We start from the raw sequence: 60,948 nt of genomic DNA on the forward strand, positions 1-60,948 counted from the left end.
TTTTGGCATCGCTGGATGAAGCTAAAATAACTCTGTTAAAATCCAATATTGGCAAATACCGGTTGATACTGTGAAGTGACATATAAATGAACCACTCATTGAATACCTCTTGATGAAGCCATAGCCATGGCTTCCCATTACAAGGACGTCAGCTTTGATCTTTTCTACTGTTCCGCAAAGCACCTCTCTGGCATCTCCTTGTGTCACCTTCACATCCACTTTCACCTTCATTAATACCAAAGGTTAACAAGGGTATTTATGTAAATTATTTAAGCATAGTGAACATAACATAGCATGATATACATTTTCTTTTTCCTTACATTGTTGTAGTCTTTGCATATTTTCTGAGCCCTGTTCATAACAGAATCAGCAAGGTCTCTGCTATACTTGTCAAGAGAAGCTGTAATTTCCTCTGAGAACAAGACACCTACAAAGTTTGGCATGCATACAGAATTTAAAATCAAATTTTGGGTAGGATTGTTGAATCTAATTTGAAGTAACATATGTGAACCTATAGCTCGAATCACCTGTCTCAGCGGCTACATGGAAATCAGGTACAAAATCAATTTCAGTGCCAAATAAATGGTGCTCTCTTCCATTGTCTGAATATAATTTTATCCAAGATATTCAATTTTTCATATTATCAATTGCAACATTCACAATATACCAAATCACTACTTAACATATTATCATGGTCGGAAAAACAATTATACCAAAATGATATTTGGAAATGAGAGATATATTATGAATCAAATCATTTTGACAATCACAACAACCGGAGTAAAAATTAACCGAAATTGACAATCAAACTTATCAATGCGTTTTTTATCATTTAACTAACCAATGTATCAAATATAATGCAATTTAAAGATCATTGACTGAAAAAAAAATCTAAATATTGATTTTTCAATTAGCTTTATGAATGACAAGCGGATTTTTGAAATATGCCTGTTGGTGCTTGGTAGATTTTAAAAATATTAAAAGAGAACCGATGCACAATTGTATTTTTATTATGACAAGGGTTAAACATATTATCAGCGTTCTCAAATAAGTATTTGTTATTGATATAATCAACCCCTTTTTCTATAAAAGGGAAAACAATAGTGTAAAATTGCAGTAAAACAACCAGAGGTCCAGAGCTTACCAGTTCCGTCCATTGCGGAGTACACTGGAGGGTAAGGTCTAGCATAGACAAGCACCAGAGTATCTCTGGGACTTGAAGTGGTCGCCGAACTGGAGACAAAGTTGCGGAGGCACCACTGGAGAGCAAAGGTGCTCTCCTCTCCGCCATCCACCGCCACCACTATCTTCCTCCCTTCCGATTCCACCACGTCAGCCATTGATCGATCAAATTCTAAGGGTTACTCGGATAGGTAGATGCAAATTTAATTTGGATTAGAGTGCTGATTTCAGTTTAAAATGAAGTGTGCTTTTATAGCAGAGAAACTAAGACAGAGAGCAGCAGCAGCTGGTTTTGGAGCACCGACCGCTGTTTTGGTGTGCGGATAGTGGTTTTGAACTTTGGATAATATCCAGCGGTTGCTCTTGACAGTTGACACCTCATATTGGATTAGCATGTATGGAGGGATTGGATCTCTTATTGCTACACCAAACACTGCCTTTGGTTGTAAGTTATGCAAGTAATTCTTTGTTAACTACAGAACTTTGGATTGCGTGTATTTGTTTTGGATCTAGTTTACTCTTGTGAACTTTGTAACTTTGTTCTGCCACCACAAATAAAACACAGTGGGATAAGACGAGAGGAGAGAGATCATATATAGTGAAGGAGAGATGAGAGTATGTTTGTTCATTTTATTTCTGAAATAACTAAATAAATAGTTTTTTTTTTTAAACCTCTGTATAGAAATTAACTACAAAGTCAACTAAATAAATAATTACATAAAAGAATGGAGATAGAAGAAAGAAAGATAAATTTATATGAGAATATTGAATATTATGGTGTTTTTTATGAGGATATTAGATGTTTTGAAATTTTGTATGAGTACACTGAAAAATTTTCTTTATTTTTAACTGTCTTTTATTCTATTCCATTCCCAAAAAAATCAGCAACTTAGCCCCATGTTACAATTAAGATCTTAAACAAGTTTATTAAGTTGCATCTTTTTTAGCAAATATATAGAAAATTTTGAATTCTAACATGACACGTAGAATATTTATTTAATCACGATAATACACAACACGTAACTCAAATTACCGTGCGACTAATCACAACATAGCACAAATTTGCATGCCTACATAGCATACAGAAAACAAATTATTTGTATACTAATAAAGTCTTGTTGTATCATGGTCAAAACTATGAATTAAAAATTTACACTTTAATTTTATAATTTTGTAAGTATTTATATATTTTAATCTTTTTTTATAAAATAAAATTATACTACAATAACTTATTAAGTCTCCTTTCCAATTTCAAATTTCCAGTTCCACCTCTGACTTGTATGTATCCTTTTGTGATGTCGTCAAGCCAAAATCATCCCATCCATCGATTAGGATAAGACGACCATGAAAGCACATCTATGTCAAGAAAAACTATATTAATTTTAATTTTTTGGCAAAACGTTGTATTCTGATTCCATATTGCAAAAAAATAATATATTTTATCTAAGTTGCGATGTATGTATATATATATAGAGAGAGAGAGTATATATATAGAGTTAGGCTGGGGTGTTATGGATAGCATAGTGGCCTCTATGCTACGGCTCAATATTCGAGTTTTCAAAATCCAAACGGTCGATCCAAACCGTTCATCTTATTCTCCATATTAATATCTGCTTGGAGACCAAATTTTATAATTTTCTGAATTTTTTTACTATTTATTAAGCCACTTTGAAAATCGCTAATCAAACGGTTTTACTGTTTTGTGCAGCCACCGTTGGATCAACAATTTTGTAAAATACTTAATAAATAGTAAAAAATTCAGAAAAATGTAAAATTTGGTCTCCAAGCAGATATTAATATGGAGAATAAGATGAACGGTTCAGATCGACCATTTGGATTTTAAAAACTCGAATATTGAGCCGTAGCATAGAGGCCACTATGCTATCCATAGCACCCCAGCCTAACTCTATATATATATACACTAGTATCGTGTCCGTGCGATGCAACGGGATATATTATAAGAAAATAAAAACATATTTTTATTAAAAAAAATATTTCAATAAAAATAATAATTATTTTATTAAAAAAGTAATGATATTATATAATTGTCTGAAATAGAATTTAACATGATAGAAAGCTACTTTTAAAAAAGTGGCAACCCATGAATACAATTATACAAGTATCACATAATTCCTATATTTTGAAATTTCACGAAATCCTACCTCTATTTCAATATTTATTGATTTATTTTCCTATAAATAAAAAATCGGGCTTTTCTTCGCTGTGATATGAACTGTTCCACCCTATATATTTTGTCATATTTATACTTCTGATATACATATTTGTCAATATTGGACTTTGCAGCTATGCTGGTGATTACATGTTTCGATTTTTGAATTTGAAATGAAAATTATACCGAACTTTGTTAAAATAGAAAGAAAATTGTTTCTGCTTGCCATTTAATATTGATCATATGTTGTGAAAAATAATGCATTGTACTCAATAATGGAATGTACTTCGCAAATGTATTGTGTTCAATATATTTTGCCGATTTTTTTATTTATATCCAAAAAAATATATAAATTTAAAAAACTAACCCAACTGTCTGTTAATTTCGAAATCTACCCAAACCGGAAAAAAAATTTCTGGTTTCCATACCAATTTCCGGAAAATTTTTTTCCGGAAATTGGATCCTAAATCCGGAATAATTTTTTCCTGATTTAGGATTTTTTTTTTCCTAAATCCGGAATAATTTTTTCCGGAATTAGGATTTTTTTTTTTTTAGGAATTTTTTTTTTCATTTTTCAGTTTTTATTTATAATTTATTTATTTATTGTATTGAAGTATTACAAATATTTAATATATTTTTTTAAAAATAGATGGAATACTATATAATTTGATTTATTCGAACGACTGCTACAAATAATCCGGATCAACATTTTTCATGCCAGATTTTTTACGGCCGTAAGAAAAAATAATATAATATAATATATGTATATATAATATAATATATGTATATATAATATAGAGTTAGGCTACTATGACATTGGTGTTATTTGAAATTAAATAACACCAACTTTTAAACCCTTAGATCTGCCTTGAGATTCGTAATATCCGCTTTTACTGTTGAAGCACTTTATTTTGTACGAATCTCAAGGCAGATCTAAGGATTTAAAAGTTGGTGTTATTTAATTTCAAATAACACCAATGTCATAGTAGCCTAGCCCTATAATATAATATATGTATATATAATATAATATATGTATATATAATATAATATATGTATATATATGTATATATAATATAAGATGAGGGTTCCAATGCCTCATTTTTTTTCATACCTCATCATACCTCATATTTTATATTTTCGTTTTCAAAGTCCAAATTGTCGATCCAAACCATTCAATAAAATATTTATACTAAAATATGCATGGAGATGAAATTTTATATTTTTTTGGATTTTTTTTGCTATTTTTTAAATAGGTACAAAATCACTGTTTTTGAACCGTTCGTAAAACAGTGATTTTCTACCTATCTTAAAAAATATATTATATTATATATACATATACATATATTATATGAGGAGGGTTCAAATGCACCCAAATTTTTGTGCACCCAAATGCATCCTATCTTTCAAATCCTTTTTCTTAGTTTTCAAAGTCCGAATAGTCAATCCGAACCGTTAGATGTGATCTATATATTAAGATGTGTTTGGAGACCAAATTTTACATTTTTTGGAATTTTTTTACTATTTATTAAGCCACTTTGAAAATCGCTGATTTTACATTTTCTGGACCATTGGATCAGCGATTTTTCAAAGTGGCTTAATAAATAGTAAAAAAATTCCAAAAAATATAAAATTTGGTCTCCAAGCACATCTTAATATATAGATCACATCTAACGGTTCGGATTGACTAGTCGGACTTTGAAAAATGAGAAAAAGGATAGGGTGCACAAAAATTTGGGTGCATTTGAACCCTCCTCATATTATATTATATGTATATTTTAAAATGTGCATATTTTAGTATAAATATTTTAAAATAGTAAAAAAAATTCAAAAAAATATAAAATTTCATCTCCATGCATATTTTAGTATAAATATTTTATTGAACGGTTCGGATCGACAATTTGGACTTTGAAATCGAAAATATAAAATATGAGGTATGATGAGGTATGAAAAAAAATGAGGCATTGGAACTCTCCTCTTATATTATATATACATATATAGAGTTAGGCTGGGGTGCTATGGATAGCATAGAGGCCTCTATGCTATGGCTCAATATTCGAGTTTTCAAAATCCAAACGGTCGATCCGAACCGTTCATCTTATTCTCCATATTAATATCTGCTTGGAGACCAAATTTTATATTTTTCTGAATTTTTTTACTATTTATTAAGTATTTTACAAAATTGTTGATCCAACGGTGGCTGCACAAAACAGTAAAACCGTTGGATTAGCGATTTTCAAAGTGGCTTAATAAATAGTAAAAAAATTCAGAAAATTATAAAATTTGGTCTCCAAGCAGATATTAATATGGAAAATAAGATGAACGGTTCGGATCGACCTTTTGGATTTTGAAAACTGGAATATTGAGCCGTAGCATAGAGGCCTCTATGCTATCCATTGATGAACCATAATTTGACGCATTATTTGAAACACGGTTGAACCCAAAATTTACCTTAATCATCATGTTTTGTTGCATTTTATCTGTCATTTAGTTTAATTTTAGTCAATGTTAGTCAAGACAAAAGATACTGCGCAAGTTGTTAATTATTGCAGAATTGGAGCACGAAACCGTACGATTTGCATGTACACAAAAGATCCAAGCCGAATGGAGAAACAAATGGAGGACATAATCTTTTCTATCGAAATTAAATCATTTTATTTGGCTGATTTCACTTGGCGCAAATTGGTTTCCAAATATGAATTTAGGTGCAGCTGACTGATTGAGCCGATTTTATTTGTTACCAAAATTTGATGGGAGTTAAAAGCACCTGATATATTTGGCGCTAGGAGAAATGAAGGCATATTATCTTCACTTTGGCATATCTTTATTTTTTGAGCTTTTAATTTTCGTTGCTTGTAATTTTTTTGGGGGAGAAGTCGGCCAGAGGAGAAGAAGTCAGATTTTCATTTTTGCTAAAGGGAGTCAGAGGCAAACCGAAGGAAAAGAGGAAAGCTGCAGTTCGATTCTTCGAATTCGGTTTTAGCAATCTTTTTTATTTTTCTTCTTTTCTTCTACTTCTATGAGTTTAATGGAATCAAATATGACTTGTGTTTGTGTTGAAATTATGCTTGGCTAAACATTTTATCTAGGGATATGGGAGTAACTTGATACTTTTATTATGTTAATTTAATTATTTGAATTTTATTTGTGGTTGTGATATTGATTTGTTTATGAATGCTTGATTGGTTTGTTTAGTTATCTCTTATTTTATTAAGGGATCCGCTAATAATAAATTGAGACCGAAAGGAGAAATTTATATTAGAAGTACTTTTTAAAATAGTGATAATTATGCAAATAATATTATGTGAATTTGGTGATGGACCGAAAGGAGAAATTGAATTGCTAGAACAACATAAACAAACTTAAGTACTCGGAGCTACGAAAGTAGTCCAAAAGGCTTTTGGGGAAAAACACGGGTTATCAAATAGCTTAATGGGTTTAGATTAAAACTGGTAAGCCACGAACGTAGGAGACCTATTTAATCTAGATACGGTGCGAAGCCACGAAAGTGGATAAACATCTACCTTAGGATAACACCCCCTCAATAATTGCAACCCAAATATTATAAAAATAATTAGAAATACATAATTAAAAGTATCATAGTGAAACCATAACCCTAGATATCCATTCTCTCTAGTATTTCTCATCATTTTATGTTTCTGGAATTTATTCTGCATTCTGTTAATTCAAGTTGCATTCAGATAATTCAATCTGCATTCTGTCTGGAATTCAGGCTGAGGTTCTGGAATTTAGTCTGCATTAGTTTATAATTCATTCTGCATTTAGTTAATTCATCCAGCATTTTTATAATTAAGTTTAAAAGAAAACCACTCAATATTTGCTTGTCTAGATTACTGAAAATCGGAAAACCAGTACTTACAATACCTCTCTGTGATTCGATACCCAAATTACTAAGCGATAAGGTCATGCGCTTGTGACCGAATTGTATTAGGATTAGGGATTAAATTGTTAAGCTACCAAAATCACATCATCCATAGCACCCCAGCCTAACTCTACATATATATACATATATTATATTATATTATTTTTTCTTACGGCCGTAAAAAATCTGGCATGAAAAATGTTGATCCGAATTATTTGTAGCAGTCGTTTGAATAAATCAAATTATATAGTATTCCATCTATTTTTTTTTAAATATATTAAATATTTGTAATACTTCAATACAATAAATAAATAAATTATAAATAAAAACTGAAAAATGAAAAAAAAATTTCCTAAAAAAAAAAATCCTAAATCCGGAAAAAATTATTCCGGATTTAGGATCCAATTTTCGGAAAAAAATTTTCCGGAAATTGGTATTGAAACCGGAAAATTTTTTTCCGGTTTGGGTAGATTTCGAAATTAACAGACAGTTGGGTTAGTTTTTTAAATTTATATAGTTTTTTGGATATAAATAAAAAAATCGGATATTTTGATATCGATCAGATGACTCCAAACAAACAATTTACTCATTTAACTTTTTTCTTATCTTGAGAACAACTTTTATTGCAGTAAAAAAATTATTGCGGGAATTATTTTGTAAGAACGCAAGAAAATTATATTTTATTTTTTATATTAGCTGGAGAATACAAAAGTTGATCCACATTGTTGGAAATAAATCTGCTGCGATTCCAAAGAATCGCAGGGTCTCCTGCTATTTCAATTGAACCGTTCATTTATTTTGAGATTCGTGCATAAAAATCAACTGGTTGTGAGATTCGTGCATTTCAAAAAATTTAACAGTTTGATTTGGAGTAGCAAATCACAGCAGATTTATTTCCCGTATAGTTATAGTAGGCAGTTTTGGACTATCGGTTACAAATTTAAATTAAGAAATGTAGTCTACAATCAATATATTTTCTCCTCGTATATAACATACTTAATCTTAATCAACTAAACATTTTCAAATAACGTGTTTTAATATACTGTTTTATTGTAAAATTTACATTTTTTTTCTTAGTTATATCAATTGTCTAAATTTTACATGTTATCTTTATTATATTAAAGAAAAATATGTGCGTAAAATAACTAATAATTTGAACCAAAATAACGCACAACTTCAGCATTTACACTTAATAAAAATGAGAACTTTCAGTTCAGTACTGGGACTCCAAATTTGATAATTTGAATTATCACCGTAAAGATGGTAATTAACGCAAATATAATAAAACAACAGAAGCCTCTCAATCTTAAATATAATCTTTGATTGCGCAGGTCAGATCACACATACGCCAAGCGCAACAGCGCCAATACTTCAATTTAAGAACAAAATAAAACTCTAAAATAAATAATTATCAGAGCAAAAAGAAAACATCCTACACCCAAATACAACCTTTAGATGGATCAAAACTTGGTAAGAGAATCTTATGAACCAAACAGGCAAACAGATTTAAAACAGATAATGTCTAAAAAAAAAGATTTAGGAATCAGTCTTGACTATTGTGCTCAACATATGCTGAATTTGTATAAATTACTGGTCTCAACTCCCTACCGAGCACCAGCTGAAGCTTGTGCAGCCACTTGAGCAGGCTCAACAATGTTCTTCGCCAACATATAGGTACGCATGTTCAAATTCTTCAAGCTTTCTATTATTTGTTCATGCCTGTAAAACAGATAGGACAAAATTAATTGTTATTCCTGCAAATTGACAAGCTCACAACTAATGATGATACACAAGTATGATCAGTACTGATACCATACCAGCTAATGGATTCTACAAATAGAAACTGAATAATGTGCTTCCCAAAATATACATGCCATTTTTTTGGTATTGGCCCACTTTATTTCAAATTGTTGCAACTGGATGGTGGTACCAGTGGAGTCAAGAATGAGGCTAAAAATGGACACAAAAGTTATCAAATTAAATTAGAAAACAGAAATAAAATTGACAACAAAAAAGCTAGATCCGATGAACATACCTCCAAGAGCGCCCGAGCGGTGTTGCACCTTACTGACCTCGAGCATATCGGCCACCTCTTTTGCACAATCTGCTACAGAATCAAACTGTTCTTTAATCTCCTCTTTAAAAATTAATGAACATAATTTCATCTCTTAATAAAAATAATTAAAATTAGAGAAAGAGCTAACCTCAGCAATCAAGACAGTTTTTGCTTCATTGTAGTATGAGGCTAGCTTTTCATATTCCAGTACAAGCTTTATGCAATACCCACACCTATTCAAATATATTATTTTTTTTGTTAAATGAAGAAAAAAAATATGAAAAAGTAGATTAATTGTTCTTGAAAACATATATTAAAATTAGAATGGTTGAATTAATATGGTTCATACCTTATACCTCACTCAAGACCTCCCGGTATACTATATTTTTTGTATACACTCCTGGGGCATCAATTTTCTATTTCCGTTTCAACATGACTTTTGTTGTTCGTCATGACATACCTCTTGATAATGTGACATATAATTGGCGGTGCGAAAAAATTTTATACAACCAATCTAAACTGTATACAAAAAAAGAGATGTATACAACTGACACTGTATACAACTGATAGTCCTCTGAATACCTCTTGACAAAAAAAAGAGATGTATACAACTGACACTGTAATTCTTGTTCTGACTGTAAAATGCTTGTCAATTTTAACATAAGATTGAGAAAAATGTATATAAAATACAAAGGGGAAAAGTGATAATTATAAAAGTACCATCTCTAATGGTCTGAGTGTCCATCTCACACTAAGCAATCTTATCTTCATGCTTCAGCTGAATTTCACATTGCAATCCAAAGACCAAATTAAAGGAAACATCTACTTACAGTATTGGAACCAAATGAAAAATAACACAAATTACAAGGTAGAAAGTATAAACATGGGTAAAATAAATCCACTAACCAAATCATCCCTTATTTTCATCAGACGACCTACGCAAACATTTGATTATTGTCTTATTTCCTGCAAACAGTGATAGAAGAATATTATCTATACCTTGCTTAACATAGGTTTCGATGATTGACCTTCTTGTAGGAGTGCATGGCTTTGAGTTTACTTCCATTAGTTCCTGAAAAGGAAGAAAAAGAAACAAAAAGGCATTACAAACCTAGGGTTAGCAGGAGAGGGCGGCTGGGGGAGTCGGAAGTGGCCGGCCAGTGTCCGGAGAGGTCGCAGGAGGAGAGACACCGGGTAGACTTAGGGGACGGGGAGGGGAGACTCAGGGGACAGGAAGACTCAGGGACGGGAAGACTCAGGGGACGGCTCCTTGGAGAATCGAATTAGGTTTTTTTTGCGTTTGGGAAGAAAGGGTCGGGGAGGGGAATAAGGGGATGGCGCAGCGAATTTTTTTTTTTACGGATCAGTGAAATTTTTTGCATATCTGTGACAATATCTGCGACAATATGTGTGACAATACGTGTGGCAGATATAATTTTCACTAAATTTAGACTTCTACATAGAGAAATAGTGTATTTAATCAAAAGAAGGCAGATTATTTGTTTAGATGGCTCAAATTCAATCTGATTTTAGATCAATAAATCTCAATCGTTAGACTTTCTGTCATCTAATTCAATTTAAGGTGTATAATATAGAGGAGAGATATATAATCAAGATTTTAAATAACATTTATTGCGTCATAGCGGAAAACCTACAAAAAAAAGTATAGCAAATAGTGACGCTACAACGAAAGCTATACTACATAGTGTTTTCTTATTTTTATAAAAATTATATCATATATTTGTACTAAATATCAACATTATCTAAGTCTCATAGAGTAATAAATAACATCAAATTAATTAAAAAATTATAATATTCATATTGAACCAATACAAACTCCAAATTCCGACTCAAAATATTCATAGTAATACTAATATCATAAACTATTGATCTTTTTCTATTCAAAATATATTCAGCATCATGACATAATCTATTTTTTTATCTATTTATTTAAATTTCAAAATAACATAAACATCATGACATAATTAACTATCTTAATCTATTCAAAATATTCAAGCTACCATATAGTAAGTATCATTTTGTTACTTCAAGAAATATCTTAATATATTCAATCTGAGCCTTTATTTAAAGCCCATATAAATTGAAAAAAAAAAAACTCACGTTGCATAGCGTGCTGTAGCTTCCTTATTTGATTTCGTTTCATGGATCTCTCATTTAATAATTAATAGTTTAATATAAAGCTTAGTACGTCAATTGCCAAAAAAAAAAATCACGGTTAAAATTCAATCTAAGCCTTTATTTAAAGCACATATAAATTGAAGAGAAAAAAAAAAAAGCTCATGTTATCCGTAGCTCAAATAGCGCGTTTTGCTACCATAGCTTAGCGTTTAGGTTCCAAAAACAATATAACGGCGCTATTTAGAACACTATATATAATAGATGCATTCTATAAAGAAAATAGCTTCTCAGATAGGAAAAGAAAAAACAAAACTACAATTTTCTACTTTTCCATAATTCTTCTGATTTTAGATCATATATTAAAGAATATTGATTATTTTAATAAAGAAAAAAAATCTCCCTTCCGCAGTTTGATATACATTATCTAGAAATTTTTAAGATAATGTTCGAATTAAATAACAAAAAATGTTTAAAAGACGAAAATGTCCTCCAACATTTAGGTGAAATAAATGCATAACTTATTTGAAATTAATTAAACCAACAATCCAATATATACATAATTTTTTTTTTTTTTTTTGAGAGAGTTTGGCAGAAGCTATACATAATTAAATGTCACAATTACAACTCCAAGGCAACATTCAAGGCAAATATAATACAAGGTCTTCAGGTTCAAGCAGCCGGGCGCTTCACAATTAGAACCGGGGACTTTGCGTTTTTGGAGCAGTAATCACTTACACTGCCAATCAGGGCCCTGAAAATAAATGAAAGTACCAAGTAATTAATAACACTTTGCAAAAATTTAACAGTTTTTCTTACTTTCCTCAGTAACGCACTGAACCAATATCAATATTTATTTCGGTAAAGATCTCAACAGTTCTCAACAAAGCAGTTTTCGCTTCATGCAGCATACAGATTATAGAATCAAAGCAGCATTGTATATGGTTCAGTACATAGGGGCGTAAAAAGGAAAGGTAGGGGTGAGGTTTTTTCACTTTTGGCATCGCTGCACGAAGCTAAAATAACTCTGTTAAAATCCAATACTGGCAAATGCTGGTTGATACTGTGAAGTAACATATAAATGAACCACTCATTGAATACCTCTTGATGAAGCCATAGCCATGGCTTCCCAATACAAGGACGTCAGCTTTGATCTTTTCTACTGTTTCGCAAAGCACCTCTCTGGCATCTCCTACTGTCACCTTCACATCCACTTTCACCTTCATTAATACTAAAGGTTAACAAGGCTATTTATGTAAATTGTCAAGCATAGTGAACATTACATAGCATGGTATTTTTTTTTCTTACATTATAGTCTTTGCATATTTTCTGAGCCCTGTTCATAACAGAATCAGCAAGGTCTCTGCTATACTTGTCAAGAGAAGCTGTAATTTCCTCTGAGAACAAGACACCTAAAAAGTTTGGCATGCATACAGAATTTAAAATCAAATTTTGGGTAGGATTGTTGAATCTAATTTGAAGTAACATATGTGAACCTATAGCTCGAATCACCTGTCTCAGCGGCTACATGGAAATCAGGTACAAAATCAATTTCAGTGCCAAATAAATGGTGGTCTCTTCCATTGTCTGAATATAATTTTATCCAAGATATTCAATTTTTCATATTATCAATTGCAACATTCACAATATACCAAATCACTACTTAACATATTATCATGGTCGGAAAAACAATTATACCAAAATGATATTTGGAAATGAGAGATATATTATGAATCAAATCATTTTGACAATCACAACAACCGGAATAAAAATTAACCGAAATTGACAATCAAACTTATCAATGCGTTTTTTATCATTTAACTAACCAATGTATCAAATATGATGCAATTTAAAGATCATTGACTGAAAAAAAAATCTAAATATTGATTTTTCAATTAGCTTTATGGATGACAAGCGGATTTTTTAAATATGCTTGTTGGTGCTTGGTAGATTTTAAAAATATTAAAAGAGAACCGATGCACAATTGTATTTTTATTATGACAAGGGTTAAACATATTATCAGCGTTCTCAAATAAGTATTTGTTATTGATATAATCAACCCCTTTTTCTATAAAAGGGAAAACAATAGTGTAAAATTGCAGTAAAACAACCAGAGGTCCAGAGCTTACCAGTTCCGTCCATTGCGGAGTACACTGGAGGGTAAGGTCTAGCATAGACAAGCACCAGAGTATCTCTGGGACTTGAAGTGGTCGCCGAACTGGAGACAAAGTTGCGGAGGCACCACTGGAGAGCAAAGGTGCTCTCCTCTCCGCCATCCACCGCCACCACTATCTTCCTCCCTTCCGATTCCACCACGTTAGCCATTGATCGATCAAATTCTAGGGGTTACTCGAATAGGTAGATGCAAATTTAGTTTGGATTATAGTTCTGATTTCAGTTTAAAATGTAGTGTGTTTTTATAGCAGAGAAACTAAGACTCAGCGCAGAAGCAGCTGCTGGTTTTGGAGTGCAGACCGCTGTTTGGTGTGCGGATCGTGGTTTTGATACCAAGCGGTCGCTCTCGACACCTCATATTGGATTAGCATGTATGGAGGGATATCGGATTGGATCCCTTATTGCTACAGCAAACAGGGAAATGTGTCAAGGTTGATCTGGGCTCAGAATGGTAACGGAGGGCCCAGTGGGCTCCAGCCCATTATTATGAAATCCATTTTTAATAGAGAGAATTTTCTAGGAAAAGATGATTATTTTTTCCTTATGTACATTTTGTAAGAAGGGTGTATGAATATCTATTTATTATGCCTGATCATTCATCGAAGTTCGGTTAATATCTCCAGAACATGCTCAATGTTCATCAATGTTCGGTTAATATCACTTCATCACTTGTCTCAAATGAACATGCTCAATGTTCAAGTACAATCCACTCTTAATATTGATATCTCCAACTTTTTTATTAATAACATTAAGAAAAATATGGATATAAATGCATGATCTTTTTTGGTTAAAGATGAATATGATGTGTTTTTCTAGTTTTACTGGGTCATTCTTTTTGTTCTGTTCTGTAAAAATAAATTAACAAATAATTATATTTGAATTAAGCATTTTTTTAAAGTGAAATTGTTTGTTGAATTATTATTTTGACAAACTGGCAATACTGATAATATTTATAATTAATAACAATATTATATGTTGTAATATATTTATTATATAAATTATACTTATAATATTGGATTTTAAGATTTTCTTTATAATTGTAATTGTCAAAAGAAACAAGATAGAGAAAAGTACGCGCATGTTGTGTTTTACTCTGAGAAAATATACTAAACATCACATATGAAATAACATGCTAAATCAAAATAGAAATAGAAATAAATTGAAAAAAAAAAAAAACGATGCAGGGATATATGCTATGTTTTTACTCTACCGCTGCAGTAGCTTTATTTTGTTGTACAAATGTAGTAACCTTTCTATTTAACATAAACAATATACTTTATTAAAGATTTTAAATATTTAATTTATAGAATATAATTTAAATAATAATAAAAATAATATATAATAGACGTATCATATCCGGAATTTTTTTTAAATTACCGTATCGTCATGTCCGTATAGTATCCGATATGATACCCGTACCCGTATCTATTCAACATAGGTACCCGCACTACAGAATATGCATTGTATCTGTACTATAACTATTATAACTATCTGAGGGGGCTGCAAAATTCCAGTACTGATTTTTTTTTAAAATATTAATATCTATGCAAGAAATTATTAATACATATGAACATAAATATTTTTACCTATGAGTTAAACAATTTTTACATAAATAATTGTTTCTTCAACCAAATATTTCAAAAGTATTCGCACCATAAAATACATGTGGGAGACCACTCAAACTACATGAGGGGTGCATACACGTCTTTAGAGGTAAATTTTTTTAATTCTTCATTCAATCTCGTTTATATTTCTGACAATTTGTGAGGAATTTTGTAAATCTAAAACCACGAACGTCTTCTATGCAATTTTTTTCTTTCAAATGAGACCCATAATGACGTACTTTTGGACTCGTCGTCACATAAATATTTATACATCATTATGCAAATATTTATACCTATACTTTGTTGAGTTTTGTGGAACGGTTCAAACCCATTAGTTTAGCTTAACAGCGGAAGTGTGTAAAACAAAAATTTACGGTTAAGTTAAGCTAAAAATTAAACGAGGTATGTCAGGAAACCTTCCAAGGCGGTCCACCTTCAGTATTCCTTTGGCATCAAAACCTCATTTAATTCATTTACAGATCTACTCCATAATTGATTTTCTAAAGCATTAAATCTATTTACAAATTAAATAGATTAATATAACAATTTATACCTTGATTCCAAATCTCAGTTGGAATGCAGACCGAGCGAGTAGAGCCTCACCAGGGATGGAATCGACTCGCAGTATCACACGTGTGATACCTCTATTGGTTATCCACCAGGACTAACCGGAGAGCGATTTATTTCTTCTGCCAGAAATACCGTAAACCGCGGAATTCTGCAGAAACACTATTCACCGAAAAAGGGACAATTTAAATATATTTAAGACTCCAAGTTATTCCGTTTCACTTAAAAAGCAAAACAAGAAATACCGCAGAGTTTGCAAAAATATATTTTTCCGAATCTCGTAATAACCGAAACCGGGAAGAGAGAAAAACCGATTAACGAAGTAATCAGATTAACACGTGAATTAGTAATCTTCTCTTTCACCCTCACCCCTCTATTTATAGGAAAATGAGGAGGTTGGCAAAAGACCAAAATACCCCCAACATTTGGGCTAATTACAAGGCATGCCATTTTGTGGCGGTTATGAGATGAAAAATCAAAATTGATTTTGTCATTTGTTTGGCCGACATGTACATCTAATATATATATATACATATATATATATATTTTATATTTTGATTTTTCATACATGGCCGACATGCATATTGATTTGTATATATACATTTTGATTTTGGATTTAATTTTTAATTAAGGTTTTAATTTGCTAATTATTGTTAGCTCAAAATTTAAAACTATAATTAATATTTAAAATCTAAATCAAATGTATATATAATTGTTCTAAACAATTATATTTCTCACGATTCGGTTTCGGTTGTTGTTCGGTAACTTTTATACAACGTAACGTGTACGTTTATAAATTAACCGTTGTTTCTGCTTGTCATTCTAAATGACATTTATAATTTAATTATATCATGTATAATTAATTATAACCATCTTAATATTAATTATAATCAATTTATAATTAATCAGTAAGATTCTCCGAGTAGTTCCTATATGGTGTGACCCAATAGGATCTGTGTTATGTTGGTAAACAGAGTTAAAACTGTTTTAACTTCTGTTAGTCATGGGTGGCATCTGGCAACACATCATGACCATCAATTACACAGATGATGCTGTACTGTACAATATCACGATCCAGTAAACAATTTACTTGTGTCAGTTCTTCTGTCTCATAGCTATCAGATCAGTTTTAAGGTAGATATGTGTCATCCTTGTTAACTGTATCTTTTCTTGATCTTGAGTAGATTATCAAATATAATTACTCTTGTAATTATACTGCATGCAGATAATCTAACTCTATCAAGGGGCCCAGTGATGCTATAGCTCGTATAGAGATACGAGGGACAAATAGTATTCTTGGCAGACTATCACTTCCTCAGCTAAGTTATATATATGGAAATGCTACCGTTATGGCTGCTTTTTACGGACAGCGTTAGATAACACTTACTCATATATATTTCTTAGTGGGAACGATAAATACCTCATATTGTAGAACTTTGACACAGAATGAAAACATAAATGACACGAACACAATTCTATTTAATGTTTCATTCGGGGTCTGTCAAATACCATGTTCCTAGAACATGTATCCATGTGATTAAAATGACATCTCATGTCAGGTGGTTTGTAAAACTTAACCATCTTTTAATCCACATGCTAACCTTATCGCGGTAATTAGTGTTCCTGCTAATTACCTTGGTCAGTGACTTTTAAGAGTATATATATTATCTATATTATGGAGTTTCACAATTTCAGTCATGAACTCGAAATGATCCATAATTTCAATAATACTCAAGGCAACAAAATGATATATAAATAAACATTCAATTCATGAACAAAGCTTTATGATTAACTTATCGTATTATTGACTTCTAGATTATTACAAACTAACATACTTGCTAGTACTTTTTACATATGACACTGGATGACGTTTGAGAGTATTAATATTAAGTTCTGCATGTATTTATACCTACGCATTGAAGTTTTTTTACCTATGTGGTAAACTATTTTTGTTGAAGGAAGGCTGATGCAGGGACGATTGGAGAATGTTGATGCGGTGATACGGGGTCCGCACTACTTCATTAGAGAAAGGTTAACGCAGTGACGATTGAGGGACTGAAAAATGGATGATCATAATAAGTTATGCATCAAAGTATTAATATCATAGTTTTCAAATGTTAATATCTTATCTTTCAAGTATTTATATCTATAAAGGTTGACGCGGGAACAAGTACGAGAACTGAAAAATAGGGGACTATATAATTATTGTGGATCATAGAGGAAGAATGCTGCAAGGTTTTTGAATAATAATTAGTGGGGACTATATAACTATTTGAATCATATAATATTTTTTTTAGAATAATAATTAGTTGAGACTATATAATTAGTGAAAATCATAGTATATAATTTTTCTAAATAGAATGTGGAAATTTTAGAAGTACTGAAATGAGCGGCCATTTTTATTAAAACTCTAAAAAAAAAGTTTTTTACAGAATTGCCCCCGCATTCGGGTTTTTTTTAAATTGCCCCGACCGCCTGGTCTACGGGCGGCCCACCCTCCTAGCAGATCGCCCAGGCCAGGGGCGGTCCTCTTTTTCTCTTCTTTTTTTAGAGAGAGATCTTAATATTTTGATTTAAATAATTTTGTGAAGAAATTTTTTTCTTGTTTAGAGTGTATGTCAAAAAAATAAGACGTTTGATATATTTATAAAGTAATGTTGTAACTCTTTATAACTTTGATTTGATTTGTCAGTTGGATATCGCAAGTTTAAAGATAACACTAATTAAGGACTTGGCCTTGATTCAAAAATTTCCAACTTCTGACAGCTTGTTGATCTTTTTATCTTTATTTCTGATACTAAAACAGTAGTTTAGAGCTACTACAATATGTACAAACCTCAAATTAGATATTTTTCTATGCAGAAAGTACCGTAGACTGACCTCTGGTATGGTACCAAGTCCAAATTCAGCAGCCAAGCACTAAGCAAAGGCCACTGGTATAGTGTAATGCACTAAAAATATCAAATTTGACATCTTCTGGTAAATCAGCAAGTCTGGACTGATACAGGGACCAAACTAAAAAAATGATTATACCAGCATGTAAAGCATTCAAAAATACATAGAATTGATACAAATTTCAATTTAATTGGATTTTTCTATAATTAGTTATGAATTTTCAAAGTTCAGCTTTCAAAAAAACTTTAAACTGCCATAACTTTGGCTAGGAAAGTCGGATTTGCACATATGACCACTTTTCGAAAAGGAGAGGATGAGACGGATTCGAATATCCCCTAGGGGAACATCCCCGGGCATCTGAAGCATCAGAATTTAAAAAAAATGTCGTTTAGTGTATCAAAAATTCAATTTAAGTTTTCATTCAACGGTAGGCATACAATGATCGGTATTTTGTTTAGTCAAAAGCCTAAGAGATTATTCAAGAATTATTCATATAATTATTTTAAAGTGTATTTACTATTTATTGTGTCCATTTGTCTATCTCTGAGCAAATGGTATATGTTGACAATAATCAAATAATCCAATTATTCTCTAAAAAAAAAAAAAAGTTGACATCATTGAGGCAATCTAACAATATTTCCTTGTTATTTTCTTGTGTATATTTGAATAAAATAAATTATTAAGAATCAATGCCAACTCCTTAATTAGTGTTATATTTAGACTTGTGATATCCAACTAACAAATCAAATCAAAGTTATAAAGAGTTACGACATCACTTCATAAATATACCAAATGTCTTATTTTTTGGCATACACTCTAAACAAAAAAAAACTTTTTCTTCATAAAATTATTTAAATCAAAATATTAAGATCTCTTGCTAAAAAAAAAGAGGACTGGTCGGACCCTAGGCGGTCTAGTCCCTAGTGGACTGCCCCTGGCCTAGACGGTCTGCTAGGAGGGTGGGCCGCTTGTGGGCCAGGCGGTCGGGATAATTTAAAAAAAATCTGAATGCAGATGCAGATCTGTAAAAAAAACTTTTTTTTTTTTTAGGATTTTAATAAAAAAAATGGCCGTGAAATGAGGATACTCTTTTTTTTTTGAGGAAAAGTCGTTGGGCGTAATGAGCCCGTACTCTTATTCTTATTAAAAACTGGTCAATATCTCGAGGTTTTTAGGGAAAAGGGATCAGTCAGCGTTTGATTTCTAAAAATCGCTGGCGATGATGTTTTCGTTGGTGTATTTAACAATTTCAGTAATAAAATGGACTAATGCCTTCTTCTTTTTCCAAAAAAAAAAAAACTCTTAATATTAAGAAATGAGTAAGACTTGGATGCTATGGATAGCATAAGGTCATCCGTGTTACGGCCTCAAAAATCTATTGTATAGAATTTAAACTTTGATTTAAGTAGTTTAATAAATTAATTATATAATAAACTTGTGGAATACTAATTTTTACTATTCTTGAAATTTTTTTGCTATTTTTTATGATTTATGATTTATGAAAAATAGCAAAAATAGTCTAAAATATTGACAATTTTTTTATTTTTAGACCATTTTTCATAAATCATAAAAAATAGTAAAAAAAATTTCAAAAATAGTAAAAGTTAGTAACTTACAAGCTTATTATATAACAAATTTATTGAACTACTTAAATTAAAGTTTGAAATTTATACAATAAATTTTTGAGACCATATTATAAAAATCCTTATGCTATCCATATCACCCACGCCTTACTCTTGAGAAATTGGCCATTAACCTATCGCACATTAGCGTTATTCCGAGTATAGAACAAAGATTCTCTTAAAAAAGTCAAGTAGCTCCAAATGATAGATATTTCATTTGGTCTGACTGAGGTAATCTGTGCCATAGCCCATATGGAGAGGCGCAATTCAATTTAATATGTGGCGAGTCATTGTGTAATAAATCGTGTGGTGTCTCATTGTGTAATAAATCGTGTGGTGTCTCATTGTTAAAGAGATTAAGATCGCGGTGCGAGTCTGATGCTGATGTCAGTGATTTGTGTGAAGGTAAAATTTAGAAATTCGGATAGTTCAAAAAAAAAAATGTGATGTTAAAAGTTCTACAATTGTGTTGAAGCGAGAATATAGAAATTGTGATAGTTAAGAGATTAATCGAAATAAATTAAATTGAAACATTTTTATGTGAATTATGATATCATTTTTTTTAAGCATATTTTGTCTTCATCATACAAGATTTAGACCCTCTACTAAAATAACCTATCAGCCAATGAAAAAAATATTATTAATAAATATACATTTTTTAAATTTAAGTTTCAACAAATTGTGCACCATAAATTAAAAAATGATCAGCAGCAGGATATACTTCATCATTGCCATCATAGAAAATCTGAACTGTTGTTTGAGAAAAAATGTTATTGGCAGGCCAAAACAAGGATGTGTTAGCAACTTAAACAAAATTAAAGCAGGCGCTTAGTACACAAACAGAGTTGTTTTCACGTCTTAATTTGAAATTTGTATCAAAGCCTAGCATTCTATATAATTTTCTTCTATATTTGCTTTACTGATTCTAGTTCCCATAGCTCCTCATTTTAATATATTTTTATTTCAAGTTTTCAACCATTGTCTGGCTCTACATCCTCTCCATTTCGAACAGAAATAGAGGTGAAGATCTATTCCTTCATATGCCTAATTATCAAGATCAACTGCTATAAATTCTAAAAGGCCACCTCCATTGCAGTTTAATTGAGCAACAGATTCGCATTAATTTGCCATATTATAACAAGTGGTGGCCACGACTTGAGCAAAAGAAGGTCTCTTGAACTGCTGTAAGGTTCATTTTGTATATATTTTCTATCATACTAAATTACATACAACAACATATTTAGGAAGGAATTCAATATAAAATTACATATATATCATTAATAAAAGCAATATGCTAGGCATGTATTAGCCTCTCATTTCTCTGCTACCACATTTCCCAAATATGATAGCCGTTTTTTCTGGTACTTCATTCTATAGCCTTTTGACAACAACAGAATTCCTTCAGCGACCTTTTAATTTCTTTTAGTTGACTTGAATCCGATTGCAGCCAAAACAACCTCTTCATCCTCCCTCTCCTATCGACACAACCTGGCAAGCACAAATGTCGAGCAGCATGGGCACGTACCGTCAGCATCATCACCAACGCCGTCGCCACAACCACATCCACAAGCCTGAGTGCATGTGCTTCCGCCACCTCACCACCAAGCTCTGTTGCATTGTGCTTAAAAAAAGCCCGAGCTCCAAGAAACAGCTCCATGGCGGTAATTCGCAGCGGAAGGACAACCAACAGGAGCTCTCTTTCATATCTTACACGGCAAACGACACAGCAAGTCCACATAATTCAGGTTTTAACCAGAGAGGAAAAGAAAAGAAAAAAAGCAAGTTTAGGTGCTTCAAGCCAAAATGCCCACACTTGCCAAAGAAGATAACATGTTGTTGCATAGTGGAACCATCTAGAATGTCGTCAGTTGGGCCTCCACACAACTTGACAACTGGTGCACGGCCGCTACCAACCACAACAGTAAGGCAAGCTGTGAGGAATGCATCTATGGAGACCATGCTGTCGGGTCGTAACATTGAGCCAGCAATAGTCGAGCAGCCAATAGGGTCGGGTGCATCGGTAGAATCCATACATATAGAATTGGTGCCAGATCACCAACAAGAACTGCTGCATGAGGAGGAGCAGAGAGGAACGGCGAGAAAAAGTGTTCGCAACAGTGTACGGACCAGTTTGCGTACCAGTACTGTGCGATCTAGTAAGGAGGTGGCCGAGACAGATGAGAGTGACCTGCGTGATTCGTCAGATTACGTGGAGATAATAGACAGGCAGGAGTCAGAGCATGATGATGAGGAGGAAGATCTCGGAGAATTGGAAATTTTATTGGAGGAGAATGAGAGGGAAGAAGAACCGAAAGAGACTACGAAATATGAAGCGGAGAGAAAGGAGAGGAAATTTTGGGCTGGGAGGTACAATGAAGGCTTAAATAATGTGGTGGAGATAGTAGAAGAAGAGAAAAAGGAGACTGAGAAGAAGGATTATAGAAAGGAGAAGAAAGTGCCGGAAAGGAAATTAGGTCGGTTTAATGATGCAGTCAGTGAGGTGGTGGAAAGGTTCACTGAATCTGTCACCAAAGAGGCCGACGAGCTCTACATGCATGACATTGTCGGTAGCCGAGCACATGTTAAGATGCTCGGAGCAATGGTAAGTTTAGTTGATTTTTTTGTAACTTTTAATTTGTAATTGTGTGTCCTCATCTTGAATTCTTTTTAAAATCCATATAACAATTTGTACATTTGTTGATTAACCAGGGTTTAATAACCGTAGACGATAGGGATGTAATTTTGAATGGGCTTGATGAGATTAAAAGATTAATTGAAGATGGAAAATTTGAGTGGAAGAAGGATAGACAGGATGTGCACATGAACATTGAGGCTGCTTTAATTGACATGGTCGGGGAGCCAGCCAAGAAGCTCCAAACCGCTAGAAGCCGTAATGACCAGGTTGCGACAGATCTCAGACTGTGGTGCCGTGATGCAATTGGCAAGATCCTCATTCACCTCAGAACTCTCCAGGTAATTAAATATTCCTGTTAGTTGTTATATATGTTACCAGTACGGTTTTCTGGCACAAGGCATATTTGTTATTTATTTGAATGTTCATGGATTGTGCAACATGTAAGCCTGTATAGTGATGTTGGTTATTATCTTTCTTTTGTTTGGATAAACTTACATGCTTCTTTCCAACAATGTCTTTTACTGTCTTAATGCAAATTTGTGTACAGTTAACTAATTGACAAAAAGTTGTAACCCATTATGAAATTGAACACATTTTGAAATTTCAGGTGACATTGGTGTCTTTGGCTTTGGATAATAGGAGCTTGGTAATTCCTGGATATACTCACCTACAAAGAGCACAGCCTGTTCTACTCCCGCATCTTTTGCTCTCTTATGTTGAAGAGGTAACTTTTTTCTGGTACCTTCTTATAATATGTTTTATATGTTTGCTGGAGTGTCATGCCATGGTATAACAAGACTGACAGGTTAATCTTCAGCCTAATTAAATTTATGTTTTCAATTATTTTTTTTAGTTTGAACGTGATAGTGGGCGTCTGATGAACTGCAAAGATCGCCTGAACTATTGCCCTCTAGGTGCCGGTGCATTGGCTGGTACTGGACTTCCGATCGACAGGTTTGCGACTTCTGAGGAGTTAAAATTTACTGAGCCTCTGAGGAACAGGTAAACTTTTTCCTGAATGTCTACTTACCTTCAAATTGGATTTCATCACTCTTTCATACTAATTAATATGAAATTATGAACTCATGTTGCCTTTTGTGAAATACTGTTACATATATAGCATAGATGCAGTATCAGACCGTGACTTCATCCTCGAGTTCCTATCAACCAATGCAATCATAGCCATTCACCTCTCCCGGCTCGGAGAGGAGTGGGTCCTGTGGTCATCAGAGGAGTTCGGGTTTCTAGTCTCGAATGATAAAATTTCACCTGGAAGCCACATGATGCCACAAAGGAATAACCCCGACCCGATGGAGTTGGTACGTGGTAAAACTGCCAGGGTTGTAGGGGATCTCGTCACCTTGCTTGTTCTCTGCAAGGGGCTTCCACATGCTTACAATCGGGATCTTCAGGTAAAAGTTTGGAAGAATTATCTTCTCCCCTTGTTACAGTCTAAATGATGTGTTGATTAAATATCTTAAATGTTCAAGTCAAATTATTGTAATTTATTGAATAATGTATGCAATCCCTTAAACAGATCAAAGAAAAACAATATCATATATACATAAAACTGAGTGTTATAATATAAATCTGAAACTTAATTGATTATTGTTTTCTATAATATGCGTGCATCCATAGAAATGATTCAAGAAAATAATCCTTGTTGTGATCACACCTAAAACACTTAACATTAAAAAGTTAAAAATAAAATAAATGGATAAAATATAAGCTAATTTGAACTTTTTTTCAAGATGCAGGAAGATAAAGAACCATTATTTGACAGTGTCAAGACTGTGATAGGAATGCTTGAAGTATCAGCAGAATTTGCAAGGAACATTTCATTCAATCGTGAGAAGATTAATAGTTCTCTTCCAGATGGATATCTAGATGCCACTACTTTAGTTGATTATCTTGTCAAGAAGGTAAACCATTTATACTTGCATCTATTTTAAAATTGAGTGAGGCTATGGTACTATACATAGCGCGGATTGGTCCGTACTACAGATCAATATTTTCATTTTTAAAGTTCAAACAGTCGATATGAACTGTTCAACATGATTTTCATATAAAAAATATATACTTGCAGATTATATTTTTTATATGTATATTTTTTTTGCTCTTTTTCTAGATAGAAAATCACTCACTACTTTTGAATGATCTAGACTCTCTAGATAAAGTGATTTTCTACCTATCTAAAAAAATAGTAAAAGATATATAAAAAATATATATAATTTGATATACAAGTACATTTTCATATGGAGATCATGTTGAACTGTTCATATCAATTATTCAGACTTTAAAAATAGAGATGGTGATCCATAGTACAGGTCAATATGCACTATGCACAGTACTGTAGCCTTACTCTTTAAAATTTGTCAAATACCTCAACTTTTACTGTGTTTACCACCCTTTGTTGCAAAATTTATACTGGCATCTATTTAAAAGTTTGTCAAAAACTGGCGTAAAACATGTCCTGTTTTTTTCAGGGTATTCCATTCAGGGCATCACATGATATTGCCGGACGAACAGTTGCAATGGGCATAACAAAGAAATGCAAGCTTGCTGAGCTCAAACTTGACGATCTACGCAGAATAAACCCAGTATTCGAAGAAGATGTGTACGAGTATCTTGGACTTGAGAATGCCATCATGAAATTCATTTCGCATGGATCAACCGGTCCCGAAGAGGTCGCCAAACAACTCGAATACTGGCTCAAAAAGCTGGAAATAAAAAAAAGTGAGAAACAAGAACGCCAGAAATCACCTCGCTATGCACGCAATGAGTGAATTCATGAATTATGCATTTTTTGATGAAGATGTCATTCTGTTGTTTCATTTTGTTTTTAATTTCTCTTCAAAAAAAAAAAAATTTCGTTGGAGAGAGTTTTATCCGGCTGGCAGCTTATGATCAATTTTAAAAGTAAGCATTTTTAATTGAGACCCTTTTTTTTTGTTTAACTTGAATTGAAATTTTGTGCCTGGAGCCCTAAATTGTTTATACCATGATTATACACAAGTTTCCTGTTGCTCTTGTTCCCCTTAGATGGCTTTCTTATGAACACCTGGAAAATTATGTATGTTTATTCATACGCATCATTGGCAAAAAAAAGGTTTGTGTTTATGTTTATGTTATATATAGAATTGTGACATCAGCTGTAAATCGTTGGCTGCCTTAATTAACCAAAAGAGGGAATCCCAAGCATCAGTAATATACTGGTATCTAAGGAACTCAATAGTAAGAATGTTCACCTGATGTACTCTTTTTGTTTTCATATGCGTGTAATATCTGTATTGGCCATGAAGAATGAATTTTTTAAGTTAAACTGCCACCTCTAGTGAGTACCAAAAATAGTTTCCATTCTTTAATTGGGTTGCATTATTTCTTTCATCACATTACTTTGAATTGGTTATATAGGTTTTGTTCCATAAGCCCAAACAAAGTTAAAAAAAACCAGATAAAAGGGTAAACAAATAAGAAAAAAGGAAAAAATAAAGGCCCATGGGCTTAATAAAACATGCTAATGGGTCCCAAGCGCTAACCATATAACAAATAGAATAATATAAACACTGCAGTACCGACAGGTGCGTATATATCTCATATTTTGCGTGACCGACGTGTCCGGTGCCTATTCGAGGATGACGTGGGGGCCAGTATTATTTGAGCTTTGAGATTCTCGTAGAACGTATTGCAACGGTTGAGATTTTCCAAAAAGTCACGCAAAATATGAGATATCTCAGAGGATGCGAATTCAGTACCGACTCCCCTGGTCAAGCCACGTTTCATTGTCTCCACCCCTACGTGGCGCGTCTCTGTGTTCTTCTCTTGTCTAGAGGCCTCTTCACTTCTTCAGTCTTCATCAGTACCTTATCACATGATACATATAAGAGATACATTAATCCATCCATCTCTTTAACACAACCCTAACAAAACACATACACTTGTAAAAGCCAAAGAAGGAAGAACTGAGCTGAGAAAATGAGCAACAGAGATCTGGAGACTCGGGTGACAGATCAGCTGAAGGCGCTGGAAAACGGGCAGCTTTTCGACCTCGGCCATCCCCTCCTCAATCGCATTGCTGAGAGCTTCGTCAAGGCTGCTGGGGTACTTTTTATATATATATATTTACAATATAATATCTGTGCTCAGCATGGATGTATTTACTTTATTTTTCATTTAGTTCAAGGGAAAAAAAAAATGCAGAATTGAGCTTAAACATATATGAGATGGACCATAATTAACACTATTTATTAACTAAGGTCCTTGAATTTTATTTTTATGCCATATTGCCATATTTATTATGAGTGATGTTCGGTGTTTTTCGCCGGAGTGAAGTTTGCGTCACATTTTTTATATCTTTTGTTATGGTAGTGAATTTTTATGGTGCATCCGTCTCTTGTGCATTTAATGCAGAGTTTATTATCATCTTCTAATTAATGTTGTAAAAATGAAATTTGTTTAATTTTTCGTAATGGAGTACTAGTATTGAATGTATGATAAGATTTGATGCATCTATAGAACTCGGATGTAGACTAGAATAGTCAATATTAAAACTGCTTCCAACTTCAAGCAGCTGATTAAATTGCAAACAAAACAGATAAATTGCAAGAAAATTAATTTGAAGTACTTTTTGTATTTGCTCTTAATTGGGGTGCTGACTCCATATTTTATCATTGTAGATTGGGGCTATCCAGGCAGTGTCACGGGAGGCGTACTTCACTGCTATGGACGGTAAATAATGGGACAATTCTAATTTCATAACATATAACATCACATCACAATTTAACTGGCACAAAAACTGATTTTTGATATGCTGTTTTATGCATGTACAAAAACAAGTGGATGGCACAAATACTGGTGGTGAGGTCAGCAAGAAGAACAAATTCTCAGGTATAGGAATAAGAAAGTAGTCTTTAATTCATATGAAATAAAATTCACCTATGATGAATATATTTGGGTGAAGCCTTTTCTTCTAATTTTATTTGATTAAAATAATTTGACAACGTTATTATTGTTGCAATTTCAGGGGATTATTGCAAGAAAACTATGGAGGTGATGGTAAGTGGGGTCACAAAAACTAAAGTTACTATTTCTTTTTTTCTTGGGATGTTAGTAAAAAGTAAAGTTCAGGATATGAAATCCTGATAATGAATCACAATTTAGGACAAAATTGTCCTCCAATATTCCTGCATTTGTTGACTGATGTCTGGTTTTGAATTTTGTTTATCCAGGTGAAGGATGTTGGGAAAGAGTCTCTACAATGGGGTATGTATAGTATTTGGTGTTGAATACTTATTCAAAATTCCCTCAAAAAAAACAAATACTTATTCGAAAGAGTACTGCTACAGGTCATGTTGAACTAATTAACACACACATTGAGAAAACTTGTGTAGGTTTAGCCGCTGGAATGTACTCAGGTTTGACATACGGTCTCACGGAGGTTCGAGGAACACATGATTGGGTAAAAATCATATATCTTACATTTTAACAGAAGAAAATTGAAATGTTGGTTCATATTATTTGGTGCACCTTAATTGAAACAGAAGAACAGTTTTCTGGCTGGTGCTGTCACTGGTGTGGCGGTTGCTCTGACGTCGGAGCGTGCTTCTCATGAGCAGATTGTTCAAGCAGCAATCACTGGTGCGGCCCTTTCTAGCGCTGCGAAACTGCTCTCTGGTATATTCTGAGCAATGGAATGGCCTGGGATATGTACTTATTTTCTTATGTTTTCTTTAATAACTGGACTTTTGGAATTATGCGGGGTCTCTATTAGAATTTGAACTACTGGACTCAAGACTCATTTTGTTTGTGATGTTGCTTCAATTCAGCTTATTTTGTAGGGTCTCTTACTGTCATGTATTGTGCCCAATTTGTTTTAGCTGTTTATGTTAATTGAAGCTGGTGGATGTTAACGTTGTTTGGTTAAAACAGGAAAAAGAAAAAAATTTATATACTATTGTTCTGTATGTGAAGCTTGAAAATTGAAATTTAATGGAAGTGGAAGTCTTAGCTCTTTGGCTCGGTGCGAATTTCTTTCTGAGGCTGGGTTTGAGATCTGTCAGAATCGGGGGCAGTCCAATGTCCTGTTGGGGTCTGTTTGATCATTGTCTGTTGCGGCTTGGGTTCGACCGGACATCGGACCACCCATCGATCGGGCAACTATTCGGGGATAACGCTAGGTATTGTTTAAGCTTTGAGATTCGTGCAAAATGTATTTGAACGGTTGAGTTTTTCCAAAAAGTCGCACAAATTATGAGATTTCTCCGAGGTTGCTAATTTTGCATTTTCTGATGGATGTAGAATTCTACATAATAATATATATTGACAATTTTGATAATGTTCCTTTCAATAGAAAACATATAATGTTAATTAGAGAATTAGAAAAAGTAAATATGTTAGTTTATTATATTGACTTTCTATATTAACTTCGTATAATTTTTGCGTCTTTAATATCATTCAATAACTTATTAGATAATGTAAAATATTGGAACACTAATTTTATGCTAAACATCGGTACTACCTCATGAGAAAACAAAATGAAAGCAGTAAGCACCCTTTCAAATTCCATATTTTCATAGAGCCGTAGATTGTTTTGACTATAGAAAGCCGTTCCCAAAAAAATAGGATCCGTGCCTATAAATTCTGTTCCGTCAAATTTTACAAGCGTCAAACGCTTCCTAATTTGACAAGTTCTTCTCAAGCTTTTCTGTTTATAATCTCTCTCATCCTTGGGCGAGATTTGATGTTTGGATTTGTGTAAATGTTGTTTGCTTGAAGTTGCAGAGTACCACAGACAGGGTGCGTCTAATATTTGATAAACGAACTATCAATTATTGAGGATCTGGAAATCTTATTTCTATATTTGACCTTTGTGAGACCTGTTGTATTTTTTTGAGAAAACATAAAATTTTACAATAGATTTGTAGGAAAATATTAAAGAAGTATTAATTTCTTGGGAGGACCAGAGTTCACAAATATCGGCCCATACATATTTTAAAGTTTGACCTTTGTCACGAATATGTCAAACTTTTAATGGAAATTCTGATATTCCTCTAAAGTTGAAATATGTGTAATATTCTTATTGGTACTCAATTTCAAAGTAGATAATTTTAGCGTACTCAATATTAATTTGTGGTACATCTAATTCCAATAGTTCATATTTTCAAAAGTATTATTTACATTAAAAATTCAAAATTGTATATGTATTCTCAATTATCTAAACAGCGTGTATCAAATTTGGATCTATTTGAAATACATTTCTTCCATCAAATAATTAAAATAAATTGTGAATAGAACTAATAATTTTATTATAAAATGACTTCAAATTTAATGTAATTTAATTTGATATTTGCTATATTCCTCAAATGAGTGTTGTAAAAAATGTTCGTTTAGCCAATTAATCAGTCGATTAGTCATTGACGGTAATCAAATTGTCACGGAATTTTTTAATTAATCGATCAATTATTTTTTATTATAACCAATTATCCTTAATTAATCTTCTACGATATCATTCCATCCGACAACCGCATACCATTATTTATCAAATAAGAAAATCCGTTCGTGAGATGGCGCTTTATAGGTACTGACTACTGACGTACTGTGCTTACAAAAAAAAAAAAAAAAAAAAAAGTCGGTATGAATTAACGACTACAAAGTTGTAGGGCTTTCCCGAAGAATTTTGGCTTCAATAGAGAACTTTCTGGTCATTGAAAAGTACATGCTTTAAATGGATTATTCGAAAATCCCAACATTGCCCCTCAACAAGAGAAAGAGACCATAGAACCAAAGCAGAAGCAATCCATAGCATAAGGAAGAGATAGCCTTGCTACGGCGGTACCATGAAATTTTGCCGAGAATGGTAATATTAATACCTAAATTAAATGAAACATCAGTTATTATAATTACATTTTTTTTTTCATTTTATAACTGGTGAGTGTCTGATTCTTTCTCTTGTTTTACTTTTTGTAGTAATAACATTTTGTATCCAAAGGAAGATAAAGAGAAGAAGGTGCTCCTTTATGCTTGTAGGAACTGTGAGCATCAGGTTATTCTAGTGTTGATTTATAATTTAATTCTCTTGTGTATTTATAGAATAGATAAACAACCTTTTCCTAATGATTTTGCATTATCTCTGTTTTATGCCATATTTTCTTTTTCTGGTAAAGTTACGCCAACAAAAAAAAAAAAAAACAGAATATTATATTTGTCTAATTTTCTATTTCTCAAAAATTAGTTTTTAATCTAGTGACAAATTAATCCGAATTGAAAAGGACTAAACCTCCATTTTCTTCTCGAATGAAAATATCTTCCTATTTCTCTTTTAACAATCAAAATTGCTGCAAGGCTCTCCTTTGTATCTTTTATTATATTAAAAATTGATCATGCATAATAAATAATATATACAATATCACTTATATAGGCTTAAACATCCATCTTTTCTTCTGATATATATCTTATTTATTTTCCTAGAATATTACAGGAAGTAGCAGATAACTATTGTGTGTTCCGACACGAGGTCGATCATCCCGTTACCGAACTCACTCAAGAGTTACAAGATGTGTTATCTGATCCGACTCTACCTCGTACCAAATCAGTCAAGTGTGCATTGTGTGGTCATCCTGAAGCAGTCTTTTTCCAGGTACTGGTATTGTATTTCTATGTGAAATACAACACTTTAGATTCATTTTAATTAATTTATTTTAGTTTTTATTTATTTATTGGATCCTTTGAGGTAGGGGTGGCAAAAAAGTTTGTAACTCGTGTCTCGCACTTGACTCGTTCGTTAATGGACTGAGCTAGCTTGCCACTGGCTCGGTCCAAAATTAATGAGTTCAAGTTGGAACCTAGCTTGCGCGAGCAAGCTAACTGGCTAGGCATCAATTTGTGAATTTGTAAGAATTTGTGCGCATTTTATACTGTCGAGCTCGGTCCAGCTCAGTTTAGTTCAGTCCAAAAAATTTGTAAAATTTATTTTCTTCTTAAAACAATATTCAGTCAAACCTAGCGAGCCGGCTCACGAGCTAACTCGGTCCAGTTTGTGACGATTTTAAGCTGAAACTTCAGCTCAATACCTATAAAATCAGCTCGCTCGTGACTCGAACGAGCCAACTCGTAACGAGTTCAAGGTGAACCTATCTCGTTGCCACCCCTGCTTTGAGGCCTTCAGAAATCGAGTATTTTGCATTCTTTGTGCAAGACATGTGATTCATTTTACTCTCTATTTGTTTTTACAGCATGAATTGAACATATTTTTATGTGTGAATTTCAGGCGACAACAAGGGGTGAAGAAGCAATGACCTTGTTTTTTGTCTGCTGCAATCCAAGCTGCGGCCATAGATGGAGAGATTGATTGATCAGAGAACTTATGTTGTTTATATGATGTTTATATCAAATTAAATTATCAGTGGGTTCATGTTTCATGCATTTAGTTCATATGCGAGCGTTAAGTAAATATGGTATGGTAGTAGTAATTCTATTTGTCATGTGCTCTTTGATTTATTTTTAGAAATTAACAATTTAGTTCTTTGGAAAAGTGATTATTTTTTTTCGAAAAATAGATCCTGTATCAATTGTACGGTTCCACTATTTGTAGGGACCGCACTATTGGTGCCATTTCAGTATTTTTCAGATGTTAAAATGACTTTTAAAAACTGTTGAGACTAGTGTGTACAAAAAGTTCGTAACTCGTGATTCGATTGAGTTCAAATCAAATCAGTTCGGCTATGAAACAAATCAAATCCAGTTTGGTTCGAAATTGGTTCAAATCGAACTTGATTTGAATTTGGCTCGATTTGGAACTCTTATTTTTAGTTTTAAATCCCACTTCAATTTCGAACCAATTTGGTTCAAAACTGATTTGAATCATATCAAATTAAACTCGAATTCTTATTTTCAGTTTGAAAGCCTACTTCAATTTTGAATCACAGTTCAATTCGAAATTAATTTGAACTCGACCTAGATTAAGTTCGATTTGGCTCGATTCTTTTGCAGCCCTAGTTGAGACTACTATTGATGCAATTTTCTTTGCCTGTCCTTTCTAATCATGTGATCAGTGTGGAAAAGACATCACGAACCAATTGTGAGATGTACTTTTAAAAAAAAAAAATATAATGTTACGCAATGGCTCAAAACATAGCATTTAAGTTATTTGAAAGGCTCACTGTCGAATCAAAATTAATTCATATGTAATTTAAAATATAAGAGGGTCTGTTTTGAAATTTATGTTAGATTAAAACGAACGACTAAGATCTTATTCTACAGTGGTATTGTACTGGAGTCCATATCCTATGAGGTAACATAATATTTCTACTTAATTAGATCCGGACCCATTTAGAATCTTTTAGTCTAATTTGGTCTGAAGTCAAATACACGGTGTCCCTTTAATGTGTGTGTAGATTTTGATCCGACGGTTCGGATCCAAACAAAAATATTTTGTTAAGTGCTATGAATTCTTTGCATTGGATCTGAATTCTTGGTCAAGGATTTAAAACTGGAATTCATATCACCTGAGGTAATATAAAATTTGAGTTTAAATCCGGATCATTTGATTTGTTTTGACACGAATAATAAAAAAGTTCCGTATATTTTACTTCGGTCAGAATTAGTTCGAATTTTAATCAAACACACTGATTAATTTATTAAACTCAAATATTTTGTTACCTCAGAGGACAGGGACTCCTGAGGTAGAGGATCTCGATTTCAGATCTTAGAATTTTTTTTTTTTTTCAAAAAATAGAACTAATTTTAATAATTTTAACGGAACAAACTCAAAGAAGTTGAATTCTATAAAATCTTAATCTCCGTTAAAATAATTAAAATTAGTTTTATTTAATCTTCTGTACATGAAGATTCTAGACACGGTCCCTTTTGTTTAACACCTACCAATTAAGCTATTTTTTTTCTGGTACTTTAGCTCCGAATTGAGAAACCCCGTAAAGTTTCCTTCAGCTTTTAAACCCTATCCGCATGTTTTTTTTTTTTTTGTTAACCGTATAGCCCAAATCTTATAATGATGATGATGATGATGAGGCATATATTATTATTGTTATAATTATTATTACAATAATAAATACATAAAAGGGTTGGCTTTCAATCATGTTTTTTAGCCGTGTCATATTATATATGTTTTCAATCATTTAATCATGTTTTTCTTTTTATTTATTTATTTATGATTGTTTGACTCATATATTTTCATGCTTCTCTGGACCAGTGTTTGATGTATTCAAGGTACAAAAAAAAATAATAAAACTTCTTGTATTTCTCTGTAGAAATTTTATACACGACTAACAATGTTATTTTTTTATCAAGCATAATTTTATTATTTACAAAAATACATTTGTGTTTAAAATTTGTTCATGCAAGTTGTCTTATTTAAAAAAAATGATATTTATTTTTGTTCATAATTCTGTCAAGTGTTAAATTTTTTTATGCAAGTTGTTTAATTTAAAAAAAAAAATCCATGGGGATCCTTATACCGCCTTGAATTGGAGGCTTTATTTATTAGCTACCGTTGATGTAAACTAGGGCATAAAAATTAGGACTTTGTAAATATATATTTTTATCAATATAATTATCAATGGTATCTCCCCAACTAACTTTAAAAAAAAAATTGAAAGTAGAAAAACAACTCTAACAACAATAATTAAACAACTCTTAGAGATGAAACCTATATCAAGGTCAATTATATTAATTTTTTATGTTGAGTATAAAAATCAATTTTACAGTGTTTATAAAATTTTACTCTTTAACTATATAAAATGTTATATACTAAGTATATAAATTTTGAAAACAAATAAAAGTCAATTCACCCATTCATCGAGATTCACCCCTTAAATTAACCATTATAATAACCAGCGACAATAACAGCTTGTAAATATTAATATTAGAAGATGGAACAGAAGAATCCCATTGTACTGTGTTAAATTATAGATCTCATTATTTAATTAATATAGAAATAGAAATTTACTTATTTACAAAAAAAGATAGATACCGGTAACGTGTACCTTCATTACTAAAATAGGAAATAGTACCAACGGCTAGTTTTAGAGCCTTGTAATTATAAATAGGAAATCTTGTAATAAGAAAAAAATCTTTTTTTTTTCTCAATATAAATTTTCTCTCTTCATTTTATACTATCTATCTCTAAAATTCAACATGGTATCAGAGCGACAGATCTGAAATATACCGCCCGAGTATCACATAAACTAGCAAAGCTAGTCGGTACCAAAAAATAGCGAAAATCTGCAAGAATCTGCCAAAATCAAAATGGCTCAAGAAGGGCAAGGGCAACAAAAGCTAACACATATTTTGCTCAATGGCCAAAATTATTTGTCATGGGCAAAGGCTGCATATAGAGCTCTAAGTGGTCGGGAGGTGTTAGAATATATCACCGGCGAAATGAAAGAGCCAACGGTAGTAAATCCAGAAAATAAGACCGAAATCGAAAAAAAGGCAGCAAAAAATTGGAGAACGAAAAATGATAGAATCATAACCTTGCTCATGTTGTCAATGGAGCCAACCGTAGCTGACCTCTTCGAGACGGCCGACACGGCGTATGAGTTGTGGGAAGCCGTAAAAACCATGTACGGGCAACAAAATAATTTTTCCCATATCTATCAACTTATGCAAGAAATCCAACAGGAAAAGCAAGGATCAAGAAGTAATACCGAGTACCTCGGTGCTCTTAAGAAGAAAAAGGCCGAACTTCGGACTTACCGGCCTCTAACCACAGATCTGACCACACTTCAGAAACGAGATGAAGAAGATGACATCTTTCAATACCTCGCCGGGCTGAATCCGAGCTATGAAGCGGTAAGGTCTCAAATCATGACTACGGCACCTCTTCCCTCTTATTCTCAAATTCAAAACTTAATTCAACAAGAGGAAAGTAGGAGATCAGTCATGGGTGGTCCACAGATCACAAAATTTGAGGAATACGAGACTCGTGGTTTAGCTGTAAAAAACCCCAATTTCAATCCAAATCGACCAAATCAAAATAAAAGCGAAAAATGCAATCACTGTAAAAGAGAGGGTCACACTCAAGATCGGTGTTGGTTTCTCTATCCGCATCTCAAACCTAAAAAAATTAGATGGGAGAAAGGAGGAGATGGACAAAATTGGGGAAGAAACGGTGGAAAAAATAAGACATTCGCTGTTTCGAATGAAGAAGAAGGGGTCAATAGACTAACGGGTCCGAATCAAGTCGGATTGGGAACCCACATGTATCCAGGCGGACCCATTAGCCACTCTGGAGGATTCAGCGACCAAAGGTTCAGACCCATTACAAATAGCGGACCCGTTAATGGTTATTTCGGACCCAACAGCAGCTCTGGCGGACCCAATAAACCAGGCGGACCCGTTAACTCTGTTTTTTTCGGAAACGGGTCAGGTCTAGCGGGTCAGTTCCCATATTGCGCTGGCGGGTCAAGTTCAATCGGGTCAGGAACCTATTATGGCGCTGGCGGGTTAATAAACGGGTCAGGAGGTGGATATGGCGCTGGAGATCAAGTGCAACAAGCTCTGGAGCATCTTTCTGCGCTGCTTGGGAGCCTAAACACCCTTAGTGCATGTGGTATTGCCTCTTACTCAAAAGATTTATTTTTTAACCAAATTATTATAGATAGTGGAGCAACCGATCATATGTTTGGTAACAAACAATTGTTATCAAATATAAACCCGACCAAGAATGATAAATTTGTCTTAGTTGCAAATGGCATGAAGGCACCAATAAATGGCATAGGGGAAATTAATTTATGTAACAAGTTAATTAAAAATGTTTTATACTTAGAAACATTTCCCATAAACTTACTTTCTATAAATAAACTAACACAAGAATTAAATTGTAATGCAATTCTCTCTTGTAAAAACGTCGTATTTCAGGACCGGGAAACCGGAGTCAAGATTGGTGAGGGATTTTTACAAAACGGACATTATTTATTGAACTCCAAGCAATTTAATTTGTGTGCTTCCGCAAAGACCGTTAATTTTGATCTATGGCACAAGAGACTTGGGCATCCATCCGACAAGACTTTAAGTAGTATTTTAGATTTTAAAAATTCAAATTATATGAATTGTGAAACATGTAAGTTAGCTAAGCAAACAAAGCTTCCTTTTGTACCTTCCTTTAGCAAAACTAAGGCTTTATTTGATTTAGTTCACTCCGATGTATGGGGACCGGCCCCAATTGATTCATATAATGGATTTAAGTATTTTGTTATTTTTATTGATGATTTCTCAAAAACTACTTGGTTGTATTTATTAAAATCTAAAGATGAAGTGTTTGGGTGTTTTTTTGAATTCTTATGTCTTATAGAAACTCAATTTAATGCCAAACTCAAAATTTTTAGATCGGATAATGGAACCGAATTTATAAACAACAAATTTTCAAACCTTTGTAGAGAAAAAGGAATCATACATTAAACAACTTGCATAAATACTCCGGAACAAAATGGAGTATCGGAAAGAAAAAATAGACATTTATTAGAAATGACACGGACTTTACTATTTCAAAATAATGTTCCTAAAATTTATTGGTCGGATGCCCTACTTTGTGCCACACATTTAATTAATAGACTACCAAGTGTGGGTTTATGTAATAAAAGTCCGTTAGAAATCATCTACCAACAAAAAATTACATATGATCATTTAAGAATATTTGGTTGCACAAGTTTTGTGCATATCAAAAGAAAAGATAAACTTGATTTTGTGTCACAAAAAACTATATTTTTAGGATACTCATATTACAAAAAGGGTTATAAATGTTATGATCCGATTAATAAAAAATTATATATTTATAGAAATGTTACATTTTTTGAAAATGAGCCATACTTCAAGGAAAAAGTATTTGACCAAACAAATATAAACAACCACATTGTGATGCCTTATATGGATGACTTAAATTGTGAACCAACCAATATTTGTGAAAATGAAGTTAGTGAAATTAATAATAACACAAGTGAAGGTTTAGTACAAAATAATTTAGGAATTAGAAGGTCACCTAGGATACCAACACCATCAACTAGACTTAGAGATTATGAAACCTACACGGTTCAATACCCCATAGAAAATTTTGTTTCTTATGACAAAATTTCATTCGAATACCATACATTTCTCACTTGTGTTGAAAATAAATTAGAACCAAACAATTATCAAGACGCCATTGAAAATCCAATTTGGTGCAAAGCCATGAAGGAAGAACTTAGTGCCTTGGAACAAAATGAAACTTGGAAAATAGTCCTCTTACCAAAAAATAAGAAACCGGTTGGATGTAAATGGGTATATAAAATCAAATATAATAGTGATGGTACCATAGAACGGTATAAGGCAAGATTAGTTGCCAAAGCGTTTACACAAACCTATGGAATAGATTATAATGAAACCTTTGCACCGGTGGCAAAAATGAATACCGTTAGAATTTTATTCTCTATTGCCGTAAATAATGGTTGGGATCTTTACCAAATGGATGTTAAAAATGTTTTCCTTCAAGGAACACTTGAAGAGGAGGTGTATATGACATTGCCACCCGGTCATAAATTGGAAAACAATTCTAACTTGGTTTGTAGGCTAAATAAATCAATCTACGGATTGAAGCAATCTCCAAGAGCATGGTATGGCAAACTTAGCTCTTATTTAATTTCTTGTAATTTTAAGGTTAGTAATGCCGACCATTCTCTATTTACCAAGTGTAATGGAACCAACACAACTCTAATTTTAGTATACGTAGATGACATTATAGTTACCGGAAACAATTTTGAACATATCCAAACAATAAAAAAACAATTAAAAGAAAAATTTGATATAAAAGATTTAGGATACCTCAAGTATTTTTTAGGAATAGAAGTGGCTTTTTCAAATAAAGGACTTTTTATCTCACAAAGGAAATATACACTTGATTTATTAAAAGAAACCGGTAAACTAGGATGCAAACCGGCCTCTACCCCATTTGATTACAAACATAAATTAAATAGTGAAGATGGTGAACCAATAAAAGATATGAACCAATTTCAAAGACTTGTAGGAAAATTAATCTACCTAACGGTTACTCGTCCGGATATATCCTTTTCCATAAGCCAAATTAGTAAGTTCATGCACTCACCAAGAACACCACATTTAGAAGCTATAAATAGAATTTTGAGATATTTAAAAGGGAATCCCGGAAGGGGCATTTTGATGAAAAACAATAACTCTAACAACATATGTGGCTATTCCGATGCAGATTGGGCCGGAAGCTTAGATAGAAAATCGACAACCGGCTTTTGCATATTTGTAGGCGGAAATTTAGTCACATGGAAAAGCAAGAAACAAAATGTTGTGGCACGTTCAAGTGCCGAAGCGGAGTATCGTGCCATGGCATCAACCGCAAGCGAATTAACTTGGATTAAGCAACTCTTATCGGACATGGGGTTTAAAACTCAAGAACCTATGAAAATGTTTTGTGATAACAACTCGGCACGACACATAGCATCAAATCCCGTGTTTCATGAGCGAACGAAACATATAGAAGTAGACTGCCACTTCATTAGAGAGAAAGTTCAAGCAAAGGAAATAGAAACACCGTACGTTAAAAGTGAAGATCAACTTGCAGATATTTTCACCAAAGGCTTGGACCCGAATCCATTTGAAAAGATTATTAGCAATCTAGGATTATATGATATATACATTCCTAGCTTGAGGGGGAGTGTTAAATTATAGATCTCATTATTTAATTAATATAGAAATAGAAATTTACTTATTTACAAAAATAGATAGATACCGGTAACGTGTACCTTCATTACTAAAATAGGAAATAGTACCAACGGCTAGTTTTGGAGCCTTGTAATTATAAATAGGAAATCTTGTAATAAGAAAAAAATCTTTTTTTTTTCTCAATATAAATTTTCTCTCTTCATTTTATACTATCTATCTCTAAAATTCAACATACTGAAAAAGGGGTCAAATGATAAATTATCAGAGCACTTGTTTCGCCTCGTCACATCGAATTCTCAAGCATCATAAACAAATCCTATCAGGGGCGGATTTAGAGAATGAAATTAATTTATCTTTCTTAATTTATTTTTAAACTTTTGTACTTTATATGTGATTTTTTACGTAGTTTAAAATAAAATACTATAGATATTACATTAAGTTAATCTTCATATGCAATACAAAAAGTTTATATAATTAATTTTGGTTCACGTTTAATTGACTCCTATGAGCTAACATAATAATACATATGTATTCACATCCTACTACTAAATTAAACCTAAAACCTTATTTGTTAGTAATTTTGTAATTTTCAGCTCCTTTTTTCTCATCATCATTTCTCTATGTATACACAGGGGTGGATCCAAGTGGAGCCAGAAGAGTCAACTGTCCATTTTTGGATTTTAAAATTTTATGAGATCGATAGACTCGGACCAACTTTACTCCTCTCTGAAAATTTTGCCCCCTCTCTGAAATTCTGATATCTAATTTGGGTTAAATTTAAAGTTAAAATTAAAATTAATTCTTTGAATTTGAATTGGTAATTAGAATTACAAGTTAAAGTATTGAAAATTAGAAGTTAGAGCAATAGAAACTACAAGTTCGAGCATTGTTTTTTTTTTATTTAGTACCCGATTAGCTAATAGGTTTGAATTTGATTAACTATTTAAATCCGAATCGTTATGTTTTTGCCCCCATCCGATGAAAAACCTGGATCCATCCCAGCATTCCATAAGGTGCTTCAATGCAGATTATATCAAATTTGAGCTATCTACAAATTCAGCAAGCAAAATTGTAGTAGATGAAGAACCTGATGAAAACCAATCTCCTGTTCGTTCTTCAATCGATCAAAGTACACATTTGGCCTGAAAACAAACAACTGGAACTTGAACACATCATTGTGTCTGAGAAAAAGAAATAGAATATTCTGTTTTGAACTAATAAAACAGGATCAAGTGATTAAAGTCCTGCATGTCCAGAAAAAATGGTTTTGCTAATTTATATATAGTTGTTATTTCCTTCCTGAATCCTGAGTGATTTACAATGGGTCAAACAGAGATCTCGATAAATTCTGAAAATAACAAATTAATTGGCACGTGGTGTCAGCAAGTCAATTAAGAGCTACTGTTTCTACCAGTATAACTAGTCGTTTGTTTAAATTGTACTTTTTAAAAGTCGTTTGTTTAAATTGTACTTTTTAAAAGTCGTTTGTTTAAATTGAACTTTTTAACTTTTAAGTCAACCAATGAAAAGTCCCTCACAGCCAGTAAAATGGTTCTGTTTATATATAGTTATATTTTCCTTATTGAGTTGGCCAAACAGAGATCTCGATAAATTCTGGAAATAACAAATTAACTGGCACATGGTGTCAGATATTTACAATTGTACTTTTTTTAAGTCCGAAAATGGCTTGAAGGCAAAAAAAAAACCATAATTTTACTTTAATTTATTTATTAATGATTTTCAGAACCATAATGTTTACACGACATATTTTACCTAAAGATGCCAAACAAATAGTTCATCATAGACCTGTCAATATGTATCTCTTGCCAGTACATGATTCAATTTGATTTCTAAATTTAATGTTTGCTTAATGAATTTACTACTATCAAATGCTTTAATTAATATGATAATGGATAGCTGCAAAAACCTATATTAGATGATCTCTATGTCCAATTGCATTATTTTTTTTCTTTCTTTAAGCCCTTGCTTTGAAAATATCATGAAATTAAGAAATTTTGATTCAAATCCGAATGTGCGCATCCAAATGTGGGGTTTCTTTATTGAAATTTTCTTAAAACAAGGGTATGAATTACTGCTTTCTTTGTTTAGTAGTTCTAAATTCTGGATGAATTCTACAGTCTGGATTTGGATCCTCTCCATCTAAGAAAATGTCTGTTAGTTCTAGTCCGTCTGATGCAGATTGACGAATAGGATTTAACCAGAGCAATCCGATGGATACCGTTCTAGGTTGACCATTTAAGTAACCTCAATTGCAAACACACTGAAATCTGTTAAGGAAGAAAAAGAGAATTATAACAATTAAAAAGTTAATTAATATATAATAGATATTGAACAGAAAGATTCCCTATGTTAAACATACAGATTAATAGGTAAAATAAACATACCGGATCTCTTATTTATCCGTTGAATTTCTCTACTCTCTAGTCCTTGCTTCCCACACTTCTCTAGTCCCTCTTCTCCTTGTGTATATATAAGACCCCACTAAAATTTTACAAATGTAAATCACATCCTACTACAAGAATGAAAATCGCCGACCGGAAGGCCGGGCGGTGGTACAATTACATCTTATTGATCAGTACAAAGCACACAGTTATCTGCTTCCTCTTTCTTACCATCTTAGTTTTATGCACGAGATATTTCACCTCTTCGTACGGTACTCTAGTGCAGATTGTCACAAACTCAAGCTATCTACCAATTCAACAAGACAAAGTTGTAGTAGAAGTGAAAAAGGAGGTGCCCCATTTTCGCTCTTTAACCGACCCAGCATACACGTTCAGCCCGAAGATAAACAACTGGGACTTGAACCGTGCCAAGTGGCTTCGCCTTAACCCGGCATTTCCTAATTTTTTCTCAGGTTCCAAACCGCGCGTGCTACTTGTGACCGGATCCTCGCCTAAACCATGTGCAAATCCGGTTGGGGATCACTACCAATTAAAGGCAATCAAAAACAAGATGGACTATTGCCAGATTCACGGGATTGAGATATATTACAATATGGCTTTCCTTGATGCAGAGATGACTGGGTTTTGGGCTAAGTTGCCACTCCTTCGTTCTCTCCTTCTCTCACATCCCGAGGTGCTTCAACTTTCTTTATTTGTCAAAGAAATATTTATATAGCATGCTCATAGCTTCTGTTTTTCTTTTCTTTTTTGCATGATCATAGCTTCTGCTTTTAGGATTCCACTTAGAAGATAGTGTCTATTTTTTTTTTAATAGTGATTAGTGAAGTCAACTGTTATTTAATACTTTTACTATGTCTAAATTGTAATGTAAATAATTATTTATATTTTATTCTTTTGATTGTGAAGGTAGAGTTTGTTTGGTGGATGGACTCTGATGCATTCTTCACTGACATGGCATTTGAGATTCCATGGGACCGGTACAAACCATACAACCTTGTATTTCACGGTTGGGATGACATGGTGTACAAGGAAAAAAGTTGGTACGGGCTAAACACTGGTAGTTTTTTCATGCGTAACTGCCAGTGGTCGCTGGAGCTTTTAGATGCCTGGGTCCCCATGGGCCCCAATGGGCCTGTCCGGGATGAAGCCGGCAAGCTGATGGCAGGGTTTCTGAAAGACAGGCCACTCTTTGAGGCTGACGATCAATCAGTAATGGTGTATATCTTGATCACTCAGCATGACACATGGAGCGACAAGGTGTACCTAGAGAGCAGCTATTGTCTTCATGGATATTATGATGGTATCGTCCACCGGTACGAGCACATGGTAGAGAAGAACCACCCAGGCTTCGGCGATGACAGGTACGAGTATCACCCCAGTATCAGTAGATTTTAGAAATGCACAGGCCCATGCACACATTGTTATAATAACAAAGTATGATTGAAGCTATGGTACTATGCATAGCGCAGATTATGTTTTCGTCTTCAAAGTTCAAATAGTTGATATGAACCTTTCGACGTGATCTTTATATGAAAATGTAAAAATCAAGTGATTTTTTACCTATCTAAAATTATAATAAAAAATTCTAAAAAGGTAAAATTTGATCGACAAGTATATTTTTATATGAAGATCATGGTAAACGGTTCAGATCAATTGTTTGGACATAGAAAATAGTGATGTTGATCCATAGTAATCACCATTATGCTATGCATATATAGTACCATAACCTCACTCATAAATTATTGGTATGAATTCAAAGAAAATATAATTTAGGCAATATTATTTCATGTACATAACATGATGATAGCTTGTTGTACTAGGTGGCCTCTTGTGACGCATTTTGTCGGGTGCAAGCCATGCGCGAATTTTACAGAGTTCGGAGTTGAACCGTGCCTGAAGAAGATTGATCGGGCATTTAACTTCGCAGACAATCAGGTTCTACAAATGTACGGGTTCTCGCACGAGTCACTCAATACAAGTGACGTGAAACAAGTCAGGAAGGAGTGGGTCGGGCCAGCCAATGCACCCGATGAAGTCAGCAGAGTGTTATATCCATATCACAAGGACACTGATTAATGTTGGATAGAGGCTTGTATAGCTCCAGTTATTTCAGTTGAGGTTCAATATTAACCTGCACATGGATTACAGGATTAGGCGGTTTGAGAGAAAGATGTAGGAACTTTTCAAACATTCAAAGAATAGTTTATAAAGTCAAGTGAGCCATCAATGCTTTACTTAATTTGTTTAACGATTTTGTTATTGTTCCCGAGTGATTCAGGGTGATCTGACAGAGATCTCGATGAACTTTGCAGAACAGAATTTATAACACGCACATGTCCTCACGGTCAACCAGACAAACAGCCAAGTTTAAAAAATCTTGTTTATGCGTCATTTGTTGCTTGTTTAATTGGTTACTCTTGCATTTTTCTATAGATGTATTTCTTCATCGCCCAGTTCTTAAACTTAAGCATGAAGTCTAAAAAAATAATACGACTATTTCATTTTTGACATCTTAATAATTACAAAGTTTAATATGGACGAAACATAATAAAAACACAAAAGCAAGGTTGGCAGTTAAAAAATAAAATATATGATTTATTAAACATTGACATGGAACAAATATTTGAATAAAATACACGGAAGAACATCTACATCAACTAGCTAATTCCTATTATCTTTCAATGCCACAAAATTGACAGGTTATTCTATGGAGGTGATTTAACTATTATTTTTTAGCAAGAACCTATTGCTCTTTTTTCTCTCTAAATTTCATTTTCAACAGTAAAGTGGTTTAGAGGCCAAAATTATACTTTCCACATCAATTTTTGTAAAAGATTTTCAGAACTCCATTTGTTCAAACACCATCTTCTTTATCCAACAATGCCGACAAATAGTTCAAGATGAAACCATCAATATCTCCATCAAGTACCGAATCTGGGTCATAAACTTCATAGTTTGTGCGTAGATCCTTGACCATCCGATAAGGCTGCGGCGGCAAAATTGCAAACACACAAAATAGTTATGCTGGGGTATCAAGGAAGGAGGTCGAACATATATACAACTATTTAAATCACACTACATTCTGAAATGGTACGCTAAAGCAGTTTGGTCACTCTTATTTTGACAGTGCAACAGTTTCCTTTTCAAGTTTGGTTATTGTTATGAGGTTCTCTTTGCTTGAAGAAGGTACCCAAAAAATGGTGATCTTAATCAGAAAGAAAGAAAGAAAACAAAAAAGGAGCTTACATGAAGAATGTATGATCTAATTTGGGTTCCCCAGCCGATCTCAGAAAGTGACTGGGTGTGCTCAGCGTTCACCTGTGCCTGGCGAGCCATCTCCAGCTGATTTAGCCGCGACTGTAGAACGGCCATTGCTGATGCCTTATTTTGGTGTTGTGATCTGCACTCCAAATCAAGCTTTCTTGTCAGAGAAGTTATTCTTGTTACAATCTAATGGTACCTTCTCCATGAACAAATTACCAATGGTTGTCTATGCCTTCTAAAGTTTCACAGTTTTGGAAATAAATGTATAGTACTTTCTGAAAAACTTGCATACAGAAAGTAAAATAGTCTAAGGCTTAACAATGTACCTTTCATTTTGGCATGTGGCGGTAGTCCCAGTAGGTATATGCACAATCCTAACTGCACTGTCAGTTGTGTTGGCATGCTGGCCACCAGGCCCACCAGCCCGAAACCTCTCGATCTTGAGGTCAGACTCTTTTATCTGGTATTGATTTGAGGTGTCACCGCCAAGCATGGGAATCACTGCCACAGCAGCAAACGAGGTGTGTCGCCGCTTAGAGCTGTCAAATGGGGAGATGCGAACCAGTCTGTGCACTCCCACCTCTGATTTGGCATATCCAAACGCATACTCCCCATCTACTTTGATTGTCGCACGCTGAGAAAAAAACATGGTACAAGACAAAACTGTTAGATACCTTGTACATTTTGAGAAGGGATATAACACATTAATTTTCCTCCAATATTCTACCAAATTTGCAAATAACATCCAGTATACCATCTTACTGTTTGATTAGTACGATGGAATAATTCTATCATTTTTTTTCTCTCCAGCAAAAATAGTACTACCTATTCCAAGGTAATTTCAATATCTAAGATTTCAGGGCAATTCACTTACTCTTTGCTTCAAATCATCTTAATTTAAAGGCTAGGAGTCATTTGCAAATACCAAAAAAAATATTGTGTTCTTTCTACAAATATGATAAGGATTAACATGTAATGCAACACAAAAAACTAAATATGATGCATGACTGAGGACAACTGAATTACCTTGATTCCAGCAATCTCACCAGGAATTTCTTCTATAACAGTTACCCCAAATCCTCGTCTGAGGGCCCACGACTTGTACATGTTAAAAATCATGGAAGCCCAATCCATGCTCTCTGTCCCTCCAGCTCCAGCTTGAATCTGCACAACAGCAGCACAAAATTATACATTTAGAAGTTAAAGTTTCACCCAGCATAAGTAATTTATAAATACTAAAAAGTATTTAATTGGTTTCTCTGTTATTTGTTTGGCTCGAATTTGTTGACTCCACTATGCTTCAACAAGAACCATGATGCAAGTTTAGCACCACTAAAGACACAAACCTAGATCAAACCCAATAAGGGCCCCTTTGAATGTTCGTAAGTTGACTAGATTAGAACTAGATTTAAAGTTACTGAATTACTTCTCTCTGTTTTGGGATAATTTAGTATGGAGAACTATATTTTTGGGTTCACAAGATTCTCAACCACTGCTGTTTGGCTTACAGACATTTTTTGCCAGGCTCTTATATCTCTATATTTGTGCTTCAAAAATGCTTCGGACAAGAAGTAATACGGTACCCATCACTTATACCCTTCTGCATCTTTACTCCAAGCCAAATTGCCCCTAAAAGAAAATAGTATATGCTAACAAGCATAATTATTTTAACCATATCCAGTATGCTGATCTTTTACAAGGATAAAAGTTTATAACTTAGAAAAGGTTAACCAAAGTGTTGATCTTTCAAGAATTATTTCAACAAAATATTGGAAAACTTAGAAGTGCCGATCAAACAAAATTCATTGAAAAAGAAACTCAAAAATAGCAACCTCTATAAAACAGGAGCAGGAATCATTATCCCTAGATAGTAATGCCTCAAGCTCTTTCTCCTTTGCATTCTTCCTCATATCAGCCAACGCTCTCATGGATTCCTACACCAAAAAGGTTATCAAAGTTAATACAAATTCACCAACACTAAGCAGAGAAGGCATGTGGGCGCACCTCTTCCAAATCTTTGTCATTCTCTTCACGAGCAAGTCTCAGCATGTCGATATGCTCAACCAGCTCCTGTTCAAAACAGGTTACCTCTTTTATCTTTCCCATTATGTCACGGTGTTCACGGCTTATTCTCCCAGCTTGAACTGGGTCATCCCATAAGTCCGATTTGCTTAGTACAGTACCTAGTTGTGTTGACCTTACAATGAGCTTTTCCCACTACAACAAGAGAAGCCCTAAAATTAGAAACAGTTTGAAATTACCAATTAATTTAATAGATTCACTTAACATAATTGTAAATTTTTCATAAAGAGGAATGACTCAGTAGTTAGTAACAACATCCATTTTTAGAAGTTACAGACTTTGTGCAGCTAAAAATTATTTTACTAGTTACTCTAATGTGAATATGATATAATGAAATAATCAAAATCTGAGGTTAAACTCATATGCATTCAATCACAAAATCAACCTGCAACCGCTTCTTGATTAGTTGAACTGACTGTGCAATAGCAGCGGCATGGCTCCGCCAATCGCTTTCCCCTTCGTCTAATATCGTCCATCCCTTCGACGCAATCCCCTCAAGAGTCAACCCATCAGATGTCGTCGGCTCTTCCACCTGTGCCACAGAAGATGGAGAGGAGCAGTACCATCGCTGTTCGCTGGAGCCGCGATAGAGGGATCTGATGGTGGAAGTACGAATAATTAGGGGAGAAAACGGATTACTTGATTTGGGGTTTAGGGTTTTAGAGGAGAGAAACCGGAGAAGAAGAGAGCTTGATCGCCTGAGAAGAGAGAATGAAGAAGGCATTAGCTCTGGCACTGTCAGGTCTCAGGCCGAGAGACACGGCAGGGTAACCAGAGGTAATTTGCTAACGGGTGCGAGTCGGGTTGGATTGGTCAGGTCAAAAGACTCAAATCTGATGGACTGATTCGTACTGTTATGGAAGCTTTTTCGGAAATTATCCTGTAGGGGTGTAAACGGGTCCCAAAAAAATGTCATCCAGTTATAAAAAAGATATTTTTTATTTTTAAATTGATTTATTAAACTCTGTGTGTGTAATGTGTGTATATTTTACTGAATAATATAATATTATAATACGATAAATAACTATTATTTTGATAATATAATATATATTTTATAACTAACAAACTTATTATAAAAAATATTAAATTTATTTATGAATGAAAAAAATTATATTTAGATATTATTTTTTATTAGAATAATCATTTTTGTACCCGCGCTACAATACCCGCATTTAGAGGAATAATGTATTATGATCCCCACTAATTATATTGTGTCCACTAATTATTATTCTTAGAAGATATTATATAGTCTCAACTAATTATTATTCTAAAATTCCAGCAGCACCCTTTCAAAGCCTCGACACTAATTCCGCGTCAATATTTTTCTAATAAAAATAGTTGACCTCATAAAAATAAATACTTCAGTGCATAGATATAAATACTGTCAATACTTAGATATTAATACTTTCAGTGTCATATGTAAAAAGGGGAGGGATCTAATTACAACATTATGGCAGTTTAGGTCCCCACAAGCAGTTATGTAAAAATTACAACATTGTTTACTATATAGATAATAAATACTTGTGTTCTTTGAACTATATACTTCAAGATTTGACTATTAATATTAAAAAAAAAAGTTATAGATCTGGAACGATTGCAGTCCCCACAAGCAATTATGGCAGTTTAGGTGCGAGTACGACATCAGAAATTTCAAAAAAAAGGTGCGGGTACGATTATTTAAAAATAATTAATTTATCATTTACATTGTTTATATAGATATAAATACTTGTGTTCTTTGAACTATATACTTCAAGATTTGACGATTAATATTTTAAAATAAAGTTACAGATCTGGAACAGTTGCGGTCCCCACAAGTAATTTTGACAATTTAGGTGCGGGTACGATTATTTAAAAATAATTAATTTATCATTTACATTGTTTACTATATAGATATAAATACTTCTGTTCTTTGGACTATATGCTTCAAAATTTGACTATTAATATTAAAAAAAAAAGTTACAGATCTGAAGTACAGTTATGGCAGTTTGGTCCCCACAAACAGTTATAGCAATTTAGGTACAGGTATTGTGCAAGTACTGTAGCGCGGGTACTCATATCAGCTTCCTTGAAATTTAACAAAATTGTGTCCAGTTTTGAAAGCACGCTTAAGGAGTTAATTCCAAACAAGTACAAGAGGAAGGCATATTGATATCATGGATGACGTTTAAATCAATATTTAATATGAATACATGTAGTTATCCTATCTCCGTCATATATTTAAATAAGTTTCTTTAATATTTTTCTAACAATCTGAAATATTATGTAATATAACTTACAAACGCATACTTTCAAAAATAGGTACTTAATTAGTAATTATTCCAATAATGAAGTTGCTGATGTCAAAAAAATTCAAAAACCGGACTGGCATATAAGGCTGTCAAAAAAGCTCGTAGTACATGATTCGAAAAAAAAATTACAATTAACTCATTCGATTGAAGTTCGTTATGAAACAAATCAAATCGGTTCGGTTCAAATCTTATTCAAACTCAAACTCAAACTGGATATAGTTCGTCCGAAATTTGGTTGGCGAACTATTTAGATTTGAATCACAAATTAACATGTACCGTTCAAATTAGAGCAACGCCAGTGGCTCAGTGCAAAATCAAGGTTTCATTTCAAATAGGTACAAATAGGTATTTGACATGATCAGATAAGATCCAATGCAATGCTTGAGCTAGTGTATTAATGGTCGGGCGGGTACGAGTACCCCGGGTATACCCGGGCACGGGTACGTCTCGGGTACGGGTATGATGGGTACTAGGGTATACGGGTACGGGTATGTCGGGTATTTTTTTCAAAAACCATACCCTACCCGTCCTATACCCGTACCCGTGTACCCTTGACGGGTAGGGCGGTCCGGGTCCGGGTATTTATTTATTTTATTTTTTTGTTGTTTTTTTTCTGGTTTTTTTGTTTTCGTTTTTTTCCTGTTATTTTTTTTTCTGTTTTTGTTATGTTTTTTTTTATTTTAAAACAATAAAATATAAATATAAATAAAAAAACAGAAATTAAAACAGAATTTTAAAAACAGAAATTACAAAACAGAAATTACAAAACAGAAATTAAAAACAGAATTTTAAAAACAGAAATAAAAACAGAATTTTAAAAACAGAAATTAAAAAACAGAAATTAAAACACAGAATTAAAAAATAGAAATTAAAAAACAGAAATAAAAACAGAATTTTAAAAACATAAATTAAAAAACATAAATAAAAACAGAATTTTAAAAACATAAATTAAAAAACAGAATTTTAAAAACATAAATTAAATTGAATTTGGGGGGGAAATTTGAATTTGGGGTTTGAATTATTGGGTCGGGTATAAGGGTACGGGTACGGGTAAGGGTAGACGGGTACCCGGGTAGGGTAAAGTCGGGTACGGGTAAGGTCGGGTACGGGTATGGTCGGGTAGGGTATGGTCGGGTATTTGTCCAAAAAAATCGGTCCGGTCCTTTTTTTGCTCGTACCCGCGTACCCGAGTACCCGACCCATACCCGGGCTCGGGCACAGGTACCCCGGGCGGCGGGCACGGGCAGGTAGGGTAGGGTATACCCTTGTCGGGTATAATTAATACTCTAGCTTGAGCTATCCAATTTTCAGAAAATAATTAAGGGCGGTAGGACTGCCAAAAAATATCGTAGTTTGTGATTTAATTAACTTTGATTAAAAAAAAAATTCACAATTAACTCATTAAGTTTGTTCTGAAACAAATCAAACTAATTCGATTTAAATTTTATTCAAACTCAAAATTCAAATTAGAATAAGTTTAATTTGATTTGATTTGATTTGATTCGTCTTAGCAATTCAAGTCGGCCGGCCAGTCCAGTCCCTTGAAATCGTATTTACATTGTCTAATTCCCTTCTACTTGGGCTACAAGAAAGCCATTTCACTGGCCACGTAGGATGAATTCAGGCCGAAACTACAGGACTAGGTTCACCCCCAAACTTTTCCATAATTACATGTATAACATGAAGACTCACCCCCAATGTATAGGTGTAAAGAACTATCTTTTTATTTAAATATTTTAATGACAGCTTCGATGAATTATTTGCTCGGAGTGCCTCGAACAAGGCTATTATCATGGCACTTTGTTGGACATGAACTACAGGACTAGCTTTTTTTTTTTTTATTCCCTCCTAGTGAGGCTTTGTATTACATAGCGTTGGTGGTCTCCGCTATAAATTTTTATTTTTATTTTAAAGTTAAATTATTCTGAATCGTTTAATACAATTTTCATATGAATATGTATCTGTAAATCAAATTTTACAAAAAAAATTATATCATCTTATTTTTTTTAAGATAGATAAAAAATCACTTGATTTGAAATTTTTAGAACATCATAAAGCTATAAATTCTATCTATTAAAAAAATAGCGAAAAAATTCTAAAAAATGTAAAATTTATTCTCCAAATACACTTTTATATGAGTATCATGTTTAATAGTTCAATCAATAGTTAAACTTTTAAAATACAATATAAGTTCATAATATGAATCGGTCATAATAAATATATATTATGATAACCTCACCTTTTTTTTTAATACTTTCCCAAAATATTTACCATGTATTTTATCACCAAAGTCAGTAAGAGCATCTACATCCCTAAAACTCAAAATGATTTATAAATAATTGTTAACTACTTTTTAGAAATTATGGTCTTTAAAATTTCTAATCCTCACATCCTTGAAACTCATTTTAGAGTTTCTATTAAGTCACGTCAGCAACAAATTAAAAAAAGAGAAATAATTTGAGCCAATCATTTGGCCAACATAGAGTTTATAAACAGTTTCTTAATAAGAAACTTTTCTGCATAGTTTCTAAATAAGAAATTCTCCCACATTCCTAAAACTGAATTAAAAACTGTCACGTCAGATTAAAAACTCTAATAGTATCAGAGATGTTGATGCTCTAAAAAAGGCCTGGTAAAAAAAATATCAGAATGAGAACTGCCAATGCCCACAGCCCATTTACAGCTTCAAGGGCATTTTGGTAATTGCTCGTCCACCAGTTGAGCAAGGGTTTAACAATGGTTTCTTTTCTCTATTCTCCTTTTCTCGCGCCTTCCTGCTTAATCTAAACGATTTATCAAGCGAATTTCTCTGGATCTATCTCCATGCTCAGAGTTCTCACTTCAACATCCCTCCAGTCTCGCTTGAGGCACATACCGCTCAAACAATGCACGAATTGCGGAGAATCTGTTTCCTCGTCTCCATTACTTAGGGTTCTGAGCTCTCTGAGGAGTAATAATGGACGGGAGACGGGTAACAACTGGAGAAGAGTCTTCTACTGCTCGGAGTCGTCAGAAAACGAGGCCGATAGTGTTGCAGAAGCAGAGGCGAAAGCGGGAGAAGAGGAGGCAGACTCAAAAACGGCCGGAGCCATTGTGCCAACTAAACCTCGGCCTGAGGATTGTCTCACTGTCAGTCTAATTTTCCCTTTTTCTAAGTATGTCTGTATGTATGGCCTGAGGAATGTGTATATTTGATCTTGAAGCCGTGCATGTCAACTGTTTGTGTAAATGCTCCACATTATGCTTACCTTTTGTTGGACATGGATTCATTTTTTAGTTTTGTGTTAATTTAACATTGTCTTCTCGACTCTTAACGATCGAGTACCTGTAATCTATCAATTTGCATTTGTGTGTATGTAGTCCAATAATAAGTTATACCAACATGGCACATTTGCATATTAGGCATAACGCATGCAAATTTGAGTTTATAAGTGTTGCATGTGAACTGTTTGCGTAAATGCTGCTGTATGATTGCTGGCAATCATAATAATTGAGAATTGAATATTGTTTTTGCCTGTGGAAGTTTCCTTCTCTTTGTGTGTTTGACTTATTTGGTCAGGAGTCTACCAATCTGGGTGCCTAGATATGCCTGCCATGTGTTTGTGTAAACTTCTATAATTTGACAAATTTCAATTCTGATTGGTAGTAATTGCTCCAATCGAGGTGTGAACATTAGCTGGTAATGGTGCTTAAGTTTTCCTTTGTTGGGCGCTTTTGCTTAATTGGTCTTGAATCCGGCCAAATAGTGATTTTTTTGTCATGTGTGCTACGTGTTTTTGTTATTGTTCAGTGCTATGATGTGCATCAATGTGATTGCCAGTAATCATTTTAGTTCAGAATTGACTCAATTTGAGCATTTCTGCAAGGCATAAAGTCTTTTTAGTCCCTGTGTTGACTATTTCTGTTCCCATCTTGTACTATTTACTTGAAGAGTTAAAAATTATTTTATGTATTTCTTATTAGTTATCATTAAAGATGTAGTCCAAATGCAATCATGTTATTTTTTCAAAATTTTGCTCATTTCTTATATTTTTGCCCTTTGTTTGTTCAGGTTATTGCATTGCCATTGCCTCACCGACCGTTATTTCCTGGTTTCTATATGCCTATTTATGTAAAGGTGAACCAGTTTAATATTGCTTGGGAAAATCTTATTTGCTTGGCTGATATATGTTTGTGTTAACGGGATAAATGTTCTTGGAGTTGATTGTAGGATCCCAAATTGCTGCAAGCTTTGAATGATAATCGTAAGAGGTCAATTGCCTATGCGGGTGCATTTCTTGTAAAGGATGAACCAGGGAGTGACCCTAGTACAGGGGATTCTGAGAAAAGCATATACGACCTCAAAGGGAAAGAATTGTTGGACCGTTTGCATGAAGTCGGAACACTTGCTCAGGTATTCTTTTTGCTCTCTATTTTTTTATAATCTGTATAAAAATAATATATTATTTTTAAAGTGCTTAAAATTATTTTTTTCTTATATTTTTTCTGTAGATTACTAATATTCAAGGCGATCAAGTAGTGCTTATTGGCCATAGGCGTTTGCGAATAACTGGGATGGTAAGTAGAACTTTTTGTAAAACTATTACATGATCTCCTAAATGATTGTGCATATTTTTAATGTTCGTCTTAACATCTTCTTTTCAAAAATAAAAAATAAAATAACTCTCTTTTTTTAGGTTGAGGAGGACCCCTTGACTGTAAAAGTCGACCATCTCAAGGTAACTTCGCAGGTTTTCAATCTTTTTCATTTCTATCCTCCTTTGTGAAGTGGCTGGTGGTTTCATGCCTTATTATTTGGATATTTAGGAAAAGCCATATGACAAAGATAATGATAGGATAAAAGCGACCTCATTTGAAGTTATATCAACACTTAGAGATGTTCTCAAGACAAGTTCTCTTTGGAAGGACCATGTTCAGACCTACACTCAGGTTTTTTTTTCTCTCTTTTTTTAATATTCTAGATTTTTTTTTTTTGGTTTGATGACCTTTCTGTTTGCATGGTTTTATTTTTTTAGTCTTCAGACCATCAAAGTATCTTGTTAACTTCTCCTCAAGTTTTTTTTTATATATATATATATTTTGGTGCTTCTTGCAAGCCTAGAATAATTTCATACAAACATAAATATCTTTTCATGAGCTTTCAGCATATTGGGGAGTTCAATTATCCCAGGCTAGCAGATTTTGGTGCCGCTATTTCTGGGGCCAATAAATTGATGTGTCAACAAGTCCTCGAAGAACTTGATGTAAGCAAAAGTCACTTTGTTCCCGACTTTTTAAATTGATTAGACTTGATCTTAAACTCTCTTATCATGTACCTATATCTGGACAGGTGGAGAATCGGTTAAAGCTTACTCTAGAGCTAGTAAAGAAAGAGATGGAGATCAGCAAGATACAGGTAGAACTAAATACCTTTTCTTACTTAATTTTCTATTTCCTTTATTTGTCCTTTCTTATACCTGATTTTTTTTGCTGATTTCAGCAATCAATTGCAAAAGCTATAGAAGAGAAAATAAGCGGTGAGCAGAGGCGGTACTTACTGAATGAGCAACTGAAGGCTATCAAGAAGGTAACAAAATCTTGGCACAAATTAATTTTTGTTGCACCATGTTTTGTTATTGTTTTCATCGTATCTGAGTATTTTCTTACATAATCTATAGGAGTTGGGATTGGAGACTGATGATAAAACAGCCCTTTCTGGTTTGTCCTTCTACTTGACTTATAATAAATTAGTTTCCTCTTTGGACTCTTATAAATATATAAATTCTTTTTTAATCCAGCAAAGTTCAGGGAAAGGATAGAAGAAAAGAAAGACAAATGTCCCCCCCATGTGTTACAAGTAATAGAGGAGGAGCTAACAAAGTTACAATTACTCGAAGCGAGCTCCAGTGAATTCAACGTGACTCGTAACTACTTGGATTGGCTCACAGTTTTACCTTGGGGAGATTATAGGTGGATTATTTATTGCAACTATTGAGAACAGTCGCTGAATCACTACATAAATTGTTAAAATTGAAAGTTTTACCCTGGTTTTATCTAATATCTTCCTTTTGAATTGCTGCAGTGATGAGAATTTTAATGTGCACCGTGCTCAAAGAATATTGGACGAGGATCATTATGGCTTGTCAGATGTGAAGGAGCGAATTCTGGAATTTATTGCTGTGGGGAAATTAAGAGGCACTTCACAAGGTATGTTTCATACAATCCTTTTAACTGTGTATACTAACTTTTGTTACTTCGATATCGTCTGTTTTTGATAGGTTTATTTTATGTACAGGAAAGATCATATGTTTGTCGGGCCCACCTGGTGTTGGTAAGACCAGTATTGGACGCTCAATTGCACGTGCACTCAACCGAGAGTTCTACCGGTTTTCAGTTGGTGGGTTAGCAGATGTGGCAGAAATCAAGGTCAATTAAGCACTTTATGCTTTTTTACAAATTAAGGACACTCTTTTTTAAGTACTTCAAAAAGTATGGCAAATTATACAGGGTCATAGGAGAACTTATGTCGGGGCTATGCCTGGAAAGATGGTGCAATGCTTGAAAGCGGTGGGGACTGCTAACCCACTAGTTCTAATAGATGAGATTGACAAGGTACTTTTTAAAAAAAAAAAAATCATCACCAGCTTCTAATGTGGCATTTATGTAACTAATCATTGCTTATCTGCTTGAAAATTAAATTAGTTAGGGAGAGGTCATTCAGGTGATCCAGCTAGTGCACTACTGGAGCTTTTGGATCCTGAACAAAATGCAAATTTTCTTGATCACTACCTCGATGTTCCAATTGACCTATCAAAGGTCAGTATATGTTTGCATATGGTCATATATGGAGTTTCTCTAAGTTTAAATTGGCTTCCTGACATTTTTTTGTTCCTGTTTTGTTTCCTTTTCTTGTGAAAGGTTTTGTTTGTTTGTACAGCCAATGTGGTGGAGATGATACCAAATCCTTTGTTGGATAGAATGGAGAATATTGCGATTGCAGGTTATATCACAGATGAAAAGATGCACATTGCAAGGGATTATCTTGAGAAGACTACTAAAGAGGCTTGTGGCATCAAACCTGAGCAGGTAGTCCCATGCTACTCTTCTAGAGCATGTAATTTGATTTTAATGGTTTTTTAGTCTATTTTATACACTCCCTAAATTCTCTTAGGGTATGCTCCAGAAGGGGTGAAGGACGTAGGCCCTACGATTTATAGTGTAGGCATAGTATTGTTAGTAGTATTAGTATTATTATTATTAATATTATAATTGGTACCATTATTACTATATTAATACTACTAGTGTTATTATTATTACTATCTACCTTGGTTTTGTGACTCCGGTTGGGTTTCATTTCTAGCCTTCCCCAACTTGTTTGGGACTAAAGGCTTTGTTGTTGTTGTATGTTCCAGAAGAGGGGGGGTGACCGGACCTGACCAGCCCCTGTTTACTTGCTTCATAACACTAAATTTCGAGGGGGGGAGAAGGGGAGAGGAGGTGAACTCTATATACAAACTATTCAAATTTTGTAACCCTCAAATCAGGGTAGAGGAGGTAAACTCTTTGCGCTGCCACTTTCCCCGCCCCTCCCCTCCCCGTCTCATAAAATTTCTGGAGCACAGTCTTAACATTGTATCTAAGTCTTTTCAAGTTCTACTCTGTGCTTTTTTGAATCTTTATAATTCAGTTCTTAATGCATTTTCTATATTTCTTTCTGTGGAAGAGAGCTAACAAAATCAATTTCTTAACATGGATAGGTTGAAGTAACAGATGCTGCTCTTCTTAATCTGATAGAAAACTACTGCCGGGAAGCTGGGGTTCGTAATCTTCAAAAGCAGATCGAAAAAATATATCGCAAGGTTTTGTTTCTATATATTTAATTCTTCAAAATCTTATGTCAGATGTCAGGCAGTTGTGTCCAGTTTTCCACCATTTGCAAGTCACTCCTGCAAATGCAATTCAAAACTTAGAATTGCTGGTATTAACCAAAAGTGATAGAATAAAACCCCTAAATGATAGATATTAAGCAAGCAAGAAAGAAAATTAGTATCATCATTGAGAGCAGTTCCATGTTTGTCCATATGATGGTGATGATTTAATATTGTGTTATTTCTCTTACTTTTTCTTTGTTATTCCATCATATAGATAGCTTTACAACTGGTTCGTAAGGACGCGTCAAATAAAGAAGAAGAAGAAGAAGAAGAAACCAGCTCAGAGGAAAAGGAGAAAGAAACAACCAACAATAAGCCAGAAAAGAAAGAGATCAATCTTACGATAGAAGCAGTTGAGAACACAGAGGAAGATACCTTGATCAAGGATTCAGTTGACGCTGATGTGGCGACAATTATTGATGACATTCCAGCCAAACCTCTCCTGCCACATTGCCGTGCTACTGAACAAAAATCTGGTGATTATGAGGTAATTGAGGCAGCACTTCTTTGTACGATATGATGAAATAGGTTTTAGATGATCGAAAGAAATTTAATTTGTGACCAACTTTGTCTTGAAATATGAGTAACTTACAGTTCTCTGATTGAATTTTAACTTAGTTTATGTATTTGTTTTACTTAAATAGTTTTAGATGTTGAAAATTACTATATAATATTACAGATTTATTCCATTGTTGAATCACTGTTTTCTAATTCTTTCTTTTTTTCTTTGAAGAAAGGAGTTTTTTTTTTTTTTTTTTGGTTCAGATTAAGTGGGTCTCTGTAACTAAATCTTTTGGGAGCTTGAAATGACTTTCTTTGTTTGGGTCATAACTGTCTTGCCTGGTTGTTTGGTCAATTACTGTTTGAGTATATATATTATTTTGCAAACTCTGCTTGATGATAGTGTTTTTTAAAACGTGAATTTAGTTCCAGTTATACCTGATTGAAACAATCTAAACCTTTTTGTTTACTTTCTGAATTTTAATTTTCAATATTTAACCTTTTTGTTTACTTTCAGGCAAAGTCAAAAGGTGATGACAACCCATCAGAGGCAAAATCTGATAATCCAGTGGAAAAGATTATAGTAAATGAATCAAATCTGACCGACTACGTGGGCAAGCCGGTTTTCCAGGCTGAGCGCATCTATGATCAGACGCCAGTAGGTGTTGTCATGGGGCTCGCATGGACCGCCATGGGAGGCTCCACCCTGTATATCGAAACCACACATGTCGAACAAGGAGAAGGGAAGGGTGGATTAGTGTTGACTGGTCAACTTGGGGATGTGATGAAAGAGAGCGCACAGATAGCGCATACAGTTGCACGTGCAGTTCTGTTGGCGAAAGAGAAGGAAAATGAATTTTTCGGGAGATCGAAACTGCATCTGCACGTGCCAGCAGGGGCCACCCCGAAGGATGGGCCTAGTGCTGGATGTACAATGATCACTTCCATGCTGTCTCTGGCTATGAATAAGCTTGTCAAAAAGGATCTGGCAATGACGGGTGAGGTGACACTGACCGGACGAATTCTTCCAATTGGTGGGGTATGTAATTACGATGCCTTATTCAATTTGTTAAACAATGGTTTGCATTCCTGGAAATAAACCTGGTGGACCCAATCAAAATACCAAAATACCAAAAGTAACCTTCATCTGCTGTATTTGTAGCGAGTAATGAGAATGGATGGTAAATATGTAGTTCAACATTCGGAACATAGTTGTATAGACTGCAGAGGTGATTGGTCATGCTTTCTGGAGTTAGTAAGGTGTTTTATGTGTTTCTTGCAATATACTTGATGGGGGTAAGTTAGAGGGTATTAAATTCCAATCTATGTGTCAGTTACTAATATAAAGGCTTTGATCCCCGTTGGAGGCAACCCTTCTGATTTATACATGGGTAGGCCTAGTTGATTGGTTGTTGCTCTGTTTTCGGATTGCAACTTATGCCTAGCAGCATTGGTTATTTATATTTGGTTTTATTCAAAATGTTAGTTAATTGCGTTCTACTTCTGTAAGTACATATCTAGATAAATTCTAGCTATAATGATTATTAAACTTATCCTTTGTATACTGGTGATTTCCTGATTTTTTTGTTTTTTAAGTTGGTGTCAAGAAATGGTTTTGGTATTATATTTGTTATAAAAAATGGTGCTTGGAATGTGTATAACAAATATTTGTTCCCTTTTCTCTGTTGCGTATATGAAAGAAATTATAAACATGATTATAATGAATGTTCTGTTCTGATATAGGTTAAGGAGAAAGCTATTGCAGCGAGACGAAGCGGGATTAAGACCATAATATTTCCAGAAGCTAACAGGCGGGATTTTGATGAACTTGCCCCAAATGTGAAAGAAGGATTGGAGGTTCACTTTGTAGAAAAATATGACCAGATATATGACCTAGCTTTTGCTCCAAATCATGAAACAAAAGAGCAAGTTTAGTTTTGAGTTTTGGCAGAGGGTAAAGATTCTTTGGTCAGTCTTATTTAATAAAATGAAATTTTTTGTGTTAGGCATGTGAAAGGGAAATTTCAAGGGTATTTAAAGGTTTTTATTCTTCTTTCATTGCATTGTAATGTAAACAAATGAAAAGCGATCAGAGACTTTGATTTCACGAGGCATATGGGTGGTTACAAATTATTGTTGCCCAATATGACCTTCATGGTTCCTCGTTTGACATTTACAAATTTTGCTTACCCTTGGACTTCCCAATCTTGCATTTCATGTGTTATAACGATGTTACTATACAGTTCAATTTTTGTTAGCAGCTCTGGAGGAACTCGTATTTATAATTATCAATAATTGTCTCCTTTAATATTGGAGGTTGAAAAGGGTATCTAGTTATATTAGCTTTTTTTTTTTTTTTGGTCTACCAGTTTATTAAGATGGTGTCATGCAAGCTCAGAAATAAGACTTGGCTGGTACACTGAGGTGGGTATGAGTATATATTTATAAATTTAGAATGAAATTAATTTGAAGTTCATTTTGAAAATGCTGCACTCTTACAATTAATTTTGATTGATCTTACCGTTTAGGAGATAGATGAGCAAATAAAAATTAATATTTTTTATCAACAGTGTTAAGAAAGCAATTTTATTAAAAATAAATATTTCTACTATAAAATTATCATAAATCTTTAAATTACAAATTAAATTGTCAATTATCAATATAAATGCTCTTAAGTAAGATGTCTCGTTGCTTATTGGACCGAGCGGCCCGTGAGTAAACGGGCCGAGTAATACATGAGCTGTTATTGAACGAACGACCTAAAACTCGCCTCTGATCCAAATTATATTATGCAACAGAGTCGTATCCGTGGCTAGCTATATTTTATAGGAGAAAACAAAAATGATGCGGATTTCCGACTTGACCTCTGCGGCTCTGC

The 60,948-nt window shown here is 33.6% G+C and overlaps 8 protein-coding genes across 13 annotated transcripts in view; 5 read left to right on the forward strand and 3 right to left on the reverse strand.

Annotated features, from left to right (window-relative positions):
* The window catches only part of LOC144555562 (universal stress protein PHOS32-like), a 1,926-nt gene extending 456 nt beyond the window's left edge, over positions 1–1,470 (reverse strand). The window contains exons 1-4 of one of the 2 annotated variants that reach the window (XM_078303945.1): positions 1,145–1,470; positions 528–602; positions 321–427; positions 107–225 (exon numbers count right to left, since the gene is read on the reverse strand). In XM_078303945.1, the coding sequence (XP_078160071.1) occupies positions 107–225; positions 321–427; positions 528–602; positions 1,145–1,340 (497 nt within the window). In that variant the 5' untranslated portion in view covers positions 1,341–1,470. The remainder of the gene's footprint in view (positions 1–106; positions 226–320; positions 428–527; positions 603–1,144) is intronic. The other variant, XM_078303946.1, reaches the window with a different exon arrangement.
* A 10,522-nt stretch (positions 1,471–11,992) lies between these two features.
* Positions 11,993–13,887, reverse strand: LOC144555566 (universal stress protein A-like protein). Of its 2 annotated transcripts, XM_078303951.1 has the most exons (5): positions 13,554–13,867; positions 12,937–13,011; positions 12,733–12,836; positions 12,526–12,644; positions 11,993–12,178 (listed from the first exon to the last, which is right to left on the reverse strand). In XM_078303951.1, the coding sequence occupies exons 1-5, from the start codon at positions 13,747–13,749 to the stop codon at positions 12,097–12,099; spliced, it is 576 nt and encodes a 191-aa protein (XP_078160077.1). In that variant the 5' UTR covers positions 13,750–13,867; the 3' UTR covers positions 11,993–12,096. The 2 variants fall into 2 exon arrangements, with proteins under 2 accessions (XP_078160077.1, XP_078160078.1); XM_078303952.1 differs by lacking the exon at positions 12,937–13,011 and having other exon boundaries at positions 13,554–13,887.
* Positions 13,888–21,765: 7,878 nt separating this feature from the next.
* On the forward strand, positions 21,766–25,729 carry LOC144555817 (argininosuccinate lyase, chloroplastic-like). Of its 2 annotated transcripts, none has more exons than XM_078304248.1 (7): positions 21,766–22,889; positions 22,997–23,260; positions 23,530–23,646; positions 23,776–23,924; positions 24,043–24,334; positions 24,674–24,844; positions 25,409–25,729. In XM_078304248.1, exons 1-7 carry the CDS (start codon positions 21,789–21,791, stop codon positions 25,706–25,708), a joined length of 2,394 nt encoding a protein of 797 aa, XP_078160374.1. In that variant the 5' UTR covers positions 21,766–21,788; the 3' UTR covers positions 25,709–25,729. The 2 variants fall into 2 exon arrangements, with proteins under 2 accessions (XP_078160374.1, XP_078160375.1); XM_078304249.1 differs by having other exon boundaries at positions 24,680–24,844.
* Positions 25,730–26,775: 1,046 nt separating this feature from the next.
* On the forward strand, positions 26,776–28,766 carry ATOEP16-2 (Mitochondrial import inner membrane translocase subunit Tim17/Tim22/Tim23 family protein). Its single transcript, XM_078304549.1, has 7 exons — positions 26,776–27,023; positions 27,599–27,650; positions 27,759–27,809; positions 27,946–27,977; positions 28,151–28,184; positions 28,313–28,380; positions 28,463–28,766. The coding sequence occupies exons 1-7, from the start codon at positions 26,898–26,900 to the stop codon at positions 28,604–28,606; spliced, it is 507 nt and encodes a 168-aa protein (XP_078160675.1). The 5' UTR covers positions 26,776–26,897; the 3' UTR covers positions 28,607–28,766.
* Positions 28,767–30,757: 1,991 nt separating this feature from the next.
* On the forward strand, positions 30,758–32,359 carry LOC144555991 (DNA-directed RNA polymerases II, IV and V subunit 9A-like). Its single transcript, XM_078304456.1, has 4 exons — positions 30,758–30,777; positions 30,888–30,963; positions 31,399–31,557; positions 32,188–32,359. Exons 1-4 carry the CDS (start codon positions 30,758–30,760, stop codon positions 32,266–32,268), a joined length of 336 nt encoding a protein of 111 aa, XP_078160582.1. The 3' UTR covers positions 32,269–32,359.
* A 9,686-nt stretch (positions 32,360–42,045) lies between these two features.
* On the forward strand, positions 42,046–44,270 carry LOC144555680 (putative xyloglucan 6-xylosyltransferase 1). The gene is made up of 3 exons (XM_078304083.1): positions 42,046–42,698; positions 42,932–43,386; positions 43,846–44,270. Exons 1-3 carry the CDS (start codon positions 42,144–42,146, stop codon positions 44,099–44,101), a joined length of 1,266 nt encoding a protein of 421 aa, XP_078160209.1. The 5' UTR covers positions 42,046–42,143; the 3' UTR covers positions 44,102–44,270.
* A 329-nt stretch (positions 44,271–44,599) lies between these two features.
* On the reverse strand, positions 44,600–48,177 carry LOC144555736 (Peptide chain release factor 2). Of its 3 annotated transcripts, none has more exons than XM_078304149.1 (7): positions 47,757–48,177; positions 47,294–47,359; positions 47,122–47,223; positions 46,316–46,453; positions 45,616–45,923; positions 45,272–45,425; positions 44,600–45,011 (listed from the first exon to the last, which is right to left on the reverse strand). In XM_078304149.1, the coding sequence occupies exons 1-7, from the start codon at positions 48,093–48,095 to the stop codon at positions 44,880–44,882; spliced, it is 1,239 nt and encodes a 412-aa protein (XP_078160275.1). In that variant the 5' UTR covers positions 48,096–48,177; the 3' UTR covers positions 44,600–44,879. The 3 variants fall into 3 exon arrangements, with proteins under 3 accessions (XP_078160275.1, XP_078160274.1, XP_078160276.1); XM_078304148.1 differs by having other exon boundaries at positions 47,294–47,506; positions 47,757–48,176; XM_078304150.1 differs by lacking the exon at positions 47,294–47,359.
* Positions 48,178–52,366: 4,189 nt separating this feature from the next.
* LOC144555325 (lon protease homolog, mitochondrial-like) lies at positions 52,367–60,259 on the forward strand. Its single transcript, XM_078303615.1, has 20 exons — positions 52,367–52,788; positions 53,711–53,776; positions 53,870–54,052; positions 54,151–54,216; positions 54,336–54,377; positions 54,466–54,588; positions 54,804–54,902; positions 54,989–55,054; positions 55,139–55,225; positions 55,317–55,356; positions 55,437–55,608; positions 55,721–55,845; positions 55,934–56,064; positions 56,146–56,250; positions 56,341–56,454; positions 56,557–56,724; positions 57,396–57,497; positions 57,784–58,056; positions 58,588–59,109; positions 59,814–60,259. The coding sequence occupies exons 1-20, from the start codon at positions 52,483–52,485 to the stop codon at positions 60,003–60,005; spliced, it is 2,982 nt and encodes a 993-aa protein (XP_078159741.1). The 5' UTR covers positions 52,367–52,482; the 3' UTR covers positions 60,006–60,259.
* The last annotated feature ends 689 nt before the right edge of the window (positions 60,260–60,948 follow it).

This window comes from Carex rostrata, chromosome 6 (genome assembly GCF_964058835.1).
Source record: "Carex rostrata chromosome 6, lpCarRost1.2, whole genome shotgun sequence".
Lineage (NCBI taxonomy): Eukaryota > Viridiplantae > Streptophyta > Magnoliopsida > Poales > Cyperaceae > Carex > Carex rostrata.

Coding starts and splice junctions, on each gene's coding strand:
- LOC144555566 (XM_078303951.1), bottom strand. CDS start 13,749: ATGGCTAACGTGGTGGAATCGGAAGGGAGGAAGATAGTGGTGGCGGTG. Junction 12,837..12,936: donor CCATGTAGCCGCTGAGACAG/GTGATTCGAGCT, acceptor CAAACTTTTTAG/GTGTCTTGTTCTCAGAGGAA. Junction 12,645..12,732: donor AAATATGCAAAGACTATAAT/GTAAGAAAAAAA, acceptor GTATTAATGAAG/GTGAAAGTGGATGTGAAGGT.
- LOC144555817 (XM_078304248.1), top strand. CDS start 21,789: ATGTCGAGCAGCATGGGCACGTACCGTCAGCATCATCACCAACGCCGT. Junction 22,890..22,996: donor TTAAGATGCTCGGAGCAATG/GTAAGTTTAGTT, acceptor TTGATTAACCAG/GGTTTAATAACCGTAGACGA. Junction 23,261..23,529: donor TTCACCTCAGAACTCTCCAG/GTAATTAAATAT, acceptor TTGAAATTTCAG/GTGACATTGGTGTCTTTGGC.
- ATOEP16-2 (XM_078304549.1), top strand. CDS start 26,898: ATGAGCAACAGAGATCTGGAGACTCGGGTGACAGATCAGCTGAAGGCG. Junction 27,978..28,150: donor AGAAAACTATGGAGGTGATG/GTAAGTGGGGTC, acceptor TTGTTTATCCAG/GTGAAGGATGTTGGGAAAGA. Junction 28,381..28,462: donor TTCGAGGAACACATGATTGG/GTAAAAATCATA, acceptor TAATTGAAACAG/AAGAACAGTTTTCTGGCTGG.
- LOC144555991 (XM_078304456.1), top strand. CDS start 30,758: ATGAAATTTTGCCGAGAATG. Junction 30,964..31,398: donor GTAGGAACTGTGAGCATCAG/GTTATTCTAGTG, acceptor AGAATATTACAG/GAAGTAGCAGATAACTATTG. Junction 31,558..32,187: donor CTGAAGCAGTCTTTTTCCAG/GTACTGGTATTG, acceptor TGTGAATTTCAG/GCGACAACAAGGGGTGAAGA.
- LOC144555680 (XM_078304083.1), top strand. CDS start 42,144: ATGAAAATCGCCGACCGGAAGGCCGGGCGGTGGTACAATTACATCTTA. Junction 42,699..42,931: donor TCCTTCTCTCACATCCCGAG/GTGCTTCAACTT, acceptor TTGATTGTGAAG/GTAGAGTTTGTTTGGTGGAT. Junction 43,387..43,845: donor CCAGGCTTCGGCGATGACAG/GTACGAGTATCA, acceptor TTGTTGTACTAG/GTGGCCTCTTGTGACGCATT.
- LOC144555736 (XM_078304148.1), bottom strand. CDS start 48,095: ATGCCTTCTTCATTCTCTCTTCTCAGGCGATCAAGCTCTCTTCTTCTC. Junction 47,507..47,756: donor TAATCAAGAAGCGGTTGCAG/GTTGATTTTGTG, acceptor CTCTTGTTGTAG/TGGGAAAAGCTCATTGTAAG. Junction 46,454..47,121: donor CCTGCTCCTGTTTTATAGAG/GTTGCTATTTTT, acceptor GCTGTTGTGCAG/ATTCAAGCTGGAGCTGGAGG.
- LOC144555325 (XM_078303615.1), top strand. CDS start 52,483: ATGCTCAGAGTTCTCACTTCAACATCCCTCCAGTCTCGCTTGAGGCAC. Junction 54,217..54,335: donor GTTTGCGAATAACTGGGATG/GTAAGTAGAACT, acceptor CTCTTTTTTTAG/GTTGAGGAGGACCCCTTGAC. Junction 54,589..54,803: donor ATGTTCAGACCTACACTCAG/GTTTTTTTTTCT, acceptor ATGAGCTTTCAG/CATATTGGGGAGTTCAATTA.